This window comes from Aulonocara sp. 'chitande type north' Nkhata Bay, linkage group LG16, assembly GCF_057382095.1.
Source record: "Aulonocara sp. 'chitande type north' Nkhata Bay isolate Kocher_YH1m ecotype deep benthic linkage group LG16, A_spYH_male_GT1.1, whole genome shotgun sequence".
Classification (NCBI taxonomy): domain Eukaryota; kingdom Metazoa; phylum Chordata; class Actinopteri; order Cichliformes; family Cichlidae; genus Aulonocara; species Aulonocara sp. 'chitande type north' Nkhata Bay.
The window spans coordinates 2,913,268-2,985,356 of record NC_141359.1 but is presented as its reverse complement, the minus strand read 5'-3'; the positions used below and the strand labels follow the sequence as shown (position 1 = coordinate 2,985,356).

The 72,089-nt window shown below is 44.1% G+C and overlaps 1 protein-coding gene and 1 long non-coding RNA gene across 2 annotated transcripts; both read right to left on the bottom strand.

Annotated features, from left to right (window-relative positions):
• Window positions 1-13,113: 13,113 nt before the first annotated feature.
• LOC147310807 (uncharacterized) lies at window positions 13,114-13,579 on the bottom strand. The gene is made up of 3 exons (XR_015125293.1): window positions 13,501-13,579; window positions 13,304-13,415; window positions 13,114-13,223 (listed from the first exon to the last, which is right to left on the bottom strand). It is a non-coding gene; the product is annotated as an uncharacterized LOC147310807 (long non-coding RNA).
• An 18,642-nt stretch (window positions 13,580-32,221) lies between these two features.
• On the bottom strand, window positions 32,222-36,825 carry LOC147310806 (uncharacterized). The gene is made up of 5 exons (XM_086266521.1): window positions 36,672-36,825; window positions 36,271-36,394; window positions 35,722-35,930; window positions 33,858-34,003; window positions 32,222-32,558 (listed from the first exon to the last, which is right to left on the bottom strand). The coding sequence occupies exons 1-5, from the start codon at window positions 36,823-36,825 to the stop codon at window positions 32,457-32,459; spliced, it is 735 nt and encodes a 244-aa protein (XP_086122647.1). The 3' UTR covers window positions 32,222-32,456.
• Between the last annotated feature and the right edge of the window lie 35,264 nt (window positions 36,826-72,089).

The window sequence follows — 72,089 nt, the reverse complement described above, 5'->3', positions numbered from 1 at the left end:
GATATGGCTAAGGGCTCAATTACAATTGCAAATAGCAACGGCGACATAGGACAGCCCTGCCTGGTCCCCCTAAACAGAGGAAAGAAGTCAGAGCATGTGCCATTTGTTTTGACAGCGGCAAGCGGGGAGGTATAAAGAAGTTTCAACCAGGAGATGAATATTTTACCAAAGCCGAATTTATCTAAGACATAAAAGAGGTATCCCCACTCTACCCTGTCAAAAGCCTTCTCAGCATCTAGACTGATCCCAAACTCCGGGCTGTTGGAGTCTGAGGGATTGTAAAGAACATTAAACAAACGTCTAAGGTTAGAGAAGGCATATCTCCCTTTAATAAAGCCTGTTTGGTCCGGGTTGATTACAGATGGTAAGACTGCTTCTACACGCATCGCTAGAAGTTTAGCAAGGATTTTATAATCCACATTTAACAAAGAAATGGGACGGTATGAGCCACATTGTAGTGGATCCTTATCCTTTTTTAAGATCAGGGATATAGATGCCTGCAGTAGAGAGGGTGGGAGGGATCCAACTTCCAGTGAGTGCTTATACATATTTATCATGAGCGGAGCCAGTTTAGGCATAAATTTACGATAGAACTCAACCGGAAACCCGTCCTGTCTGGGGCACTTAGAACACTGCAGTTTGCTGATAGCTTGCATGATCTCTTCTACAGTTACTGGTCCCTCCAGCTGGAGGCTGTGTGTCTGATCGATTGATGGGAGCTTAAGATGATTGAAAAATGAGTCCAAAGCCTCCGTACTAAATGCACACTCAGACGCATAGAGAGATGAATAAAAGTCTCGAAATTGGTCATTAATTATTCTAGGATCCGTAGAGACACCACTTAATGTCTGAATCCGAGGAATGGAGTGTGCAGCTGCTGCACTACGGAGCTGATGAGAGAGCAGTTTACTGGCCTTATCCCCATATTCATACTGGGAGTACTGACATTTCAGCAACATCTCTTCAGCCCGAGCAGAGGACAGGTGATCAAACTCAGTCTGCAAAGACAGCCTGACCCACCCCTTGCGAAGTCTAAAATGATCTGAAATTTTTAGGTGTGTTTCTTGTAAGAACACAACCTGGGCTCCCAAAAATTGCAAATGATGAAGGACCTTGCTCCTTTTAATAGGTTGGTTCAAGCCTTTACAATTCCAGCTACAGAACTTAAATGAGTAACCTGCTTGTTGAGTATTAATATTTAATTGCGATACCATGTTAAAACATAGGTTGAGAAAAGCCAAAGCTGACCAATGAAAAAAACGCAAAAAACAAAATCAGTGTACAGAGCAGTACAACATAAAAAACAAAAAACACCCAAACTTCCCCCTAAATGCTGAAGCATCTTCCCTAACAAGATGCGCGCACCCCTCGCTAAACACACCCCTGAGCACTTCCTCCCAACAATTCGAAGTCCCAGTTGAGTTCAAGCTCCATGCATTACTGTCATGATCCTGGGTCCTTTTGACCCAGCGTTTTGTGTTTTCTCTTCGCGATTTTGGTTCTGTTCTTCCTCTGGTTAGTGTTTACTCTGTTCTGCCCGTGTGTTCCTGTATCTAGTCCGCGTTTCTTAGTTTGTGTCCTTTCATGTGTAAGTTCCTGTTTTATTGTGAAGGTCTGTGTCTTATGTGAGTGTTTTCAGTTTGCCTCCCTAGTCTCGTCATGTTAATTACTCCCAGCTGTGTCCCCACCTGTATGTAATCCCCCTGTGTTCTCTGAGTGTATTTAAGTTGTGTCTTCTGTCATAGTAGTTGCTGCTTCGTCTGTGTTGTTTCCCCTCGGTCTCCCTGCATGTATTTCCCCGGACCTCCCTGCACCGTCATTCCTGGTTTGTGTGTTAGTTTACCCAGTTTAGGTTTCAGTTTCATGTTCACACCCTGTTGCTGTTTGTACCCACTGCTGTAAATAAACACTCACCTGCACCAGAGCTGCCGCCTTTTGGATCCTCACTAGTGATGGGCAGATGAAGCCTCATGAAGCACTGAAGCTTTTCATCCAATTGGTTCACCCCAACGCGAAGCTTCATGAAGCTTCATTTGCTCTAGCAGGACACCTACTGGACGTAAAAATAATAGCTGGCATGAATTTGAAGAGTGTGGCATTTTGCACACAGCCTGTAAATGTCAACAACAAAAGGAGTGTGTAAAACATGTATATTGTAGTGATGGCAGTATACTGTGTATATTTATAGTGGCAGTATGGGAAATGATTATTTGGAAATGCTTGAAATGAAAACGATCATTTACTGTGAGGTGAGGTGTGGTTGGGGTGTGGACAGTAGTTGTGCTTTTGTAACGTTGAGGTATGGACAGCTACACACTGAGGCCTCAGTCCTGCCCATATTTTATTCAGTAAAAACTAAATTTTCACTGCTTTTATAACCTTTAGTGGGGAGAACATAGCTGGGATTTAATGATTTAACAAATCTTTTGAATCCTTTGTCCTCCACAATGCTAAATGGCTGTGAGTCCTCAATCACCATGGTAACCAGGTCTTCATCTATTTGAGATTGTTCTCCTGAGGAAAGACAATAAAGACAAAGCACAAATATAAATATCACACACGTAACTTATAACAGCTGTATAATATTGTTATATCATTTAGTAACATTACTGCATGAAAGGCAGCAGGCCCAGACAAGGTGTGTCCTAGGATGCTTAAGGCGTGTGCTGCTGAACTTGGGGAGCCGGTACAACGAGTCTTCAACCTCAGTCTGCGACTGGGGAGAGTGCCCGCCCTATGGAAGACATCCTGCATCGTCCCGGTCCCTAAAAAGAACCGGCCCAATGAGCTGAATGACTTCCGACCGGTGGCACTGACGTCACATCTTATGAAGACTCTAGAGCGGCTCTTCCTCAACCTCCTCCGACCACAGGTACAACATGCCCAGGACCCACTACAGTTTGCATACAAGGCGGGTGTCGGAGTGGAGGATGCCATCCTGTACCTCCTACACAGAGCTCACTCACACCTGGATGGGGGAAAAGGCACGGTCAGGATCCTGTTTCTTGACTTTTCCAGTGCCTTTAATACCATCCGGCCCTGTATGCTTCAGGAAAAACTGAACAGGATGGAGGTGGACCCCTGCCTGGTGGCTTGGATCTCCGACTACCTCACCGACAGACCACAGTACGTCAGGCTGAAGGACATCACGTCTGACACAGTGGTCAGCAGCACAGGAGCACCACAGGGAACTGTGCTGTCCCCTCTTCTCTTCACCCTGTACACCTCTGACTTCTGCTACAACTCTGAATTATGCCACATTCAGAAGTTTGCAGATGACAAGGCCATCATGGGGTGTATCTGGGATGATCAGGAAGAGGAGTACAGAAGTCTGGTGAGGAACTTTGTCGCATGGAGTCACACAAACCACCTGCAACTCAACACCTCAAAGACTAAGGAACTGGTTGTGGACTTCGGGAGGTCCAGAGAAGGTCCACTGCCGGTTCAGATAGAGGGGGAGGAGGTGGAGGTGGTCAACAAGTACAAGTACCTCGGGCTGTGGGTGGACAATAAACTGGACTGGTCATGCAACACAGAGCACCTGAATAAAAAAGCCCAAAGCCGACTGTACTTCCTCAGGAGGCTGAGGTCTTTTAACATCTGCAGGAAGCTCCTGAGGATGTTTTACCAGTCGGTGGTTGCTGGAGTACTTTTCTATGCTGTGGTGTGCTGGGGGAGCAGCACAGCAAAGAAGGACTCATCCAGGCTGGAGAAACTGATCAGGAGGGCTGGCTCTGTGGTCGGCATGAAGCTGGACACTCTGGTGACAGTGGCAGAGAAAAGGACACTAAAGAAACTGATGGACATTATGGACAATGCTGGGCATCCTCTGCACACGGCCATAAACAATCAGAAGAGTCTGTTCAGTGACAGGTTGCTTCTCCCCAAGACAAGAACTAACAGACTTAAAAACTCCTTTGTCCCACACGCCATCAGACTGTTTAACTCCTCTCTGGAGGGGAGAGGGAGGGGAAACAGGAGGACAAAGGAGGGGGGAACAACTAAGCTGTAGTGCCTCTTCACCTCACTGTACAATACCTTTTGTGCAATACTTTTTGTAAATAGTCAACGGTGCAATAGACTCAATACTTGAAATGTGCAATTCACTTGTATTTTTATTCCTATTTATTCTATTTATCCCCTTCGTATATTTTATTTATATTTGTCTCTGTATTTATATATGTGTGTGTGTGTGTGTGTGTGTGTGTGTGTGTGTGTGTGTGTGTGTGTGTATATATATATATAACAATTCTGTAACTGTAACTTCGGTCGTTGCTGTGCTTTTTGGAAGTCGAATTTCCCAGAGGAACCCACCCGAGGGATTAATAAAGTTCTATCTTATCTTATCTTATCTTATTATCATGGCATTTGATGGCTCACCTGGTCTTGCTCCACAATCGGTGTTCCTCTTATTCTCATGCAAAGCTCTGTAGTGCCTAAGCATGGATGAGGTGTTGTTGTTATATCCCAGCTCCCTGGCACATAGCAAACACTTCACCTTGTACAAAAGTAAAGCCGCTTAACATAAATTGTATTGCACCATCAGTATCATGAAAATACATCTTCTGTAGAAATTTACATACCTTGTTGGGAGGAATAAAATCAAAATGTTCCCACACAGGGGAGGACATCCTCCTCTTCTTAGCTGGCTCCATTCTCTCCTGACTTTCTCTCCTCACTCTCATAAACCTCCAAACGGTCTCCAAACTCTCACTAACCGCAACTCTCCATCAAACACCCACATTTTGAATGAAGTCTGAGGGGTTTATATCGCTGTCATATCTCGCGGCAAAGTTCGAACCACTTCATGAACCAGTCACGTGGTACAGCCGGGCAGCGAGGCTTCGGACGTCATCATTTTCAGCTCCTCCCATAAATGAAGCAAGCCTCGATACGCGCATCGCGGAAACGCCCCCTCCATTACTCGACACACGCTCCGAAGCCTCGATACAGAACGTCCCATCACTAATCCTCACTACAAATCCACACGGCTTGCCCCGCAAACCGTGACAGAACGAACCAGCCACCATGGACCCAGCGGCAGTCAATCCGTCCGAGGAGCTCCAGGATGACATCGGCTACAATGTGGAGATCCTCCTCGGGCTGTGGCTGGAGAATCCTCCGCACGAGCTTCGCCGCGCCGTGGAAGGTCGGCTACAACGGCTCTTTTCCGGCCTGCCATGGCTACTAAATTCACTTCCTCCGACCATACAGGCTTTTCTCCGGCACACACCCCACCTTCTCTCAGCCACTCCTGCCTCGCTGCCCGACTCGCCGGATGCGATCTTGCCCGGCCCGTTGGAGCCGTCTGCGGGGAGGAGACGCCGATCGCGCCGCAAGCGCGCCACCCCACAGCTGGACGTTCGGACTTCTAATTCGCCGGCTGTGGTGAGTGAGGACTGTTTTCCATTTGCGGACTGTATGACTGTTCATTCAGGGGCGGTGTTCTGTGCGGCAGATGACTTTGTGAACAGCATATCACCTCCCCCGCAGCCACTCTCAGCCCAGTTAGCTCCCGCGCAGCCACTCTCAGCCCAGTTAGCTCCCCCGTCTCCAGTGCCACCCTCAGCTCAGTCTCCAGTGCCACTCTCAGCTCGGTCTCCAGTGCCACTCTCAGCTCGGTCTCCAGTGCCACTCTCAGCTCGGTCTCCAGTGCCGCCTGTAGCGCAGGCCCCAGTAGCTCCAGTGCCGCCTGTAGCGCAGGCCCCAGTAGCTCTGGCTCCAGCATTACCGGTTCCACCCGTTCACTCCGTGCAGGGAGAAAGCCTAAGTCCTACTCAAGGTGCTTTTCATGATTCAGCCGCCATTGGCACTGTTTGCCGCTCCAGGGCTTCCCCAGAGGCTAGGTCCCAGTCCTCAGCTGATTCTGGACCCCTGGAGTTTAAGCAACCACCCGAGGGACTGCTCCGGCCTTTGTCTCTTGTCTCCGCTGGAGGGTCCGACGGACCGCTCCGGCCTTTGTTTCCTGTTTCCGCTGGAGGGTCCGAGGGACCGCTCCGGCCTTTGTCTCCTGTTTCAGCTGGGGGGCCCGAGGAGCCCGTCCAGCAGCCTTCCTCGTCAGCTGGTGGTTCCGGAGAACCACACCAGCCTCATGCCTCGTCGGCTGGAGGGTCCGAGGGGCCCGTTCAGCCTCCTGTCTCCGCTGGAGGGTCCGAGGGGCCCGTTCAGCAACCTTCCTCGTCAGCTGGGGGTTCAGGAGAACCGCACCAGCACCATGCCACATCAGCTGGAGGGCCCGAGGAGCCCATCCAGCCACCATCTGCTACGCCAGCTCCAGCCTGTGCTTCGTCAGCTGCAGCTCCAGCCCGTGCTTCGTCTGCTGCAGCCTCAGAGCCTTCGTCTGCTGCAGCCTCAGAGCCTTCGTCAGCTGCAGCCTCAGAGCCTTCGTCTGCTGCAGCCTCAGAGCCTTCATCAGCTGCAGCCTCAGAGCCTTCGTCAGCTGCAGCCTCAGAGCCTTCGTCAGCTGCAGCCTCAGAGCCTTCGTCAGCTGCAGCCTCATCGCCAGCTGCAGCCTCATGGCCAGCTGCAGCCTCATGGCCAGCTGCAGCCTCGTCTGGTCCGGCTTCATCCGAGTCTTCGTCTTCGTCCTCGTCTGGTCCGGCCTCTGCCTGTGCTTCTGTTACGCCTGGTCCAGCCTCTGCCTGTGCTTCTGTTACGCCTGGTCCTGCCTCTGCTTCAGCGTCGCCTGGTCCTGTGCCCTCCAAGCCTCGGCCGGTGCGCCTGACACTTGGGCACCGCCACTGCCTCCCGCACGGCCGGCCCCCGGACCGCCATCGCCTGAGTGGCCGCCGCTGCCTTCCGCGCGGCCGGCCCCCGGACCGCCATCGCCTGAGTGGCCGCCGCTGCCTTCCGCACGGCCGGCCCCCGGACCGCCATCGCCTGAGTGGCCGCCGTTGCCGTCCGCACGGCCGGCCTCCCGAACTGTATCCACGTCGCCGCCGTTGCCGTCCGCACGGTCGGCCCCCCGAACTGTTTTGGACTCCTGTGCTGTTGGCCCCCTGGCCGGCCCCCCGAACTGTTTTGGACTCCTGTGCTGTCGGCCCCCTGGCCGGCCCCCCGAACTGTTTTGGACTCCTGTGCTGTCGGCCCCCTGAACTCTTCTGTTTTGGACTCTGTTTTTTTCCTGTGTTTTGGTGTGCTTCGTTTCTTTTGGTTTTGGGCTCGTTTTTTGTTTTTGTCTTTTGGCCTTCTGGTGCTCCGGTTTTGTTTTGCTTCGAGCCCTCCTTCCTGGGCCCCCGCCGCCCGCCCTGGTCGGGTTGTTTTCTGTTTTTTCTGGCTGTTTTGTTTCTTGTTGGGCTGTCTGGAGCCAGCCTTTGAGGGGGGGGTACTGTCATGATCCTGGGTCCTTTTGACCCAGCGTTTTGTGTTTTCTCTTCGCGATTTTGGTTCTGTTCTTCCTCTGGTTAGTGTTTACTCTGTTCTGCCCGTGTGTTCCTGTATCTAGTCCGCGTTTCTTAGTTTGTGTCCTTTCATGTGTAAGTTCCTGTTTTATTGTGAAGGTCTGTGTCTTATGTGAGTGTTTTCAGTTTGCCTCCCTAGTCTCGTCATGTTAATTACTCCCAGCTGTGTCCCCACCTGTATGTAATCCCCCTGTGTTCTCTGAGTGTATTTAAGTTGTGTCTTCTGTCATAGTAGTTGCTGGTTCGTCTGTGTTGTTTCCCCGCGGTCTCCCTGCATGTATTTCCCCGGACCTCCTTGCACCGTCATTCCTGGTTTGTGTGTTAGTTTACCCAGTTTAGGTTTCGGTTTCATGTTCACACCCTGTTGCTGTTTGTACCCACTGCTGTAAATAAACACTCACCTGCACCAGAGCTGCCGCCTTTTGGATCCTCACTACAAATCCACACGGCTTGCCCCGCAAACCGTGACAATTACAAGGCAAAGACAAATCAAGGATTATATGAGAATATATTAGAACGAGACACATCCTATAAATCAAAAACAAACAAACAAACAAAAAAAAAAAATTATTTCAAAGAAATTAAGCAAAATGGACATATCAGCCCATGGACTAAGACACTTATGTACCCTGAGAGGCTGGGCCCCCCAGGATCTTATTGGCAAAGTCCGTGGCAGACGCAGGATCAGTAAACTTACGTATAGCTCCATCTGGAAGTGTCACCCTCAGTTCCGCAGGATAGAACAGGCCGAACTTAATCCCAGGACAGGAATGCAGAAGGCGCTTGACACCAGTGAACTGTGAACGTTTTTTAGCCACTGCAGGTGTGAAGTCTGGAAAAATGGAAATCCTTCTGCCCTGGTAAAGTAGAGGAGAATTTGCCCCTGCAAGACGTAGCAGCTGTTCCTTGACATGGAAGTAATGGACTCTAATGAGAAGTGGGCAAGGAGGCGCTCCCTCTCTAGGCTTTGACCCAAGGGACCTGTGAACCCGATCTAACAAAGGTGCTTCATTCAGTTTCAGAAGATCTTGCAGGAGATGGGAAATAAACTCCCTAGGGTTGGAAGACTCCAAACCCTCGGGGATGCCAACAAGGCGAATATTGTTACGCCTTGATCTTCCTTCTAGGTCCTCACATTTAGCTTGGAGATGTCTGACCTCCTCCGTTAGGACCTTTACAGCAGATTGAAGAGAAGTCAGGTCGTCACTGCAGGTTGTAGCTGAAAGCTCCAAATCTTTAATGGTAGTCCCTTGAGCATTAACGGTGGCCTGTAGGGTGGTTATAGCAGCTTTAAACTCAGCCTTCACAGATGATATTTCTGACCGCAGTGTATGGGTAACCGTATCAATCTTGCATTCAAGCTTGTCGCAGATGTCCCGTTTCAGAGCCTCCAATGCTCTCGTAAATGTGACTTCACCGAGCGGTGCGCCCGCACCCTGCTCGTAGCTGCTCTCTGTGATAGCCGCGTCACGTTGGGATTCGCGGCCCAGCTCCGGGCTCTGAGAACCACCCGCGCCGGCTTGACCCCGTTTTCGACGGTGCTCCCTCTTATCTGCCATTGTACCAAAAGAAAAATAAAAAGCAAATGGTGAGGCTTTTAGTGAGAGAACTTGATTGCCCGGACGCAACTGCTACGGTCACCACAGCCAACCAGGAAAGAAGCTCCTACGGCCTTTCCCAGAAGTTGTCAAAAATAGGTTTCCCGACCTCAGAGAGTGAAAAAATAAAAAAATAAATAAACGAGCGGATGCTCGGCGGCAAGAACGGTTATTTAGAGCCTACAGGGCTGATATAGTAAGTGCGGATGCGTCTTAAACCAATATTTTTGTCATTGCTTTGCGGAGCTCCGGGAGACATGTCTTCACACCATAGTCCCCCTCGGCGCCATCATTTATTGTGTTCTGTATACGTCACTACAATGTGATTTGGAAAATGTCTAAATATACCGACAACAGGCACTTCCGCGGCAATCTCTTCAATCGGAGGACCCTTCACGTCAATTCCCGACGCGAGGGGGGTACCTGCGCGTCCATAAGTGCAGCAGAGGGAGCCTGACCATGCGTCACACGTTTGACGAGTTGGGAGTGAGAACGTGTTGCAAAAACAGATCAATTCTTTAAGGTGTGGGAACCATACTTGAACTATGTGGAACCTGATGTTTCTAATATTATGTTACAAGGATTCAAAGTGTGTGTTCAAACTGCAACGTAATACTGGGACCACAGGTATTGTATTCTCTCTTTATTTATTTATTTATTTATTTTTTAGATGGAACTGAGCTGGGGCCCGTTCTTCGTACCTCGCTTACTACATCCAAGATCAAATGACACATCCAGGACCAAATCATCGCGCTAACCGTGAGATCGCTAATCCGGTTCTCCGAACACACCTGCTGTTGACGATTAGTACAGCTGGATGAAGTAATGTGAGATCACTGGGTGTCGTAAAAGGGGCTACGCATCGATAGTAGAAACATTGATCGGCAACCCTCTGATTGGTCGGCGAAAATGTCGAAGGAGCGCGCTCGGTATTTTTCGGCAGCAGAGCAAGAACCCTTGAGTGAGGGATTTCAGGAGTTTCAGAGTTTAATCAGAACGCAAGGGAACACTGCAAAGGCTGCAAAAGCAAGGAGAGAGGGCTGGCAGAAAGTTGCTGACAAATTAAACTCGTAAGTAATTTAATAATAACAATAATAATGGAGTGGATTGATATAGCGCTTTTCAAGGCACCCAAAGCGCATGACAATGCCACTATTCATTCACTCTCACATTCACACACTGGTGGAGGCAGCTACAGGTGTAGCCACAGCTGCCCTGGGGCAGACTGACAGAAGCCAGGCTGCCATATTGCGCCATCGGCCCCTCTGGCCAACACCAGTAGGCGGTAGGGTAGATTTATCATATCACACTATATTATCCGATATTATATTACATTATATTATATTATGTTATATTACATTATATCCTCTTTCACATTAGAGCCACAACAGGACCCACTAGAACATGGGAACAAGTAAAAGTGAAATATAAGAATATTCTACAGAATAGTAATATTTATCACTTATATTGCTTTTCGTCTCTTGGAAAGAGACCCTGGAATAATCTGTTTGTTTGTTCATAACAGCAACCAAGAAAAGGGCAGAGCAAAAAAAAGACAGGTGGTGGTCCTGCACCCCCTCGTCAACAAGTTGGTTAAGTAAATAATACCCTCACGGGAATATCGATATCTCTCAACGAGCACACTGTCGCGCTGAGCTGAAGGATCCTGTCTGTCCCGCAATATACGCTGAATTCTGAAAACTCCATTCTGTAGAATATTCTTATATTTCACTTTTACTTGTTCCCATGTTCTAGTGGGTCCTGTTGTGGCTCTAATGTGAAAGGGGATATAATATAACATATTATAATATAATATAATGTAATATAATATTGGATAATATGGTGTGATATGATAAATCTACCCTACCGCCTACTGGTGTTGGCCAGAGGGGCCGATGGCGCAATATGGCAGCCTGGCTTCTGTCAGTCTGCCCCAGGGCAGCTGTGGCTACAACCGTAGCTGCCTCCACCAGTGTGTGAATGTGAGAGTGAATGAATAGTGGCATTGTAAAGCGCTTTGGGTGCCTTGAAAAGCGCTATATCAATCCACTCCATTATTATTGTTATTATTGAATTACTTACGAGTTTGATTTGTCAGCAACTTTCTGCCAGCCCTCTCTCCTTGCTTTTGCAGCCTTTGCAGTGTTCCCTTGCATTTTAATTAAACTCTGAAACTCCTGAAATCCCTCACTCAAGAGTTCTTGCTCTGCTGCCGAAAAATACCGAGCGCGCTCCTTCGACATTTTCGCCGACCAATCAAAGGGTTGCCGATCAATGTTTCTACTATCGATGCGTAGCCCCTGTTGGGCCACCCAGTGATCTCACATTACTTCATCCAGCTATACTAATCGTCAACAACAGGGCCCTGTTTCAGGAAGCCGGTTTAGAAAACTCAGAGTGAAAAACGATACGCAGGGTTGAGTAACCCCGAACTGTCCAACTCAGAATATTCGGTTTCAGAAAGGCTGATAACAATTAGTTCAATCAACGCGGAGTTGCTTTAACCCCAAGTTAAGCACGCGCACGAGGATACATAAAGCCCTGATAAGCGGAGCACAGATTAAGCGAGTCACCATGGAGACGGAGGGAAAGAAGGCGCGGTCAATGTATTTTACAGCGCTTGAGGCCGAAATTCTGATGGCAGCATATGCCGATAACATGCAAATTCCGCGGAAAAAAGTAACACAGCCTCAGCTGCGAAAGAAAGGGAGCATGCATGGCAAAACATAGCCGACAGAGTCAATGCGTGAGTGTTAATTTAAACATTGATCTAGGGATTTCCACCCATTTAACACGTTATTTTATTATATTTTATTTGTTATTTTATACATTTTATTTTGTGACGTGATGTGAGCGCAGGTGCAACCCAACAGGCCCCAAACGTTCCTGGCAGCAAGTAAAAATGAAATATAAAAATATAGTCCAAACAGGTAAGGTGTAATTGTATTATGAGCCATAGTGCTTGGTCTGTTTGTCCGATGTAAATCAATTGCAGTTAGAGGCTACATTAATTTTCTTTTTGTAAGCACTTATTGAAATTATCTGAGCACATTACAAGTACATATTTGCTTACTCTGTATGCTCAAATGTGGCCCGTTATAGCCAACAGAAAAAAAGCGGAGGCCCGAAAAACAGGTGGGGGTCCTCCACCACCACCACTCACAGAGGCTGAGCAGTTGGCCCTCAGCCAAAACAGTGGGCGCCCTGTGGCCGAAGGCATCTCTGCGGGGACATCCTCTGAGTCAATAACCCCGCAAGACACAAGTGCCTACATAGGGGGTAAATTCAAAATAATACATGATGTGCATACATCCTTTCTTCACAGTCACCTTTGCAGTGCGACTCATTCATTTGATAAACTCTTTACCATAATGGATTATTTTGTAGTGAAGTTATTTTCCTACTGATTTTGCCTTCCCTCAGTCTTGGTTGTCTTTGAGAGCATAATGACAATGAAGTGTAAGCTGAGTGCTATATGTTTGTTAATTGCCATTTGGTCCCTTGTAAGTTATAAGTGACCTGTATAAACCTCATATTCTATCAGTTGATGGTGGTGGTGTACTGCATCTGGTGCAGCCTCCTGTTGAGCCAGACCAACATGCAGTTGTGAGTAATACTCCACAGATTATATGAGTTCACAGTAGAACAGCAATGTTGTCTATTTCTTTACTACAGGAAAACAATGAAGAAACATTGACAGCTGTTACAGAGGAGGAAGCAACAGAGACACTTTATGAGGTTTACATCGTTTAATACTTTGTGTACAGGAAACACAGGTGACCAATAAAGCCAGTTGAACAAAAAACCTGTTTATTCTTCTTTCAACATGTTGAGGTGATGGGTCAAAGGAAATGATTGTGACATATGGTGTCTCTGACTGCTCTTCCATCTTGTATGTCCGTGGGAGGGTCAGGATGTTCATGGTTTGGATCACTGCTGATGTTTGGTTCAGAAGGACAGTGTTCTCCTCTAATTGTGGCAATGTTGTGAAGAATCACACATGCCACAATAATGTCATATGCCCTTTCTGGGGTGACCCTGAGTCTTTGCAGGCACTGGAACCGGGCCTTAAGCATTCCGATAGTCATTTCAATTCTGGCTCTTGTCCTGCAATGAGCCAGGTTATATCGCTGCTGTGGGCCCGGTTCAGGGTCAGGGTAAGGGGTGAGCAAATAGGGTAAACATGGATACCCCCTATCACCAAGCAAGTAGCCAGTGAACTCTCCTAAGACAGAAGGATACACTTCAGTTCAAATGTCCCTGAAGCAATTGGTCTTTATATATTTTAAAGTATTCTCAACTCACCATGTCCAAATTTTGTGCTCAGTGTACATTCACGGAATATTTGTGAGTCATGGACAGAGCCTGGCTGCTTGGCTTCCACATTTGTCATAATGTTGGCAGCATCACATATGATCTTCACAGTGCAGAGAACACAAATTAGCATCCATTACTATAATGAAATAATTTGTTAGTTTGAAATGCTACAGGGAACTATGTACCTGTACATTAATGCTGTGGAAAGACTTCCTGTTCACATAGTCTCCTTCATTTACTGAAGGAGCAATGATTGGAATGTGAGTGCCATCTGTACACGCCTGGGAACCCTGAAAATAAATGTAGAATTTAAGTAGTAGTCCAAGTATCACCACATCATACATTACGTTTTGGTCACCTTGATACCTGCAATTTTGTGGCATCCCTCTTTGATAAATCTTGTGGGTCTATGACCGGGGAACACCACACACGAGTACAGGAGACGTTTCAGTGCAACTGTAACATTCCTGACTGCCCGACAGACGGTAGCCTTGGAAACGTGCTCAGCGTCACCAATATTATACAGAAAGCTCCCGTTTGCAAAAAACCGAAGTGCAATACAAATAATATGTACAGAACTGAGAGAATGTCCGCGATGTGTCACATGCGTAATATATGGCCTGAAGATGTTATTCAAATAAATTATAGATTGTGCTGAAAAACGGTAACGTTCGCACAGAAACTCATCAGGAAATGATAAAATGTCCAAACGCGCTCTGATCACTCTCTCCCGGCGGAGAGATCTGCAGAGAATTTGGGCTTCAACATCTACTGGCTCTTCAAGGAAGGAGCACGCCATGTCTGACACTTCCTACAGTCAGGTTTCCGACACAGAGGCGGAGAACGTCAGGGTTAGTTGAAGTAAACCTGCTAGGGAGCAGGTTAGCTTCATGGCGTGTGTCGTCATAGTGACTCACTCAGGCTTCAGCTGAACTCGCTTTGTGAAACCGAAAACCCAGAGTTTTCGTTAACTCAGGGTATACTTACTCAGTTTTTCCACTAAACCGGCTTCCTGAAACAGGGCCCAGGTGTGTTCGGGGAACCGGAATAGCGAGCTCAGAGTTAGCGCGATGATTTGGTCTTGGATGTTTCATTTGATCTTGGATGTAGTAAGCGACGTACGAAGCACAGGGCCCTGGTGTTCTGTGCTTAGTTATCAGTCTGTTTGTTTTTGTTTTGTTTATTTGTTTTTGTTTATTTGTTTATTTGTTTATTTATTTATTTATTTTTGGTTCTGAATTGTACACTTTATTATGTTATGTAATTATGTACTATTTTTGAAAAAAGAAAAACTAATAAAAAAAAATTTAAAAAAATAAATAAATAAATAAAATCTCTGATATCACAAGTTTCTCCAATACTTTCATCACAACTGGTGTATTAGCATCCAAACACTTTTCTGAAATGTAATTCAGCATGTTACTTAATTACTCCCAGGAGACAGTACTTTGTTACACTAATTTGAACCAATACATTATTTTCACGTCTCCCTGAAATGACCTGAAAATAATCGCCTCATACCATACCAGTTAACAATGTAAACCTCTACATTACACTCCTTCACACCAACACAAATCCCTGTCATAATGAGGACACAATTAAGATCTTGCTCTTAGGATTTAGCACAAAGCAGACAGCCCAAAGCAAAAATCCAGTGGGGTTTTTTTTTTGTTTGTTTGTTTTGCTTTGGGCTGTGTTTTGAGTACACAATGCATTTATAATGCATTAACTGAATGAGTGTATAGGTGGTTGTCAGTGCACTGTCAGCTCAGCAGCAGATCCTTCTATCTCAGGAAAACCAGAGCCATCACAGGTGACCCCTTGCACCCCTCCGACCACCTGTTTGACCCACTGCCCTCTGGTTGGCACCTCAGGTCAATCTGGTCCCACACCTTCAGACTCACTAAAAGCTTCTTTTCCTGGGCCATTTGTACTGTTAACAAACACTGCACAGTTGGTGTGGAGCACCCATAATTTTGTTGTACATGTACAAAGGGGTTATTCTGCTCTATTCTAAAAAGGCTCTATGCAAATAATTATAATAATAATAATAATAATAATAATAATACATTTTATTTAAAAGCGCCTTTCAGAACACTCAAGGACACTGAAAAGTAGTAAAAGTAGGCATAAAAGCAGGGAATATGCACAATAATGAGAAACATAATAGAAGGAACAGATTAAAAGCAGTAAAGTGGAAAGGTTATGTGGAATAAGCTATTTTGAATGGGTGAGTTTTGAGTCGAGAAAATGAGGTGATAGTTCTCAAATCAGGAAGTAGGGAATTCCAAAGTCGAGGAGCAGAGCAACTGAAGTCCCTGCCCCCCATAGTGACAAGACAAGGGGAATAAACGGTGAGAGAAAGAGTAGAAGAAGATCTAAGACACCGAGATGGGATTGTGATCTGAACCAAAACATAGAGATATGGAGGGGGGAGGACATGAATAGCCTTGAATGTATACAGAAGTATTTTAAAACTGATGCGATGTTTGACCAGAAGCCAGTGTAGCTGCTTCGGGACCGGGGAGATGTGGTGAATAGAAGGAATCCAAGTGATAATACGGGCAGCAGAGTTCTGGACACGTTGAAGTTTATTGATGGATTTTTGAGTGAGGCCGAAAAAAGTGAATTACAGTAATCGATCCGTAACAAGGCTTTGAATAAGAATGGCATGTGGGGTGAGAAAGGGACAGAGACGGTTAATGTTACCCAACTGAAAATAAGCAGAGCGAGTGACATTATTGATGGGAGAGTTAAAGGATAGAGTACTGTCAAGGATGACACCCAAACTTTTCACAGAAGAAGAAATGGAGACCGGCATTTTATTGATAGTAATAGAGAAACTATTAGTTAGTGATTATTTATGATGAGAAAATAGAGAAAACAATCATATGATCCATATGAGAAAAGACTTTGGAAACAGCAGGAAGGAAAAACTCCCTTTTAACAGGAAGAAACCTCTGTTAGAACCAGGCTAAGGGAGCAGTGTGCCATGACTGGTTGGCAGGGGAAGAAGACAGACAAATATACACTGTGGAAGAGAGCTGGAGCTTCTGATACCAAGTGTAAAGCTAATTGCTAGAAAATGTCATTTCTTTTTTTGTAATCGAAGTCTTTATTTGTTTTTAACATTTCACAACACGAAAAAACAAACAAAACAACCAACGAAACAACAACAGGAAGGAAAAAAAAAACAATAAAGAAAAGAAAAGACAGCTTTCAATCCCATAGTTAATCCACCTTTATACTTCGGGTCCATTTTCAATACCTGTTAACTAACAGTACACCCGTAAAAAAATAAAAACAAAAAAAAAAGGACAGTTAACTCAAATCTTTAAGTCATTCCCTTACTGAGTGCCTACACAAACAAACAGTGCAGCAAGCGTACAACATAACTAAAGATAATTGCCCTGACCAAATAAGTTCCAACCATCTCAGCCAAAAACACGTCCCCACGATTTGTCAAAACCCTCCCTATCATCATTAATCCTAGCCAAGAGTTTTTCATACGACACCATTTTCAGCATAGTTTCTTTCCACCTATTATATTCTGGAGGAGATGGTTCCTTCCATACACTCAGAATAACTCGAGCCGCTGTGATCACCCCCACCTTTATAACCACAAAGTCATATTTTGAAACCCCAGGTAACACCGACCGATCCCCTAATAAGCACAGTCTTGGTGACAGGGGTATCATCAAACCAATCCACCTTCCTATTTTGTCCAACACTTTTTGCCAAAAGGGATAAACTTTCCCACATTCCCAAATAGCATGTATAAATGTCCCTGGATCTGAACTACATTTCCAGCATACATTACTGGGACTAATTCCCATTCTATAAAGTTTGGATGGAGTGAAGTACCACCTGTGTATTAATTTATACTGAGTAAATTTACCCCTGGCCTCCCTTATATACTTATCAGAGAATGACAAAATTCTGCGCCAGTCTTCTTTAGAAATTGCACAACCCAGATCCCTCTGCCATATAATCCTCAAGTTTTCACATATCTCTTTTTTTGGATTGTTAAATAGTTTGTAGAAAACAGCCGCCCTATGTGCTGTACTGGACAATTCTAAAAACTCCACCACCATATTCGAGCTTTGAGCAAATTTTCCTTTGGTAACACAATCCCTTATTTGTAAATATTTCCAAAAATTATTTTCTCTTATCAAACCGTATTTTCGGGTTATTTCAGCAAATGACATAAACACTCCCCCTGAGTAAAGATCACTTATCCTGCGTATGCCTTTGACAAGCCATTCCTTCCAGAACACAGTTTTCCGCCCAATCCGTACAGCAATATTGTTCCATAGCGAGGCATAAGGTTGTCTTAGATGAGATGCTCCACACAACTTGTGCACCTCTACCCAGACAGCTTTGGAATACCTGAGCACTGGGTTATCATGAGAGTTTTGTCCATTAGTTGCCGCGCCCTGTGAGAAAACATCCAAAGGTGTGAAAGGGCTCGCTAGTTCCTGTTCGATCTTCATCCAGCTCAGCTCAGAGCCCAATCCCGTCCAGTATTTGGCCAGTCTTGACAATCCAAAAGCTAAATTATACAACTTCACATTTGGGAGGGCCATTCCCCCAATGTCTTTAGAGGCCCACATTTTCTTTATATTCACTCTCGGCTTTTTGTTATTCCACAAAAAATCTTTGATTAACTTCTCAAATTGACTAAATATGTGCAAAGGAATTTGTACAGGTAACATCATGGAAACATAATTGAACTGTGGGACCACCATCATTTTAATCACATTAATTTTACCCCATAGTGTAAGATTCAATTTACCCCATTTATCCAGATTTGTTTTTATCTTTAGGAGGAGAGGTTCCACATTTGAAAGCATAATATCCTCCAAGTCGGGTTTTAATAATATTCCTAAATACTTCATACCTGAAGGTGAGTACTTAAAATTGAATGGAGTAACGCATCCAGAATGACATGATGCTGACAATGGCATGCCCTCCGACTTGTCCCAGTTTATCTTATAACCTGACAACCCTGAAAATGACTCAACACACGTGAGTAGTGCTGGTAGAGACTGCATGGGATCCGTCAATACTGCTAAGATGTCATCAGCATATAGAAACAACTTGTGTTCCATACCCCCTGCATGAACACCTCTGACACCCCTGTTTGCTCGGATAGCCAAGGCCAGCGGTTCCAGAAATATTGTAAAAAGCAACGGGGACAAAAGGCACCCCTGTCGGGTCCCGCGAGTAAGATGAAAAAACCCTGACACCAACCCATTTGTCAAAACCGCTGCCCTTGGACTTGCATATACAGTTTTGACCCAATTACAAAACCCAGGCCCAAACCCGAACCTTGCGAGGGTCGTCATAAGGAAGCCCCATTCCACCCGATCAAAGGCCTTCTCAGCATCCAGCGAGAAGGCCGCAACTGGGGTTAGGTTAGATTCGCTTTTGTGCATGAGATGAAGAAGTCTTCTAATGTTATCACCGGAGGACCTATTTTTAATAAAGCCAACCTGGTCACCATTGATGATATCTGGTAATATATGATCCAGGCGGGAGGCCAAAACCTTCGTCAAAATTTTGCAATCAACGCCCAAAAGGCTTACAGGCCGGTAATTTGCTGGGTCCGACAGATCCCTATCCTTTTTAGGAATAAGGGAGATCAGTGCTTCATTAAACGTACTTGGCAAGGAACCTATCTCCAATGCCTCAAGGTAAACTTTATGCAGGACTGGGGCTAAAATATCGATATATTTCTTATAATACTCAATCGGGAAGCCATCCAAGCCTGGCGATTTCCCATTCTTCATTAATAAGATCGCAGCCCTGACCTCTTCTTCCGTTATAGGCTCATCCAGTCTCGTTTTCTGTTCCCCAGAGAGAGTAGGTAATTGTAGACCTGAAAAAAATGTCTCCACCTCCTCTTCATCAAGCGCACCAGCAGACGTATACAAATCTTGATAAAATGATTGGAAAATTGAATTTATTTCCTTCGATGAGGTTATCACTTGGCCGTCCTTCTTAATCATAGATATATTATTCAAATTATCTTGCTGCTTCAGTTGTCTTGCCAATAGTCTTCCACTCTTTTTGCCACCTTCATAAAATTTTGTTTTGAGCCTAAATAAGGCATATTCTGCCTTTTTGTTATAAATGTCATTCAACTGGTATTTTAATTTACATATAGTCTGATATTTATAATTTGAATATTGACTCGCTAAGTCCTTCTCCAACTCCCGTATTTCTTTATCCAAGGTTTCTACCCGTTCTAGATCACTTTTCTTAACTTTTGATGCGTATGCAATCAGCTTTCCTCTTACATATGCTTTAGATGCTTCCCAAACTGTGGCTACTTTGTCTGTGGAACCCATATTGATTTCGAAAAAAATTTTGAGATCCTTTGTTAACTCCTCACTAAAACTTTTGTTCTGCAACAACATCGTGTTAAGCCTCCAGCGACCCCTCTTCGTTCTATCTGTGTTCAAGTCAATTTGCAACTCTACTGTGGCATGATCACTAATGGCAATGGCACCAATCTCACAGTCTACGACTGAATCGACCAGAGACTTTGATATTAAGGCGAAATCTATCCTCGAATATGTTTTATGACAGTTGGAGTAAAATGTGTATTCCCTTGAACTGGGATTAACTAACCTCCAAATGTCCGTTAAGCAAAGATCCTCTGCCAGTAAATGAACAGCCTCTCTGTCCCTGGGTGTAGACGTACCCCTGGGGTTACTCTTATCAATTATCCCATCCATCACCTGGTTGAAATCCCCAGCCAATATCACCTGCCCCACATGATCCCCTATTATCTTGTTAATTTTGTGAAAAAAATCTGGCTCCTCCTTATTAGGTGCATAAATATTGCACAAAACTGTTCGAACCCCATTAATTAAGGCCTCCAAGCATATAATGCGTCCTTCGTCATCATTATACTTCTTCAGCAACACGAAGCTTAATTTCTTATTAACAAGGATCAACACACCATTCCGTTTACTCGAATATGAACTATGAAAAACGGAGCCCACCCAGTCTCGTTTAAACTTTTTTGCCTCTTCTTCCCCCGCAATGTGGGATTCCTGAATAAACGCTATATCTGCATTTTTAGATTTTAAGTATGTTAGAACCTTCCTCCTCTTGATTGGGTCCCCACATCCGTTTATGTTCCACGATATTATTTTAGTATACCTGTTCATCACTTTCTAACAGAAATGGGGTAAAGCACACCTTGTGCGCTTTACAACACAACACAAATACATGCATAGGCACTCAATATTACAAAACCCATCTGGTCTTATCAAACTAGCCGTCATTAAAAAAACAAAAAAAAACCAAACAAACCTGAACAAAACCAACCCCCTTCTTTGCATAGCAACTCAGAACAACGTTGCTAAGCGCCCCCTCCCTCCCCTCCTACCCAAGCCTAACTAACTTTAGCTTGAGACCCCAAACTGCTCGTGGTCCGTGAGACACGCTAATCATCCGACAGCAGCACCACCACCGCAGCCCCATTGAGCCCATTGTTTGTTTGTTACCTTATTTTAAAATTCACATACACTACTCCGATCTGTTACATCATGTCCCGCATTCCTCTAAGTCGACTCCTGCAGAAATTTCTCGGCCTCTTTTCTGTCTTTGAATGCTTTCTTTTGTCCGTTCCACGTGAAAACGAGCGTTGCAGGATACATCAGCCTATGCTTTACTTGTAGCTCTCGGAGACGCCTCTTCACCGGGTTGAATGCCTTCCTCTTCTCCGCCAGCTCCCTTGTAACATCTTCAAAAAAGGAAAGCTTGGCGCCTTGCCAATCGACTCCACGCCTCTCTCTGGCCACCCGAAGCACTTTCTCCCTAGCAGATGAACGTAGAAAGCGGACATGTATCACCCTGGGAGGCTCGTTAGGTTCCGGCATTGGTACAGGGGAACGATGCGCACGTTCAATTTCAAATTCACTTCCAGAAAGCTCAAGTGCTTCGGCCAGTATCTCCGTCACATATTTGTCCACGTTCCCAGGTGTCTCCACACCTTCTTTGAGTCCAATGATCCGTACATTATTCCTCCTGCTACGGTTTTCAAGGTCCTCCACTCGCGACCACAACGCCTCCATCCTCTTCTGGAATTTGTCCACTTTTGCCTCGGTAAGCACGCTGGCATCTTCCATGTCTGATATACGTTGTTCCGCCTCCCCTAACCTCACTTTTATATCTTCCACCGAATCTTTCAGTTCTTTAGTGGCCTCTTTAATAGTGGTGACATCTTTTGCTACGACCTGAAGAGTAGCGTTCATTTTCTTAATTTCTTCAAAAATGTCTTTTTTGCTCTCGCTCCCTATACCTTCCTCAACTACTGGAGAGGCGGCCTCAGATGCAGATGCACTTTCGGGTGGTTCCGGAGCGAGGCTAATGCTAGCTTGCTTCTTCCTCGTGGTAACTCCCTTAAAAAAGTTTGCTTTGTTGTTACCGGCCATTTTCCAAAGACGGTAATTCTTGAAAAGCTTCGAAGTCCACAAAGGGTGTCCAATTTACGACTACAGCTGGAGTGTATGTTTCCAGAATCAGAACATTAATCAACAGACTTTAGGAGCGCCTCTAGTGTGCGGCCATCTTCTTCGGCGGTCCCACGTGACTCGAAAATGTCATTTCTAATTGCGGAGAACTCTGATTTGTGTACGTATGAGTCAGAATCAAAGCAGGCCTTTGGAATTGTAACACGCAAATATACATTTTATGGGTAAACATTTTGGTGTCATTGAAGATGTGTAAAGCCTCACTGGAATAATTTGCGCTGTATTAACAGAGTGCTAGCACTTTCTTTGCAAAGCTTTACCACCCTTCCTGTCGTGTTCATCAAATCTGTCATGGTCTGGCTGGCAGGCCGTGGGGATGTGAGGCAAAGAAGGACACAGGCGCGGAGCTCTGTGTGTAGACAGTGCCTTTATTTACAGTGTGGTAAATACTGATGCACAATTAATCCCCGTGCTCCATAAGACTCCCATGTGTGTCTTCCAGTGGCATCCGTGTTCGTGCTCCCCGCTGTCGTGACTCTGCACACCCTGTGCGTGCTGTCCTTCCTCTCCACGCTCCTATTGTGGGGAAACAATGGAAGCAGCTGTTAGACACTGACCCCTGCGGCCACACACGATCTGCACCTTCTAGACTAAACCCCACACACTGACTTGGGAGTCTAACACAATGATCCCACGTCGGTGGGAGCTCCAAGATTCTCCTAAGTAGCTCCCCCGACGAGCCCTGATCAGCAGCAGGCTTCAGCTGTGGCCAGTCCCCTAGCAGGGTCCTGGGTGTGAGCGACCCAGGACCCTGACAAAATCTTTTTAATTTACAAATTAAAAAAACTCGTATGACATCCTCTACACTATGCACTTGAACATATAAAAGTGATGACCACATCTTTCGTTGAATTTTGAGAGTTTTAATCAACTTTGTTACATTTGTGGTGTTCCCAGTCAAAAGTGACCACAATAGAAAATGGATGGGAATCCACCGCCTACCCCTTTGGCCTCTGACCCCCTGAATGACTCACTGAATGACCCATTGACCAACCCACTGAACTGAATTTGGTGGTGAAAAATGTTTCTTATGTAAATTTAAGAGCTGTTAAAACTGACTGGTTAATTTTGACCGGGAACACTAAAGTGAACACAAGGGAGGGACAGACTTAAGTTTTACTTATTTTAAATAAGACATACATTTTATTTGTGATCCTTAAATAAAACATTAGGTGTAAATTAAAGTAGGTGTAAATGATAATGTTGCCTGTTTATTACCGTTCATTAGTGATGGCTCGCTTGAAGCTGAAGCTCCGGTGCGTGTGTCAAAAAAATCAACACACTGCTTCAGAAGCACTGTGTCGAAGCTTGATTCGTTTGGCCAGAGTCACGTGATCAGTGACGTTCGAAGCTTCATTTAGAACCTAACTGCTTCGGTGTCTGATTCAATGGTTTATAAGGAAGCGAATCATTCGCGGGATTTTGGAGTTTTGATGGTGACAGATAGTGAACCACTGATCATTCCACTGAGAGATTTGGAGCCAGCGAGGAATAGAGGAGGTTCTGTTGTGTGGGAGGATTTTGAGTTGATTTTGGTCGATCGGGTGGGTTTTACAGCTTTGTGTTCTGGCCGTTTGCTTTTGTTTTGTGCGCGTTTATTTTATCTGAAAACGGGAAAAAGGTAAAATGTCAAACATCTGCTTCCATAATATAAATATCATTAAATAACTTTAGAAAAACTTCCACTTGACTCTTTACATGTAATGTTGTAAAAATATATATTTTATTGTTTAATTAATCTGAAAATGTTAGTCTGCCAAATGTGCAGCAATTTAATCTATTTATTCTCTTCAGCTGATAGTTTGTGTGGCCCAGGTAGACTGTATACCTGCATCTCTACCAGTTTCTCTGCACTCCAGCCTCCTCTGGGCCATGTGAAGGGATGTTCCTTAAGGCAGGAGAAATGATCTCCACGAAAAGGAACAGGTTCGGCCATCACACACTAGAACAAATTCTCTTCTTAAATACAAATGAAAAAGGGTTACTTTAAATGCATCATGTTTTTCATTTGCAAGTTCATAAGCATTTTCCCTTTCCAGTTCACAATCAGTTCTACCCCCAGGTCAAAAATATGTCTAGGAAAATTTCCCTAATATAATAATATTTATAAATACACCCGTCTAGCGATTAATTGCATAAGTGCATGGAGGCAGGACCTCACAGCAGAAGCATACTCCATAATGTGTTGTACATTATTATATGTATATTATATGTAATGTGGTATTTTTCAATTATTGTATTTACCAACATCAAGATGTCACAAGCAAAGAAAGACCACACAATGGTGCATGTTTAAACAAGGAGAGTTTACTGGTCAAAACTATTTATTAAACAAATAAAACACATTTTTTCAACCACCAAAAAATACATGTTCAAAGCAACACAACAGCGGCCCAATATCAGACAGAACTCCACTCTGTAGAGCAGTGGCGTGTCTAGAAAATTTTTGTTGGGGGGGCCAGGTAGGGGCACAGATTTGGAGAAGGGTGGCAGATGTAATTGGCAGATAATGTTTAAAATAAAATTCTACCAACCGTTAACCATAATTCAATAACCCTGTAAACCTAATAACCAAATGCGCTTTTAACTCTTATTAGAATGAGATTTTAACCACTACGGTGCAAAGTTTTTAGATACTGCGTTGATAAAGTACAAGAGATACAATCAGTGCTTTGTCAGTGTTTACTCAGCATTCAAGGACAGCAGTATTTGCATAGTATTTTTACTGACATATAGTGCACATATGTTTTGGGCAAAAACATTTTTGAATATTAAAATACGAACATTTGTAACAAACAAATGACAAATTAGCCAGTTCCAATGCAAAACTTTATCTGCCTGTTAAAAAAAGAAGATAATCTTCTCACAAACTGGTGTTTGATTTTGAAACAGGAAAAAAGTGGGGAAACAACTGAAAAGACTAACATTTGAATGAAACCTGAAAGCAAGTAAATACTTTCTATGCTGCCTTATGGTAAACTTTGGTAATATTGATAAAGAACAACACTGGCTGATGATGAAATACAGTCAGCTGGCATGGTGACACTGCCAGTATTAACCTGCAAGACTGGACTGGGACAGAAAATCGGGCATTTTGACTAGAGACCGGCCCACCAGGTAGTAAAGCCATAAAGACTTTGAATGAAAACAAATGCTGTTCTGTTGTGACAGTCCCATATGGAAAAGAAATAGTAAAAACTTACATGATTTACTCATGAAAGTGGCCACTTTCTCATTACTTTCATATATTGTTTTAGTAAGTATCCAAAACATACAAGATTCATTATATAATCTTTCAAGGGATCTTATATCTGTTTTTACTCTTGTATGCTTTTCATACAAGTTTCACACAAGACAGATACAAACTTTATAAGATTTATATATATCTTTTCCATATGTACACTGTCTTGTTGGTATATGTATGATTTCTATACATTTTACGTCAGATAAAAACTTTGGTTGTAAGATTTAGATAATTATTTAATAAAAGCTAGATATTTTAAATGAGAATAAGAAAGAAAAGTATTTCTTTGTGCCCCGCCTTTCCCTGTTAATGCCCTACCTGGCCCCCTGGCAAAACTTTCCTAGGCCCGCCCCTGCACAGTTACCAGCTTTCAGCTACTTAGAAAAGGATCCTGGTGTTATTTGTCTCTCAGAAACAGTTCATAACTTCCCTTCAACTCATTCATGTCACCTAAAAGGTAAACCTGTTTCTCCATCACTGTTCAGCTCTGATGATTCAGTAAGGACATCTCCTGGTTTCATCTTCATGTTTCCCTCTCACCACATATCCAAACCGACATCATGACCAGCAGCTTTACAGCTGTGGCTCCAGCAAACATCAGCTGATACTAGAAATTAATATTAAATAAATTCTAACAACAGCTGATCAAGCTTAAACGTGCTGCTGTTGTTTAGCGCGACATCTGCTGGTTTCCTCTTTCGGCGCAAAGTGGACGATAAATAAACAAGAGAGAAAAGCCGATCAGCTGATCATTGATCAGTTTCATGATTGAAGTAGCAACAGGAGAGGAAGGGGGAGAGAATGAGAGAAGAAGAAGCAGCTGTGCAGCGTAAAGACAGAATAACTCCAGGTTTGTGTCTTTTTCCATTCTAGCTAAAGTCCGGGACAAACTGCGTCTCTTCTCAGCTCAATACGAAACGTGTAATATTTTCTCTGAATGAGGGACCATTCCATTTTTTAAGGAGCCGTTGGCAACTCTACTAACTAACCTTATGAATAAAATAAAGTTCACTATCAGTAACATCATAGAACCCACCCACCTAAAAACTCCATCAAGCTGGCTAGAACGCAGTACGAGTTATTGCAACTGACAGTAAAAAGTCAGCACAACGAAAATAAACTCCACCTAAACTTGGTTTATATCTGACCCAGATAGACTGCAGGTCATAACTTCTTACCTGAAGTTCAGTTCACCTGACACTCGGACTGGTGGCCGCCTCGGGTCTCTCCTCCTGCCTCCCCTTCCCTCATCCACCTGCTGGCCTCTGTTGAAGCCCCGCCATAGCCACCACCAAACAACGGAGTTATTTTTACACATCGACCTGCATCTGGCCAATCCACCACCTCTCATTGTTCATGCCATTACAAAAAAAAAATAAAAATAAGTCACCGGGCATATGCCCGGTATGCCCGATGGTCAGTCCAGCTATGTTAACCTGCAACCAAATCTGCAGCTCCATACAGCAATGTTACGACTTAGATTATATCTTATAACTCATAACTCTTATGTTAGCTCCCCCCAGCAGCCTACTGTCTGAAATATTCAACGGCTGCAATAATTCTTTAAGTGTTATTTTTTCCTTGGTATTCTAATTTCACCGAAGTTTACTAAACTCAACAAACTTAATATTACTTACCGGGACATTTATTCTGTCCTCATTTTCTTTCACCGAAAAATTGTTTCCTGCAGTGACGTCTTTCGCGCTTGGCTCTCCTACCTTTGCTAACGTGATGCACATAGCGCAGAAGCCGATGCTGCATTCACTTACACTCGGATATCTGAGCTTCACCGTGAAAACATAATCGGACATTTGATATTTGATTGAATTTTATTGTTTTGCCTTTGGGGTGGCACCTGGGGTGGCCAGTCTGGTTGGGGGGGTGGCCTGTGCCCCCCCAGGCCACCCCGCTGGACACGCCACTGCTGTAGAGTGGGCAATCGTAATGAAGCAGTTGGTTTTATTTTGTGCATTCAAGCTGCTCTTCATATTTTTGGCCACCAGATGTCACCAGAGAGGACTGTGTTGAAAAGCTTCGAGTAATGAACCGTTTTTCAACACAAGCTTCAGAAAGCTTCATTTGGCCATCACTACCGTTCATTGGGGACGGTCTCAGAGGAGTGCCGCCTCCACCTTAATTACAGATCATTTCCAAAAAATGGGATAAAAAAATAACCGGTATGAATCTAGAGCGCTCTGCTATTACTAATTTTTGTCATGGTCCTGGGTCGATGACCCAGCACTTTCAGTTTATTATTATCTTTTTTCTAGTTTATTCTGATTTTGTATTTGTTCTTAGGGTTTGAGTTGTGTGTTTCTATCATCCCTACCTGTGCCTCCCCTCTGTGTTCTGTTCGTGTCCCCAGTTGGTAGTGTAAAACAGTCTGTGTGTTTCCTGTTTTACTTTGTAGGTTTGTCTCGTTATGTCCATTAGTTCCAGCTGTGTCCCCACCTGTCTGCCATTTCCTAATTACCTGGTGTGTGGATTTACACTGGGTGTCTGCCTGTGCTCCTCATCATGTCGTCTGTGTTCATCCTCTGTGTTACCCTGCGTACTCTACATCACTTCGTGAATCCCCTGCTGTCCTCCCTTCATGTTCAGGTTTGCTGCTCTATGGTTTAGTTTCTCCCAGTTTAGTTCATCCTTAGTTCTGTTTTGCCATCCCCACTTTATGTTCGGTATTCTTAATAAATCACCCTCACATCCTGATAAGTGCTGCATTTGAGTCCTCCTTCCACACGTCACACGGCTGCTGCCCCCAGTCGTGACAATTTTGTTCACAAGTGATAAGACAGTCTTTCACCACACTGACCTGCACAGCAGGAGCTGACTGACAATGGAAACGTTAACTTTCCACAACTATTTAGCAAAAGCAAAATAGAATAATGGACCCACAAGTCAGTTCAATACATGACTTCACCCTGTTCAAAGTGTATGACACCAAAAGAATTAAAGGTTGAAACATGAGCATGCTGCCTCAGTAACACAAACGATATACCAGACCGACACTAGGTGTGAATATCTTGTGACAACTAATTTGTACATAAGGTGTAGTTTTGTCATGCACTATGTGAATAGGTAAAAAAGTCCACTTTGAAAACACTTCAGCCGAGGTTAAACCAATTAAGAAATTCAATCTGACAGGCAGGCGGACACATGCTGCCTAATATTGCTTCCAGGTGACAGCATAGAGATACTCAGTAATAAGAAAACAATGACATCCAACAGCCCCACTTACACCCTCAACACATCCTGTTTTTGTACTCATTTCTGTGATGTGTTCATGGTGAGGATCTTGAAGTTGGGTTTGTGGTTCATAAGTATCTCTCTAGTGCTACCGAGGAGGAGTGAGCATAAACAGATTATCTCTTCTTATGTAGCAGGTAATTTTAGGTGCATAAATTCAATCAGCTAAACAAATATTGCCAAACATAAAGTCTATTTTCTTCTAAGCAGTTTGTAACACATTATGCTTTGGTAGCTAAATGTACAGTTGCTGTATTTCCATGGAAAAGACAGAGAAAAAACACTTTCCAGAGATTTACAAGAATGAAAGAATGACGAAACACAAGAGAAAAACGAAAATGTATAAACTAGAAATTTTACTTGCTTATATTATGGATTGTGGCTCAAGAGTTGGCAGTCCATCTTGTAATCGGAAGTTTGGACAATCTCGGTCGTTGTGTCCTTGGGCAAGACACTTCACCCGTTGCCTCCTGGTGGTGGTCAGAGGGCCCAGTGGCGCCAGTGTCCGGCAGCCTCGCCTCTGTCAGTGCGCCCCAGGGTGGCTGTGGCTACATGTAGCTGCCATCACCAGTGTGTGAATGTGTGTGAATGGGTGGATGACTGAATGTAGTGTAAAGTGCTTTGGGGTCCATAGGGACTAGTGAAGCACTATACAAATACAGACCATTTACCATTTTATTAATTTTTTAGTTTTTTTACTGGATATTGAATCTATACACGATCCATTACACGGTGAATATTTATGAAAAGTCTCGCCAAACTGAAGTAATAATTTTGTGTCATTGAAAAAGTTGCATGAAAAATAGTATCGTTTTGTGTTGGCCAGTGGTTCTCAAACTTTTCACAATGAGTACCACCTCATAAAATAAATGGCTCTTGAAGTACCACCCTTATGACCTCCATTAAAGTACAGTAGTATAGGCCTCTTTAAAACCACATACAGTTTACAAGAGACAATTTTCTTTCTTATATGAATGTTATTTATTTAACTGTCATAAACAGGATGTGACAACTGATAATAACAACAGCTGTGCTGCATTAAAACAGTCACAGCAGGTGGGATATCCGGTCTTCAAGTGATGAAGTATGAACAGGCTTTAATAAGGCTCTTGTGTTTTTAACATGTTTTAATGTTTTGTATCTTGTTCTATTTAATCTGAACAAGCCCCTAAAAACAGTCAGTGATCACTGTCGGCCTCTCTCGGTTTTTATCACCACTGTTCATTTTACAGCTCAGTTTTTAAACCCTTCCGATGTAACTACAGCCCAGCCCATGCAGCAGTATATGAATGACTAACCTCGTATTGTGGATGGATTATCTCAGTTGTTCTCCTGACTGAAGTTTGGTCCGTTTACAGCATCCTGCCATGCGATTGCATTTGTCCTTAACCATCGGGAACCTTCACGTTAGCTTTTATCGAGTGGAAAAAAGTTAGCGTTCATCCTCCAGCTTCACTGTGTTCATGCTAACGTAGCTGTGTCGCGTAGCACATCATTATCATCACATCATCATTACCATACAAACGTCACTGCTGTTTAGTTTTCTGTTGTAGTTCAGTGGGTCATTCATGGGGTTGTTCAGTCAGTGTGTGTGTGTGTGGGGGGGGGGGGGGGGATTCCCATTCATTTCCTATGGTGGTCAATTTTGACTAAGAAAACCACATATGTAACAAGAGGTGCTCATCACTTTTATATGTTAGAGTGCATAGTGTGGAGGATATCATAATTCAGTTTTGGCACAAACACGACAGGAAGGGTAGTAATGCTTTGCAAAGAAAGTGCTAGCATTCTGTTAATACAGCACAAATTATTTCATCTTTAATGACTAGAGGGAGCCACAATTTGAGAACCACTGGTGTAGGATAAAATAGTTAGTTTGCCAAAGTCTGCCAATAGTCCAACATATTGTGAGAAAGGATCAGGCAGTGGCGACCTTGAATCAGTATGAATGAACTTGAGACTGCAATAGTGTCCCTCTTGTGTCATTCTTTCTCTCAGTATGGATTTGCAGATAGGGGATCAAATGACTACTTTTGAAAAATTATGCTTTGTACCCGAAATTCTGGGAATCCACCTCACTCTATAGAGGGAAGGACCACTCATTTCTCTCCTGATACCAGTGGCCTATTTTAGGATGACATTTTATGTATCCTATTTTTACTGAAGGTGAAAATAATGTGTATGAGTAAGGCCTTTACAGCCCTCAGATGAAACTGAGCTGAACATCTATGGGAGACATTTGAGCTTTCAGTGAAAAATGGAAAGAAGGTCAGCTGAAATGGGTGCATGTCCCATTCAACTTTAGCTGGAAAAATATCTAAGAAAATAGATGGAGTGATGGTTAGGAAGGATCACTCTGCAGAGGTTTTTGGATTTAATTTTTATTGGTTAAAAGAAACCATACAAATCTATTTTGAAATAAAAGACACATAAAGACAACAGGCCATTCAAAAGTCAAGGTATGATATTTGCTACATGTGATGACAAATACAATGATTTTTTGTTCCCCTCCAGCAAAACAACAGCTTATCGTGCAGATTAACTAAGAGGTTACAATTACATTTATCCTTAATAAAGGATATTGAACCGATTCTGTGGCTGCTGATGGGCACACCGTTTTCTCCAGCTTGAAATGTGTAAACTACGATAAGTAGGTATCCCCCACCCTCAACAATGTGTATCATAAAATGATACAAGCGATGAGACAGAAACCAAACTGGCCACTAATGGGGAGCTTGAGGTATATTTATAAAAATATAATATTATTAGCAATAAGGCATGTAGTACCGCAATAATTAGAAATTGTACCATTGTTGTGTGCGTGTGCAGAAACACTGAAGCACGTGGAAACTACACAAAACATAGTATAAAATATTGTAATTTGAATACAAGATTAAGGCAAAGTTTCCTTGAAGATTTAAAAAAGTAAGTAAGTAAGATGTATTTATAGCACTTTTTACTGATAAAAATCACAAAGTGCTTCACAATAAAACCAGAAATATAAATAAAACAAAACAATGAGAAAATTAATTAAAAACTTGTTTGTATAGAAATGTCTTCAGCTGCTTTTTGAAAGAGTCAGTGGGGTCTGCACGGCGTAAAGACAATGGAAGAGAATACCACAGCTTTGGTGCGTGAAAAGCTGGATCCCCACGAGTTTGGTACGTAGGACCAACCGTGACCTCTGACCTGAAGACCTAAGAGCAGGGAAGAATCATGAGGTTTCAACATGTCAGAGACAAAATCCAACCACGATGCTACATGTACAATCCACACTTACTATTTTGAGGAATTACATCAAGTCAATAGCTGACATTCTTTTAATAAAGTAAGACTTTAAAAAGATTAAACTAATGGATAATATTATAGGTCAATAAAACCATGTGCCTTTAAGAGGTCAGTTCACCCCTCCTCTTTACTTCAGTACTACACAGGTTTTCTACTATTGCACAATACAACTTAATGAACTGTCAAATACTGAAGAACAAAATGTTGAGAGCACAATATGAGCTGTTCACGTCTTCTTTTTGAAGATACTGAAGACAGATGAGTGAGCTACAGTACTGTGCAAAAGTCTTGAGCGACCCTCATTTCTTTATATTTTGCTTCTAAGGAGCTAAACTTTCTTGTAACATTTTAAACTGGTCATGATCAGCAGTTCTCTAAGGTTTCTAAAGCTCTTTCAAAGTTATACTTTAATCAATGCCTACTTTACAGTCTATTCAGTCAGTGTCAACAGGTCGTATGGATTGAGAAAAAAAGCATATCTGGGTAGAAAACTGTTAGTCATGGTCTGGGCCTCAACACCAGCTTAATGGAATAAAGGCAGCCAGCCCACCCACCCCCCACCCCCCCGCCCTGAAAACTACTAACAGACATTATAAGCAATCTTGCCTATGAGAGTTCAGGCTATGTAGAAGAATAAGTTTGGTCATATGAAATATTTAAAGTTCCTTAGAATTGTGCAGACTCTGTTTATGCATTTGTGTACACAGTTGTATTTACTGCAGATACTGTATTTCCATGTATTTTTACATGTTTTAAGACATTGTTGAACCTATTACCCATTTTCCTAATAAGATATAAAGAAATGAGGGGCAGCTCAAGCCTTTTGCATAGTATTGTAAATGTGGTGAGGATGCAGCTGAACTGGAACGTTCCTCATTTCAACATAGGTGGAGTTTTCGCAATCTTTGCTGCTGTTCTGAAACAAAAAAAAACACAAAAGTGACACATCACCTACAGCAGGATTTCTTTTCAAGTAATTAGTTTAGTAACATTAAGTGCAGAGGAGATGCAGACATTTCGGTTTTCAATTTGCCTCATTCTTTTGATAGCTTTATTCTGTTAAATGTATTTAATAATAATACTGCTGTTAAAACTGGGTGTTCAGGCACGGCACAAAGGCAGGACAGTTTTTATGGATGTCTTTCAGTATCTTATTAACTGTCTGCTAACTCACTTTGAAAAAACTGTCTACAAATTGTGAAACAATTCCAGAACAATGGTCTTCAATGTAAAATAGAATAACTTTCTACAGTACATAACAGTAAAAGTTTCCAAGAATCAGGAGAAATCTTTATGCTCGAGGGACAAAGGATCAAAGTCACAATCCTCCGGTCGGCATCGTCGAGTGGAAAACTCTTCTGTGGTCAGATGAAGCAAAATTTGCAAACATGGACAGTGATTCTTTGGGATCAGAGAAAACAGGGAGAAAAAGGCTGGTGTGTGCCAAATTTTTCAAGAAGTAGAGTGAAAATCAGCGGCACATTGGCATCAAGATATAGAGAGGAGGTCAGGAAAGAGGTGGAATAGTGAGTGTATACAGCCAACTGTAAAACACAGCGTGATGGTTTGGGGCCACATTTCAACAGTGGTGTCGGGACGCTTGTCAAAATTGATGGAATTTATGTAACAAAGAAAAGCAGTAAGTACAGCTTTTACTTTGATGTTTCATTTCAAAGAACTCTTGAGGTTGACACGGAACATCCACTGTGTGTTGTTATGAGCTGAACAATTATTTTATGGCTTTGTATCGTCGTCTGTTGTGAATGTAAAAAAAGCAGAATTTCAAAGCAGCTTATAAACAGCTTATACTGAGTTGGAAACAAAAATCTTTTTAAATTGTAATTGGAAAAACAAACAAATATGATTTCAGACTAAGAAAGTCTCAAAATAACAACGATCAAAAGAAGCTCCCGAAGCCCTCAACAACAGTGAAAGCTGTGGTCATATCATAGACCTTATATAAAAGTTTAAACCTGAATTCTTTCTCATTTAGAAAATGAACTACGGCTGTGTAAAAATCTCTACCAAAACATCTCCCTTCATCTATTACCTGGCTGACCATCATAAAAGCTGCTTTCAGCTGCTTTGTGGACCTTTTAACGTTGCGTCCGGGCAAGATGATAACAAACATCTGATAAAAAACACACTAAGACATATAAAGACATATATCGTAAATTACAGCCTCAGAAAAATAGTAATTCTGACAGATAGTCACCATAAGCCTCATGTAGAAGGAGGTGATGATACAGCTGTACACAAACATCAGGGCCAGCAGACCAATCAAAATCCACATGAGCTGATGGGACTGAGGGGGAGGAGGTGAAGGGGGAGGAGTACACTGTGGTGTGGTTCCCAGTTGACCTAATAAAAACAGTGGTTACTTCCTGTTTGTACTTCAGTGGTTTGACTGACGTCACTAAACACAACGACATGAACAGCAGCCAGTTTCACGTTCAGAAACATGCATTATTAGGTTTTGTTGTAAAGACTGTTTTACACATTTAGCAGCACAGAGTATCCAGCCAGCTTCGTCAGTAGCGTGGGTGTAGTTTGATCAGATCTCCAATCTCTTGGACATTTAACCCACTGAGGTCTAATTTGTCCTCAGCGATGACACTCATCACAGCCTTAACCATGTGCTAAACTGAAATGGTTTTTAATGCATATCAAACAGAGTTACATTTTGCCCTGATTGCCAGGACATGGTTGAACAAAAAAACGTTTAACAAGTTGTTGTTTTTTTTAAGTGTTACAGTGATTGCGAGGCACACACCCCTAACCCACACAGGCACTGCAGACCATCTACTAATGAGAATGTTGATGGTTCAACCCTGGCTACTGCAGTCTGTATGCCAAATATCCTCAGGTAAGACATTTACCCCAAGATGCATCAAAATGTGCAAATGTTAGAAAAAAATGCTTGTGTGAAATAGTGAATGAGGCATGCTGTATAATCACTCTGAGTGTTCAGAGCAGAAAAAGAACCCGTCGATTTACCATTTTCATCATTCTGATTGAAGATTCTGGGTGTCTGTGTTGATACAGTGCTAACAGTCTTAACAGAGTTTACCTGCATATCCTTCTAAGACACAGCAATGCATTTTTGTCCTGTGTGGGGGACGTAAATGTGAGACGTCTACATCAAGCACCACCTATGCAATCTATGAGTCCTACTGCACAGTAAAGAGGATATCCTGGGCTTTTTATCGCAAAATTTGTGTGGTTTGGGCTAAAAGACCACATGGACTTTGCAACTTGGACACAAGGGAGGTTGAGTCATTATGATTCTGTTGCTAAAAAAGTCTCAAGTCTTAACTTTGATTTAGTAGGATCGTGGGTTTGTATTTGCAACTTTAACAACACATAGTTCCTAATTTTACCACCTCCAAATCAAAACTTTTAGTCTGTACCTTTGAATTGCACAGCAGGACTTACTGTGCTTATACTTTTTGCCGCGTTTCCTGTCTTATTTTAATAGTCTATGTGCATTATGTTTATGTGTCCCTGCTGCGTTCACAGCTGTCTCCCCTCATCACCCTTGTGCATATGTTGTCTAGGACCTGCTCAAGTCACTCTTCCCGTGTGGTTCCCAGCAGCCTGCCAAAAGGTTATTTGTTAAAATGATTTCGTGTTCGGACATGTTTCCTTCATCTTACTGTTTTAATATTTGTGAAAATTTGTGAAAGAATGTGTTTTATGTTTTTTTTAATGATGGCCAATACGCACAGAGAGACCACAACCAGTGAGCAATTAGGCTGAAACCGAACTTTTCCCTCCCCCATAACAAAAACTAGCCAGCAGATGAGTATGCAATGAAGTGCAAAACACAGCTCTGATAAACAGAACAAGCTGTCTGCAGAGCTAAACTGTGACTTGTTCCAAACTGAAAACTGCTCTTTGGAGGGAGACTGTAATCTCAACTATTCTAACAGCATCTGACAGAATCACAGTATTTGATGCTCTAAAATGTGGACGTTCTGTTGCATCATTTGTCATTTCAGTCTTTCACTTCTGCAGACAAAAAATAATAAATAAATAAAATGCAATTTCTGGTTTTATCACTTTTTGTATATACATACCTTGTAGTTGCAGTTTAATTAATTTGTTTGCTGCACTTGTCACGGTTTTGTCCGTCCCATCCTTATTTGTTGCTGACCACTCACATTCATACTTTGAGGTCCATCCCTCTGGCCCAGCATTGAGTAAGATGAAAATGTACTTGAATGGAGCGTCTTTAAGTACGATAATGTTATGACAGGCTTCAGATTCAGTCTGGCAGAGCATCTTTCTGAAAGGAAACAAAGAAATATTAGATATGCAGCTAGCATGACCCAGTCTAATTATTTTAATTGAAATAATGTTAAAATTGCAGCAGGCAGAATTCTTGAAAATGGGAAAAGAAAACCTACAGATTTTTGAACATAGAACTGCTACAGACTTCATACAGACACCTTTTTGTCATACAAACATTTGATCAAAAACATAAAGAGAACTTCAGTCAGCAAACATGAGTTCATACAAGTAGTACGAGAATTTCTCAACATCCTGCAGTGAAAGAGAAAAGCTTGGTTTTGTCATCTCAAAAACAACACAAATTCACTAAAACCAAGAGACATGCTTCGACATACTTCTCTGGTAAAACCTTGTTGAGTCGAACATCTACAATTGTCCCAGTGTTTGCTGTAAAGTTACAGCTGATGAAAACTGTATCTGGGTTATTAGTCTTATTCTGTGGCTGGATCACCTCAAAACCTGGTAAAAAGAAATTCAGAAACAAGGTTAAAACTTTCTGTTTTTTCTTTCTGTCATTAGAGTCCATGTGGAGAGACATCTAAGGGTAAATGTTTTATTTACTGTACCTTTCAATAACATAACACACTGACCATGAGAAATGCAAGTCCATATTTGTGTTCTACTGTGGCCATTTTTTAACTCACTGGACCAGCAGTTCTCATTAATCACTAAAGTTGAAAAATTAATTACTAAAATTAAACTGCTACAGTTTAGAAGGTGAAACTGAAAGTCTTACCATTGCTTGGGTAGAATAAGGAGCTCAAATAATAATAAATAAAGAAGCTTTTGAAGCTGGAAAGTATCATCGTCTTCTCCCCGTTGTAAAAAAACACTAAGCTGATTCTCACCAGATTCTCCTTTTGTACAGAGACTGCATTAGAAACTGTCATTTGAACCTTTTGGTTTCTGTGGGCTGTGCTCTTTCCTGTAGTCGTCAGATAACAGACATTCATTTTTTCCTTTTTGTTCACTGCCAGAAGAGTTCACATCACACTGTTTCCGGGACTACAGGAAATATTTTGCATTTCTTGCTGTCTGTTTACGTTATTTGGAGTTACAACTTTACTGGTGCTTTATGTGCAGCTTTGGAAAAAGACTGAAAAGACTTTAACTCATCACTCTAAAATCCTAAGCCATTTAGATCTTAGCAAGCACTTTATTATAAATACTATATAAACACTAAGCCAAGCACCTTTTATCAGCCTCAGTTCTTACTGTCATGAGTTTCCAAACATATTTCAATGATTGCTTGCACCGGGCCAACATACACTTAGCTAACACTATGACTACTGAAAGGTGAAAGGAATGACACTGATCATCAAGAAAAACTGGAAAATGCAGTTCTTGTGGGGTGTTTCTGGTCTGAAGTGGTTACTATCAATCAAAAGTGATTCAATGAAGGAGCAGTGGTGCACCAGTGACAGGGAACTATGGGAAGAAGGCAAACCAGCTGAGGTAGTGTGCAGTTTTGGGCAATGTTCTGCTACCTTGGGTCCTGTGCGTGCTACTTTGAAACATCCCACTTACCTTAGCACTGTTGCAGTACACCCCTTAAAAGAAAACACACCCATGAATACCCTTTATTGGAAATGGCATTCCCTGATGGCTGTGGCCTCCTTCATCAGGATAATGCACCCTGCCATGAACCAAACATGTTCAAAAAGAGTTTGAAGAATTGTCCAGTTGACCATCTGTGGGATGTTCAGGACAAACAAATCTATTTCACACCACATCATACTAACATCTTATTGCCAGATGACACAGCACACCTTCAGGGAGCTAGTGGAGACTTGTCTTGATGGGTCAGGGGTGTAATGCCATCAAAAGGCCAGTCATCTAAACATGATCAGCCAGACTTGTGATGACAAAGACCATAATGGAAGGCCTTTGTCATCACATGCTTGAAATCATCATGTGTTTTTTGCTGAACTGTTGGGTAGAAAACTACATGAACACCATACGGAATATGACAAGTGTGGTTGAGTGTCTGTTAACAGAGGTGATCCAGTAATGCTGCACTCAGGAATTAGACTAACTGTTCACTTTAGCTAAAGTTATTAGGTTAGCTAAAGAGTTGGGAAGACATAAAAACCCCTAAAATACAATGGTTTGGGCATTCATTTTCACATTTGCCTACTGTGGGGGTCTCTGCAAGCATACGGAGCTGTGAGAGGGTACACGATGACAACTGTGGAATTCTGCTGGAAACAGTCGATCATATTCATTTGTCAAAGCTGAACCCAGGGCAAACTACGCGAAATTAGTGTTTTTAGGTAACAGCTACAATAAGCATAACAGATAATAACAAGATGAATGACTTCTGAATGCTTAATCTGTACCCCGCCTCAGCTCAAGATGCCGTAGGTCCACTCAGTGACACTCCGCAGGTACAACATGTCATGGTCCTGGGCCATGTTGGCCCAGTATTCTTAGTTTTTGTGTGTTTTTGTATTTTGTCCCCTATTTATGCCTTGGTTCCTAGGTTATTTAGTTAAGATGTTCCTTATTTGGTTACCTCCTGTGTGCCCCTGTGTATCTGTGAGCCCTCGTCTCTCCTTGTGTTTTATTCCATGTTTTCCCCAGCCTGTTATGCCCGTGTCCTCCCCGTGCTCTCTCCTCCTGTCTGAACCTCCGTGTACTTCCTGTTTTACTTTGACAGTCTCTCGTCAGTATGCGTCATGTTGTGTTCACTCCTGCCCTGTCTCGTTATGATTATCTGTGTCAGCTGTGTTCCCCGTGTGCTCCCACTTCCCTCGTTAACCCTCTGTGTATTTATGTGCATGTCTCCCTCAGGTCAGTGTCGCGTCGTCAATGTCTCCTCCCCGAACCTGTGTGTCTTTCTGTGTTCCCTCGGTCTTCTGTTAGCATTCCCAGTTTAGTTCTGTTTCTTTGTGAAACCTGCAAAAAAGCAGTGATTTTGAGTTCAGTTCCTGCCTCCATGAGTTTTGCGTTTGGGTCCTCTTCTGCCTCCACACAGCCAGTTCATGACACAACATAGTTCTGTTAATCAGCACTCGATTACTTTCACGAATGACCCGGATGTATGACCCCAAAAACTGAATTGTACCACTGAAATTGAATGGTGCGAAGTGAAACTGAAAGCATTCAATAGCTAAAATTAAAGAAGGACAGTTTCAAATTAATTAATTTTCAAAATATAAAATTCAGTTTCAATTTAGAGATGATCATTTCCAAATCAATACATTGGATTTCAAATTATGCTAATTCTAATTGAGTTTTAGAAGCTTTCATTCAAGTTGAGCAATTCAAATTCAAATGTAAGTTATTCAAATTCAGTTTCTGATGGCACAAAGTTCTGCCCATAGTTAGCCTTCTTAGACTGTGAGATTTCCATCAGTAATTGGGGACATTTAAAAGCTGACGTGTACGGTAAACCTACACATACGGATCAGTATCTAAGGTTTGACTCTCATCATCCACTGGAGCACAAACTGGGCGTCATCAGGACGCTGCAACACAGAGCGAACATCATCCCCACAGACACAGCAGCCAGAGAAGTAGAAGAACATCAAGAAGGCTCTGAGTAAATGTGGTTATCCCAGCTGGACTTTTGTCAAAGCTGGGAAGGCTCCTAAAGAAAGCTCCAGCCGATCCAGGAGAGAAGGACAACCGCTGCCTAAGCAAAAACCTGCAGTGATCCCATATGTGTCAGGAGTATCGGAGCAGCTGAGACACATTTTTTCTAAACACCGGGTCTCTGTGGCTTTTAAACCCCAAAACACGCTGCGCCAAAAACTGGTCCACCACAAAGGATCGTGTCCCCCGACACAAACAGAGTAACATAGTGTACGCTGTTAAGTGCAGGAGGATTGCCAGGATTTATACATCGGGGAAACCAAACAACCTCTGGTGAAGCGGATGGCACAGCACAGAAGAGCCACCTCGTCAGGCCAGGACTCTGCAGTCTATTTACACCTACAGGCCAGTGATTGCGTAAACCTGCAGTCAGCTGAGACTGAAGAAGTTACTTGGATGATGACGAAACATTTCTCCCACTGAAATCATCCAGATGAATAGAATCAACTTTTGGGCAGTGACACTGATGTTATCAAATGTTACCTAGGAAGGAATTATACCTGCCATGTGCAGCTATAACAAATCTCAACGACTGATCCACTACAATTTGCATACAGGCCTTGTAGGGGCGTTGATGATGCTGTGATCACTTTAATAAATTTCTTGAACACTGAAAAAATGGCTGTTTTCAGTGTTCATTAACCCTCTGAGCTCTAAGTCATCATCCATGATAGTCCCATGTTTAATTTTATGAAAATATATTTTTAAAAATAGGTTTTTCCAAAGTGTCTTTTTTGCTTTTCTTCTTAACATAGAGTCTGGGCCATCTTAATGACGACTTAGACCTCACAGAGTAAGTTAATATGACCTGATTGAAGTATTGAGACATGAAGGCCAAGGAAAGTCACACGTGGTTGTCATGTCAAACACTGTTGAAATTCCTCGTGGGTAAAGAACTGTCAGGGTCCGTCTGTCTTCCCTTCTCCAAGGCTGTGTCCACATTCAGGGGCTGCATCCTTCGAAGGACCCAGCCTACCCAGTCTACGTATGTCAGGTCCTTCAAAGTCCAGGAAGACCGGAAGTGCAAGGCTTGTTAAACTGGATGGGCTAGCCTACATTGCACATTCCCTGTTGCCTAGCAACCATGATGGCAGCAGCTACAGCTGTAGTGCATGTTCAACAGAAATACAGAAAATCTTAATTTTATGTCATTTCTTTGACTTTCTCTGGGAAAATTGTTTTGTTTCATCTACATGTGATGTATCTAAGAGAACATCAAGAGAATATCTGAGAGAACACTGAGTGCCTTTAACAAAAAATGAGCCTACCTTTAGCTAGTAAGCTAGTAGTTCATGAGACTAGTTTCATTTCATTGTAACAGTACAAATATAATACATTTGTCACGGGTGCTGAGACGAGCCGTGTGGTATTGAAGGGAAAAAGGACCCAAAACACAGGCAGTAGATGATAACGCTTGGTGATGATTTATTTACACAGTGGTGAGAAGGCAAAACCGACAAGAGGGAAGACAAAACTAAAGACCTGAACTGGGAAAGCTAAATGACAAACCTGAGAAGATACAAAAAGGGATGAGAGGCAGAGAGACGAGCAGGACACCGAGTAACACAGACTGACACGGAGGAACACAGACGAACCGGCAACAGGCAGGAGAACACACAGGGCTTAAATACACACACCAGTAATCAGGGGATGAGAGACAGGAGGGCAACACAGCTGGGAGGAATCTGGGCTGACGGGACAGGGGAAACGTAAACTGATCACACTCACATATGACACGGACCTTCACAATAAAACAGGAAACTCAGACACATGGAACCAGACAAGACATTGAACTAAACAGACAGATTCACAAACAGATGGGGTGACACCATAGACAGACAGATACAGACGCAGACTCAGAGGCAGACCGAATATAACACAGAACCTAAACAATCATCATCTAGAAAATGATAACGAACTAAAAGCGCTGGGTCACCGACCCAGGACCATGACAGTACCCCCCCTCAAGGGCTGGCTCCAGACAGCCCAGCAGAAACAAAAAAACCGACCAAAACAAAACAGAAAAGGACCCGACCAGGGCGGGCGGAGGGGGCCCAGGACGGAGGGACAGAGTCCAAAAAGGCCCATATGGTCAAGTTCAGGAGGCCGACCATGCGAATGGCAGCGGAGCAGGTCCGGATGCCGGCCACGCAGCAGGCAGTGGCGTGGAAACAGTTCTGGGGGCCGACCGTGCGGACGGCAACAGCGGCGTGGAAACAGTTCTGGGGGCCGAAGCGTGCGGACGGCAACAGCGGCGTGGAAACAGTTCTGTGGGCCGACCGTGCGGACGGCAACAGCGGAGTGGAAACAGTTCTGGGGGCCGACCGTGCGGACGGCAACATCGGCGTGGAAACAGTTCTGGGGGCCGACCGTGCGGACGGCAACAGCGGCGTGGAAACAAGTCCGGAGGCCGGCCACGCGGAAGGCAGTGGCGGCGTTCAGGAGGGCGTCCACGGTGGCGGAGATGCCCAACAAGTGGCCTGGCAGACGACCGACGATGTGGAGGTGGTAGTAGGGGACCTGAAGGCTGCGTGGCCCCTGCAGCCCCAGGCGAAGCGGAGGCTGGACCAGACGAGGCGGAAGCTGATGAGGACGCTGGACCAGACGAGGCGGAAGCAGAAGCAGAGGCTGGACCAGGCGAAGCAGCTGATGAGGATGCTGACACGGAGGCTGACCGACCCAGGACCATGACAACATTTTACATTATATATAGTTTACTATTTAAACCATCCATCCATCCATCCATCTTCATCCGCTTGATCCGATGCCGGGTCGCGGGGGCAGCAGCCTAAGCAAAGAGGCCCAGACCTCCCTCTCCCGAGCCACCTCCTCCAGCTTATCCGGGGGAATACCAAGGCGTTCCCAGGCCAGCCGAGCGATATAATCTCTCCAGCGTGTCCTGGGTCTGCCCCGGGGCCTCCTCCCGGTGGGACATGCCTGGAACACCTCACCCAGGAAGCGCCCAGGAGGCATCCTTGTCAGATGCCCGAACCACCTCAGCTGGCGCGGCGTGTGTTTAATGGTGAACAACAACTGGTGCAACAGTGCGAACGTTGTTCCTCTCACACGCTCCTGCACACCAAATCTGGAACTACTGTCCATCATGTGTCGTCCTTTTTATCTACCTCGGGAATTTACATCGGTCATTGTAAGTGCCGTTTATATTCCACCACAAGCGGACACGGTCACCGCCTTATGCGAGCTGCATGAGGCACTCACACAGCACCAGACACAACACCGGGACGCTGCGCTTATTGTGACGGGGGACTTTAATAGCGCCAACCTCAAACGCGCAGCGCCGAACTTTTATCAACACATCACCTGCCCCACCAGGGGTGAAAGGACACTGGACCACTGCTACACTACGGTCAAGGACGGCTACAAGGCACAATCCCGCCCCCCGTTTGGCAAATCTGATCACGCCGCCATCTTCCTCATGCCAAAATACAAACAAAGGCTGAAACAGGAAGTTCCGGTTCAGAGGAAGGTCGCGCGCTGGACAGATCAATCGGTGGCCGCGTTACAGGACGCACTCGATGACGCAGACTGGGGCATGTTCAGAAACAGCTCCGACGATGACGTCAACGTGTTTACGGAAGCGGTTGTGGGATTCATCGGGAAACTAGCGGATGATACCGTGGAGACAAAGACTATCACAACGTTTCCCAACCAGAAGCCGTGGGTGGATAAAACCATCCGCGACGCTCTGAGATCCCGCACCGCTGCCTACAACACAGGACTCATGACGGGGGACATGGACCCGTACAAAGCCGCGTCATATAACGTGCGGAGGGCGGTGAAAGAGGCGAAGCAGCGCTACGGGAGGAAACTAGAGTCACAACTCCAACAGAGTGACTCTAGGAGCCTGTGGCGGGGACTAAGGACAATAACGGACTATAAAGCACCAACAACCGGTATGACGAACGCGGCCGTGACTCTGGCAGACGAGCTGAACACTTTCTATGCTCGCTTCGAGGCTGCAGCTAAGGTCTCCAACAATGCTAGTGTTAGCGGCGCTAACGGCTGTAGACAGGAAGATACTGCCAGCACCGGAAACGTGCTCGTCATCTCCGAGCATGAAGTAAGGAGAGCCTTCAAGAGAGTGAACACCAGGAAAGCAGCAGGACCAGACGGCATCCCAGGTCGTATCCTAAGAGACTGCGCATACCAGCTAGCTCCTGTGTTCACTGAGATATTCAACATCTCTTTATCTCAGTCGGTGATCCCCACATGCTTCAAAGAGTCCATCATTGTTCCTGTCCCGAAGAAACCCCACCCTGCTTCTCTCAATGACTATCGCCCTGTAGCCCTCACCTCAGTAGTGATGAAGTGCTTTGAACGCCTGGTCAGAGACTTCATCATTTCTTCACTACCAGACACACTGGACCCACTACAGTTCGCTTACCATCCAAATCGTTCCACAGACGATGCCATCTCTCATCTCCTCCACACATCACTCACTCACTTGGACACTAGAAGGGGGAATTATGTTAAAATGCTCTTCATAGACTACAGCTCTGCATTTAACACCATAATTCCCTCCACACTCACCACCAAGCTGGAGCATCTGGGACTCAGCTCATCTATGTGTCAGTGGATCTCCAACTTCCTAACTGGCAGACCACAGGCAGTAAGGATGGGCGGACATGTCTCAGCCTCCACCACTCTCAGCACTGGAGCCCCCCAGGGGTGTGTTCTGAGCCCCCTGCTGTACTCTTTGTACACATATGACTGTGTGGCCACTACCAGCTCCACCACCATCATCAAGTTTGCTGACGACACCGTCGTGGTGGGCGTGATCTCTGATAACAACGAGACGAGCCTACCTGAAGGAGATTAGGAATCTGGAGAACTGGTGCCAGAGGAACAACCTCCTTCTAAACGTCAGTAAGACAAAGGAGCTGATAGTGGACTTCAGCACTAAGCAGGAGAGGAACTACCAGACCCCCGTCATCAACGAGTGCCCAGTGGAGAGAGTGGACAGCTTCAAATACCTCGGAGTTCACATCACGCAGGACCTGTCATGGTCCTGTCACATCAACACCGTGGTGAAAAAGGCCCGACAGCGTCTCTACCACCTCAGACGCTTGAGAGACTTCCAACTGCCCTCCAAGGTGCTCAGGAACTTTTACTCGTGCACCATAGAGAGCATCCTGACGGGAAACATCTTAACCTGGTTCGGGAACAGCACCATGCAGGACAGACGAGCTCTACAGAGGGTTGTGCGGTCAGCTGAGCGCACCATCCGCTCCGAGCTCCCTGACCTGCACTCAATCTACAGCAGGCGGTGCTGGACCAAGGCCAGGAAGATCGTGAAGGACCTCAGCCATCCCAACAACAGACTGTTCTCTCTGTTGAGGTCAGGAAAGCGATTCCGCTCCCTGAAGACCAACACAGAGAGACTGAGGAGGAGCTTCTTCCCGCAGGCGATACGGTCTCTCAATCACACCACCACACAGTACTGACCCACACATATGGTTCTTACACACACACTGGACTTTCTGGACTTTGGTTTTGCACAACACTGGTCACTATATTCTTCATTTCCGGTTAATACTTGTACAGCTGCTGTTTATTTAGATTTAGATTTCTTCATACATTCTTATATAGTTCTATATTGTGTATTGTGTATTTTGTTGTACAGTTATTTTATTTTCAACTTTAATTTATATATTTATCTTTATCTTATTCTTCCCAGTTAAATTTACCCTTCATTCTAATTTGTGTTGTACAGTTATTTCATTTTTAACCTTAATTTATATTTTATTCCTTCCTAGTTAAATTTACCCTTTTTAATTTTTCATATTTATTTCCTATCTTATTCATAGCCTTTTCCTTTTTTGTTCTCTTTAGGTCACGAGCAGTTGTCCAAGCATTTCACTACATATCGTACTGTGTATGACTGTGTACGTGACAAATAAAATTTGAATTTGAATTTGAATTTGGCTCCTTTCGATGTGGAGCAGCAGCTGCTCCTGGATGGCTGAATTTCTCACCCTAAGGTAGAGGCCAGCCACCCTTCGGAGGAAGCTCATTTCTGCCGCTTGTATCCGCGATCTCGTTCTTTCGGTCACTACCCACAGCTCGTGGCCATAGGTGAGGGTAGGGATGTAGATCGACCGGTAAATTGAGAGCTTCTCTTTTACACTCAGCTCCCTCTTCACCACGACGGACCGGTGCAGCGTCTGCATCACTGCAGCTGCAGCTAGGGTTGCCAACCGTCCCTTAAAATACGGAATCGTCCCGTATTTCGAAACAAAAGCACACGTCCCGTATTGAGCTAATAAGGGACGCACTTTGTCCCGTAATACAGTGAGAATCAAAAGTGGCCTATAACTTTTAATGGAATTAACGCTTTGTTTGAAAACATAATTCCCAGCCCCTCTCCTGCTTTGTGACCAATGAGCTGACAGCACACTTATGACAATTCGAGTATGACAATTCAGATTACCGCTCATCTCATTGGTCGAGGAAAGGTCGCTTGCGGAGAAAATACCGGAAGACAACAGATGACCACAACAAGAAGCATGGCCAACAGGGAAACAAACGCCGACACTGCGGTGCAAGTCTCGGACGACAGTACACCTAAAGCTGGGCAAACACTGTGCGATTTTTTCAGTCACGTTATTCAGCTCCTGCTCAAACTGCACGATTGACTCGCAGGGTTAGAAGTTGGTAGGTCACGATGCAGGTCTCACACTATACCGCCCGATGCTCTGATGCGACCTGAGTGCTCACACTGTGCCTCCATAAAATGAAGGTTATAACAGACAATCTGTCGCTCGCTCTCTCAGTCTTTCACTCACACAGACACACCACCACCATCAACTTTGCTAAATTGCTAATGAAAAACATGATCAGGCAGCTGTGATTGAGCAGCAGTGTAAATCCAACTATTTTCACGGTTGTTGTGGTCGTGATAATTTTGTGATGCCACATCGAAAAGGCTCGGATGAGCTTTCCAAAGTTCTACAAGTTGTGCCTCCATCGCTTGTGTCCAGATCACACGCTGCACAGCCACGCTGCGCCGTCTTTTTCACCGACGTTTACGTGTTTGCGCATGAGCAGTGTGAGCGGCTGTGGTGACACCCTCATGAGCGATTGATGATCGGGAGCTGGTCGTGAGGTGTTAATCACTTCTCGTTAACCCACGTATACTACACGACGCACGATGAAGGCCAAAATCGGTCCGATCACTCAAAAATCGGCTCAAAATGGGCCAAAAATCGCACAGTGTGAGCCCAGCATAAGCCCAGCATTAGAGCAGCAATATTTGTTCCCCTCAGAGAAAGGGAAGAATGGGAAAAGGAAAACACCTGGCTGGAAAAAGTTAATATGGGCATGTGCAGTGAATATCAGCGCTATGTGGCCAGAAGTGTGATAATATAACTTATTTTGTGTAATAAACAACTGCAAGGATAGATGATTACAACAAATAGATGACTAATACATAAAAGTAATACATAGATGAATAATGATGATGAGTTATGATGCGTAATCATGGGAACAAGCGGGTTTACAAACAGGAGCAGCTGATTAGCATTAGAAAAGCTGAAATAATACCTCAACTGAAGCCAATTGTACTAAATGCACTAAATGTGCACAGTTACAAGAATATTTTTCGTTCTATTGTTTTCTATTAATTTATATAATTTTAAGTTAAGCAGGACAGAGTTCTTTTAAAAAAAGATTTACTTATATTCTCAAAAGTTAAGCATGACAGGCTTCTGTTTAAGAAAGAGACCTGTTTTACTGTGTTAATGTTGTCATTTTGAGCTAAAAATAAATGGCTAAATGATCATTTGTTTCCCATGTGTTCATATCACAAAGAATAGAATATGCATGTACTTAAATCAACTTCAAGTCAAATGGTTAAAAAAAATAATTTCACACACAAAAAAAGAGCTAGAAAATTCACCACACTGGGAAGGGTGAAGACAACTGGGTTGCCCGGCCCTGGCCACGAGGTGTCCCTTATTTATTTTTCAGGGAGTTGGCAACCCTAGCTGCAGCCCCAATCCGTCTGTCGATCTCTGGCTCCCTTCTCCCATCACTCGCGAACAAGACCCCGAGATACTTGAACTCCTCCACTTGGGGCAGGAACTCATCCCCGACCCGGAGTGGGCACTCCACCCTTTTCCGGCTGAGAACCATGGCCTCAGATTTGGAGGTGCTGACATTTAAACCTTTTTTGAAAAGTTTTTTTTGGGGAAAAAAAAGCTCAGCGGTGGAATTTAACTCTGTCTCAAATATTACAATTCAGTTCAGATTCAAGGTATTTACTTTTATTTCATATAATTTCTAACTTGTGACTGTCTGACATACAGATATTAACCCTTTGAAGCCGGTCGGAGTGGGCACGCTCCGTTTTCCCTAACTATGTTTAAATCCCGGTAGCACTGCAACCACGTAAGCTAGCGCAATAATTTTTTTTGCATATGAAACCGGAGGAGTTGTACTTACATCTTATGCCATCAGCTTGTCCTCGGTCACAGTTTCCTTCCACATATAGCTTTGCAAAAACTGCATAAAAAGAGCTTGCAGCAACAAAAGCATAATATTCCAGAAACACGCTTTGCCGATCCGATCAGCTGTTTGTAACACTTCCTACGTTGGAATAGACGTCAGCGCAAACTATCGCATGTCCGCCATGACCTTCCCGAAACCGGAAGTGACGTCATTGTCGCGGAAATGTAGTTCTTTACCATCAGTGCCTTGTAAGCCTATACTGGTGTTTTTAAAAGTTATGTTTGACTTTATGACTTTCTGTGTCGTTTCTGGGATGCTCAGGACTCATATTGCACTGCTGAAAATAGTTTATTTTGATGCTGCTTTTTTGCAAATTTGCATTATAATATTTATTTTCGTTTTTCCTGCAGTATATAGAAATTGGTGTATTTCAAAAATAAAACTATGAAGACACTCAAAATAAATTTCCTGTGGTGGGAACCTATTTTGTGCAACTTTTTTGTATTTACAGTTTTGCGGGATAAGCCTCTTAAATTTCTCTAACTAGAAATATATGTTAAAAAAACAAAAACGATTTTCAATTTTTTTGTAGTTTATTGCACTTTGTTGCAATTTATGTAATTACTATGCACCTAATGCAGACATGTTATTAAAATTTGGGCTATAATGGTTGTATTGACAATGCTCCCAAAAATGGCTCCACAGCATGTAAAAATATAATATAAGCTCTGGCGGACTTGGTTCTATGGTTAATATACAATGCTCACTGTCTGAAAGCTTTAGCTGTATTTAAGGGCAATATCTCAAAATAAACTAAAAAAGATTTGATCTTTGTATGTTTCAGATAAAATGGAAGACAAACTGATGCAGTAAATATTCTTATAATGATGAGAAAACTGTGCAGTATAATTTAAGTATGAATTTACTTAAGCTGTTGAAGATATGAGACATGTTTGGATAAGAGGCTCTAACCCAATCCTGAAAAAAACAGGTCTAGATCCAAACAACTTTAATAATTTCCGTCCTGTCTCCAATCTACCATTCCTCTCAAAAATTCTTGAAAAAATAGTTGCTTCACAAGTCCATCTACACCTAACTGATAATAACCTTTATGAACAGTTCCAGTCTGGCTTCCGTCCTCTGCATAGCACCGAAACTGCTCTTATAAAAATAACAAACGACCTTCTTATGGCAGCTGATTCTGGTCTCCTCTCCATCCTTATTCTTCTTGATCTGAGTGCAGCCTTTGACACCATCTCTCATCCCATTCTCCTTAGCAGATTAGCTTCTATTGGTCTCTCTCATACTCCATTAGCCTGGTTTAAATCATACCTCTCTGACCGCACTCAGTTCATTCAATTAAAATCCTTGACTTCTCAGCCTTCTCCTCCATCTACTGGGGTGCCCCAGGGATCTGTCCTTGGGCCCCTTCTTTTCATCATTTACCTTCTTCCACTCGGACACATTTTTCGTAAATATAATATTCAGTTCCACTGCTATGCCGATGACACCCAGCTTTACCTCTCTACCAAACCCGATTCTACTCTTCCTCCACCCTCCCTTACCCTCTGCTTAGCTGAACTCAATTCCTGGTTCTCCTCCAACTTTCTTAAACTCAACAGCAATAAATCAGAACTTCTCCTGGTCGGCACTAAACGACTGCTATCCAGAATTAACAATTTCTCTCTCACTATCAATAATTCGCTGGTCTCTATCTCTCCCTCCGTGAAAAGCTTGGGTGTCATTCTCGATAGCACATTATCCTTTAATTCACATGTCAATAATGTCACACGTGCAGCATATTTCCAACTCCGTAATATCAATCGCCTCCGCTCTTTCCTCACTCCTCATGACACTGCCATTCTCGTCCATAATCTTGTTATCTCTCGAATTGATTACTGTAACTCACTATTATTTGGCCTTACACAAAAATCTATTAACAAGCTCCAACATGTCCAGAATTCTGCTGCCCGTATTATTACTAGGACTTCCTCTACCCACCACATCTCCCCAATCCTGAAGCAGCTTCACTGGCTCCTGGTTAAATTTCGCATCCATTTTAAAATAATCCTTTATACATTTAAGGCTATTCATTCTCTCTCTCCACCATACCTCTCCAATTTAGTACAGATGAACTTCCCATCCCGGTGCCTCATATCTTCATCTTCTCTTTCTCTCTCTCTTCCTTCCGCTCGTCTGATTACAATGGAGGGCGGGGCTTTTAGTTGCTCTGCCCTTCGACTCTGGTATTCCTTACCCCCTGACCTCAGAAATATTAGTTCATTCCCTCTTTTTAAGTCCACCCTCAAAACTCATCTGTTTAAAATTGCTTATGTTTAAACCTCTGTATGCTCCTAACTTTTGTCTGTTATTCTTATATGTATATTTCCAGTTTTTGTGTTTTTATTTGCTGTACAGTGTCCTTGGGTGCTTTGAAAGGAGCTATTTTTAAATAAAATGTATTATTATTAGAATACAGAAGCAACTAAGTTGTTTATAATCAGCACCCCCCCCCCCCCCCACCCCCCCTCTATATGACGTCTGGGGTAATAACCATATCAAGTTCCCTAATTTCCCCTTAACTGTCCCCAACACCTTTTCCCAGTTCTTGTTTACTGTATCATCTTCCCCAAGTACACACCCAAATACTTCAAACCACCTGGAAGTTACAAGAGTCCAGCCAATCCAGCCAATCTCCTACTGCAAGAGCCTCACTCTTAGTCTGGACTTCTAACAAAAACAACATCAGCATATGCAGATAGGTTAAAAGACGCGTTAAAACCTACAAGTCATCCCAGCAATAGAACACCTAACCCTATTTAACACTGGTTCAATAGACAGAGCATATAACATACCAGACAGCCTGATACCTCTGGTTACTTTAAAAGGTTTACACAAACAATCGTTGTTTTCAGTACACTTTCAATGTCCTTGTACAACACCATAATCTTAAGTCAGTGCCGAGACCAAACCTTTCCAACACACTGCAGAGGTAACGGTGCTCAACTCTGTCAAAAGTCTTTTCTTGGTCCAGAGAAATTAGACCAATATCACATCCCAATGAACTGGAGACCTCCAAAATATCTCTGACTAGTGACACATTATCGACGATAGACCTGCTTGGCCTAGACCTTTGATGGACAATCTGATCCATCACCTTCTTCAGTCTGTTTGCCAGCACTTTCAACAGTATTTTATAATCAGCGCATAACAAAGAGACAGGCCTCCAGTTCTTAATATCCTGAAGCTCACCTTTTTTAGGTAACAGTGTTAAAACCATTCTCCTGCAGCTCTGAGGTAAAGATCCTGTAGCAAAGCTCTCTTCAAAAACCTCCATGACATCAATACCAAGGTCAGAAAGCTTTATCAAATTCGACTGGAAGTTCGTCTATGCCAGGGGCCTTCCCTCCTTGCATGCTTTGTAAGGCAGTATTAATTTCAGTCACTGTTAGAGGCTCCCCCAGCTCCTTGGTGAAATCCTCAGAAATTCTGGGGAGACCGCTGCAGAAGGCATTAAAAGTCTCTTCGTCTCTAAGTACTCAGAATGATAAAGCTCTGAGTAAAAATCTGCTGCTCTCCGCCTGATGTCACCATCCGCTGTCAAAAGATCCCCAGCAGATGATTTCAAACCATGTATGAACTTGCTCTGTCCTTTCTTTTTTTTCCAGCAAAAAGAAAAACTTCGTAGGAGCATCCATCAAAGAAAGGTTTTGAAATCTGTGCCCCCTGTGCTCTAGAGCCCAGCAAGTCAGCCAACAAAGCTTTTTTAGAATTGAGGTTCTCAAAACAACCTCGGTTTCCTGTGGAATTTGCAGCTCCACTATTTCAGTCTCCAGATCTCTCATAGATTTGGCCAAGTCCGAAGAGACATTGAAAGTGCACTGATGACAAAAGTCTTTGGTTTCAGCTTTTCCCTGGTCCCACCACTGCCGCAAACACATAAAATCATCTTCCTAGATTTAAACACTCTCCAGAAAAACTAAACGCTGTCTTGAAATTTGCATCTAGTAACAAAGCAGTGTTAAAATGACAGTAAGCAGACTTGTGTTTAAGATTTGCAACAAAAGCATTACAAGAAACCAGAGCATGATCAGAGAAAGAAACAAGATGTATGTTACACTCTTTAAAAATTCCAAAATGATGTCTAAAACAGTATGTCCTGTCTAATCTAGCTGCAGTCAAACATTTTCCTCTACACCTAACCCATGTAAATTGTGTGTTTTATTTTGCATTTCCCCCAAACATCAACTACAGACTGTGCTTCTGTCAAACGCTTTAGAAATGTCTGGGTTCTAAATGAATTCATCATTTTCTGTACAGTTAAAGTCTCCCGCCACAAAAAGAAACTCTTCTGGATCACACTTGCGTAAGACATCCTCAAGCTTTTGTAAAAACAGAACTCTCTGGCCTCGTATTTGGAGCATACACATTCACAAACATAATCGTGGAACATACTTTGCCTTCACCACCATCAGCCTGCCCTTTACCACCTCCTGAAAATCATCGGACTCTGGTAGAAAGTCTTTTGAAAAAAGCAGCCACTCCACCACTGGCTCTATTTAAATGACTCAAAATCACTTCTCCGTCCCAATCCCTCTTCCAGTCTGTCTCATTTAAACAGTCGCTGTGCATTTCTTGGACCATTAATACATTCACAAATGTGTTTTGAATCCAAGATGGCGCCGCGTATGGATGCCCTGGTGCTTCAGTGCGTTACTTTTGTCTTGTTTTTGTGCATTTCTTCTGTGTCTGGGCACTCCTCTGGATATTCTTACACCAGAGAAGAGCTCCTTAACTGCAGGACTACAACGCCTGTGGATTTATTTCCAATATTTGTCGCATCTGCGGCAGATTTACTGCTGACTCTGATCAGGAAAGTGAGACGTCGAAAGAGAGGTAAGCGAGCCGGCGTACTCGTGCGTTTGAGGAGACGCGGACTGCGAACTGCTCTTCCTGGGATCTTCCTTTCTAATGTACGCTCACTCTGGAATAAGATAGACGAACTGGCCCTGATGAGAAGCATGAACAGAGACTTTGCCTCCTCCTGTGTCTTATGTTTTACGGAGTCGTGGCTCAGTGAGGACATCCCGGACTGTGCGCTCAAGCTGGAGGGCTTTCATCTGCTGCGCGCGGACTGGCAGGCCGCTCTCTCCGGTAAAACCAAAGGTGGAGGTGTCTGCTTCTACATCAATAGTGGCTGGTGCACAGATGTAACAGTGATTGCTCAGCACTGCTCTCCCTCTCTGGAATATCTTTTTATTCACTGCAAACCGTTTTATTCTCCGCGGGAGTTTGCTTCATTCATCCTGGCCGCTGTTTACATCCCGCCAGACGCGGATGCGCAAGCAGCTCAGTGCGCACTCGCAGAGCAGATTCTCCACATGGAGCGGACATACCCGGACTCTCTCATCATTGCTCTTGGGGACTTTAACAAAGCCAATCTGAGCCATGAGCTTCTGAAATACAAGCAGTATGTTAAATGCCCGACCAGAGAGGAGAGGACATTGGACCACTGCTACAGCACGATCAGCGGGGCCTATCGCGCGGTGCCGCGCGCTTCACTCGGACTTTCTGACCACGTCATGATCCACCTAATCCCCGCGTACAGACAGAGGCTGAAGCTCTCCAAACCTGTCGTGAGGACCAAAAAACTGTGGAGCAACGAGGCTGTGGAGGAGCTTCGCACGTGTTTGGAGACTACAGACTGGGACACAATGAAGGCTGCTTCTAACAGCTTGGACGAGTTTACGGACACTGTCACCTCCTATATCCACTTCTGTGAGGACAGCATTGTGCCATCACGCACCAGGGTGAGTTATAACAATGACAAACCCTGGTTTACTCCTAAACTCAAAAAGCTGTGGCTGGAAAAGAGTAAGGCGTTCAGAAGCGGTGACAGGGACTGCTACAGAGAGGCCAAGTACAGGTTCACTAAAGAAGTGGACATTGCCAAACATCAGCACTCTGAGAAGATGCAGCAGCAGATCTCAGAGAATGACTCGGCCTCTGTGTGGAAAGGTTTTAGGAATATTACAAACTACAAGCCTAAAACCCCCCACTCCACTGATGACTTGCTCTTAGCCAACACCCTCAACGACTTCTACTGCCGTTTTGACGAGCCATCAGGCAGCCTTCACACCTCCAACGACCCCAACAATAGAGGCACTTTGGACACTCATTCCCCCACCTCTCCCCCCTCCATAGAGCCATCACCACCTTCAAACTGTTCACCTGCAACACCCGCCCCCTCACCCCACACAAAAGAGGATTTCACACCACCTCCTCCGACCACAACTCTTCATATTCATGAAGCAGATGTGAGGAAGCAGTTTAAGTACCTGAATGCTCGGAAAGCTCCCGGCCCAGACGGCGTGTCTCCTGCCACCCTCAGACACTGTGCAAACGAGCTGGCCCCAGTGTTTTCTGGCATCTTCAACTCCTCACTGCAGGCATGTCATGTGCCTGCCTGCTTCAAGTCCTCTACCATAATCCCTGTCCCCAAGAAACCTAGGATCACTGGACTAAATGACTACAGACCCGTGGCTCTGACATCTGTGGTCATGAAGTCATTTGAGCACCTAGTTCTCTCCCATCTCAAGACCCTCACGGCCCCCCTCCTGGACCCCCTGCAGTTTGCATATAGAGCCAACAGGTCTGTAGACGACGCCATCAACATGGCCCTACACTTCATCCTGCAGCATCTGGACTCCCCAGGAACCTACGCCAGGATCCTGTTTGTGGACTTCAGCTCTGCCTTCAACACCATCCTTCCAGACCATCTCCGAGGCAAGCTTTCCCAGATGAATGTGCCTGATCCCATCTGCCGGTGGATCACTGACTTCCTGACGGACAGGAAGCAGCACGTGAGGCTGGGAAAGAATGTCTCGGACTCCCGGACCATCAGCACCGGCTCCCCTCAGGGCTGTGTTCTTTCTCCTCTGCTCTTCTCCCTGTACACCAACTGCTGCACCTCCACCCACCAGTCTGTCAAGCTAATCAAGTTCGCAGATGACACCACCGTCATTGGGCTCATCTCGGACGGGGACGAGTCTGCCTACAGGAGGGAGGTTGAACGTCTGGTGTCTTGGTGCAGCCACAACAACCTGGTGCTGAATGCCCAGAAGACAGTGGAGATTATTGTGGACTTCAGGAAGCACACAGCCCCACTCCCCCCCATCATCCTGACTGACACCCCCATCACCTCTGTGGACTCATTCCGCTTCCTGGGTACCACCATCACCCAGGACCTGAAGTGGGAGCCCACCATCACCTCCGTCATCAAGAAAGCCCAGCAGAGGATGTACTTCCTGAGGCAGCTGAAGAAATTCAACCTGCCAACACGGACGATGATGCAATTCTACACTGCAATCATCGAGTCCATCCTCACCTCCTCCATCACCGTGTGGTACGCTGGAGCCACTATCAGGGACAAACAGAGACTGCAGCGTGTTGTGCGCTCTGCTGAGAAGGTGATTGGCTGCAGACTCCCATCTCTGCAGGACCTGTACACCTCCAGGACACTGCGGCGTGCAGCTCGGATCTCAGCTGACCCTTCTCACCCTGGACACAGTCTGTTTGACCTGCTCCCCTCAGGCAGGAGGCTCCGGTCCATTCGCACCAGAACCTCTCGCCACAAGAACAGTTTCTTCCCCTCTGCTGTTGGACACATGAACAATAACCACATGACTGTCCCCGCCACTAACACATGACCCTACGCTGTGTCACTGCATCATTTCATGTTTGGCACTGATCACCACCTGCACTCATGTATATATCTTTCTACGTAGCACTCAAAATTCTTATTCTCATGTATATATCTCATGTATATCTCATGCACATATCTTTCTTTCTACATAGCACTTTAATTCTTATTGTCTGCACTGAAGCACCGCAGCAATTTCCTAATGTTGTAAACCTCAACATCTGGCAATAAACCCATTCTGATTCTGATTCTGATTCTGATTCATGTGCTTTAATTTCATTAACTCATACACACTGACTCTGTTCCTCATATCTCTGGCTCCATTCAGGTTTAAAGTAGAAACTCTGAAGTTACTCATCACCAAAGATACAAGGATACACAAAACACAAAACCTTAGATGCCATATGGGTGATCGTGGCTCAAGAGTTGGGAGTTCGCCTTGTAATCGGAAGGTTGCCGGTTCGAGCCCCGGCTTGGACAGTCTCGGTCGTTGTGTCCTTGGGCAAGACACTTCACCCGTTGCCTACTGGTGGTGGTCAGAGGGCCCGGTGGCGCCAGTGTCCGGCAGCCTCGCCTCTGTCAGTGCGCCCCAGGGTGGCTGTGGCTACAATGTAGCTGCCATCACCTGTGTGTGAATGGGTGGATGACTGGATATGTAAAGCGCTTTGGGGTCCTTAGGGACTAGTAAAACGCTACAGGCCATTTACCATCGTACTCCTCATCATTATTAAACTCCAGCTTAAGTTTTGCAACTATCTTTCTCAGTCTGTAGACTTCTTTGTCCGTATAATCCTTTCCTTTATTGCTCAACTGTGATCTCACATGCAACAGAAGCCACTTCTTGTCTGGAAAAAATCCTCTATTTTCACATTTTTCGTATTTTTGTGACCCTGAGAAAGTGTTTAACTTTTCGCACCCTGTAACCTTTCTTCTGCTGTTTAACGGAGGCTCTATAGGTTGAACTGGTCAGACTATCTTCAGTCCAGCCTTCCTCTTCACCTTCATCCTCTTCTTCCGTATCACTATCAGCTTCCTAACTCCATTTTATCTGTAACATCATTCTCAGTTTGAGAGCTAGCTACACTCCCTGATTTTGTCTTTAAAGAATCAGAATCAGAATCAGAATCAGAATACTTTATTGATCCCTGGGGGAAATTATTTTTTGTTACAGTGCTCCATTTTAAACCAACATTAAGACAAGACAGACAATACGCTAACTAAGAATAGTACAATATATACATATATATACATACATACATACATAAGTCACTTATAAATAAATATTTGGAAAAGAAACATGTGTAGCTGTAAGCAGCAAACAGTGTGTTAAGTGGATGCGTTGTACAGGGAGATGGCCACAGGCAGGAATGATTTCCTGTGTCGTTCAGTGGTGCTTTTCGGTAATCTCAGTCTCTCACTGAACGAGCTCCTGTGACTGACCAACATGTCATGGAGTGGGTGGGAGGTGTTATCCAACATTGTCTTTATCTTGGACAGCATCCGCCTCTCCGACACCACCTTGAGGGAGTCCAGCTCCATCCCCACAACATTGCTGGCCTTACGGATCAGTTTACTAAGTCTGTTGGCATCTGCGACCCTCAGCCTGCTCCCCCAGCATGCAACAGCATAGAGGATCGCACTGGCCACAACAGACTCATAGAAAATCCTCAGCATTTTCTGGCAGATGTTGAAGGACCTCAGTCGCCTCAAAAAATAGAGACGACTCTGGCCCTTCCTGTAAAGTGCTGTGGTGTTTTTAGCCCAGTCCAGTTTATTGTCAATGTGTACTCCAAGGTATTTATAGTCCTCCACAATGTCAACACTGACCCCCTGGATTGAAACAGGGGTCAAGTGTTTCCTGGTCTTCCTGAAGTCCACGATCAGTTCCTTGGTCTTTGCCACGTTGAGCTGCAGATGATTCTGCTCACACCACGTGACAAAGGAGTCGACCACAGCCCGGTACTCTGTCTCATCATCCCTGCTGATGCATCCAACCACCGCAGAGTCATCAGAAAACTTCTGAAGATGGCAGGTCTCTGTGCAGTGGCTGAAGTCTGTGGTGTAGAGGGTGAAGAGGAAGGGGGAGAGGACAGTCCCCTGTGGTGCCCCTGTGTTGCTAATCACCTTGTCAGACACACACTGTGGGAGACGTACATATTGTGGTCTTCCTGTCAGGTAATCAACAATCCAGGACACCAGAGAAGCATCCACCTGCATCGCTGCTAACTTATCACCCAGGAGGGTCGGCCTGATGGTGTTGAAAGCACTGGAAAAGTCAAAAAACATGACCCTCACAGTGCTCGCCGGCTGGTCCAGATGGGTGTAGACACGATTGAGCAGGTAGATGATGACGTCCTCTGTTCCGAGACGAGGCTGATAAGCGAACTGAAGGGGATCCAGATGTGGTCTTACTATGGGTCGCAGCTGGTCCAGGATGAGCCTTTCCAGGGTCTTCATGATGTGGGAGGTCAGTGCCACGGGCCTGTAATCCTGGGGGCCACTGGGACGAGGCGTCTTTGGTACAGGGACGAGGCATGATGTCTTCCACATCACCGGGACCCTCTGCAGACTCAGACTCAGCATAAACAGTTTATGAAAGACTCCACACAGCTGGGGGGCACAGGTCTTGAGGACAAGGGGACTCACTCCGTCTGGTCCAGCAGACTTGCCTGAGTGAAGTCTCCTCATTTGCATCTCAACCTGGTATTGAGTGAAGGTGATGGGTGGGGGAGGGGTGTCAGGAATCTCACAGGAGGCAACATGTGAAGAGAGAGGCTGGCACAGTGGTGTGGCTCTGGATTCCAGGCTGACTGCAGGTGAGGTTGTGGGGGTGGGAGCAGACACTGTGGTGTCGAATCTATTGAAAAACAGATTCAACTCGTCGGCTCTATTCTCACCTCCCTCAGCTCCCCTGCTGTTGGTTGGCCTGAATCCAGTGATGGTCTTCATGCCCCTCCACACCTCTCTCATGCTGTTCTGCTGGAGTTTCCACTCCAGCTTCCTCCTGTAATTGTCCTTAGCCTCTCTGATCTTGTCCTTTAGTAACACCTGGACCTTCCTCACCTCCTCTTTGTTGCCCCCTCTGAAAGCCCTCTTCTTGTTGTTGAGGAGGGCTTTGATGTCCTTAGTCACCCACGGCTTGTTATTTGGGTAACAATGAACAGTCTGAGCTGGAACAATGGAGTCGGTGCAGAAAGTTATGTAGCCTGTGATACACTCAGTAAGCCCATTGATGTCCTCGGCGTGAGGCTCACAGAGTGTTTCCCAGTCGGTCACCTCGAAACAGCCCTGTAGTTCAGCTATTGCCTCCTCTGACCACCTCCTAACAGTCCTGGTGGTCACAGGTTCCCTCCTCACAATTGGCACATAGCGGGGGGTGAGGTGAATCAGGTTATGATTTGACCTACCAAGTGGGGGGAGGGAGGAGGAGCTGTATGCATCCTTGACGTTAGCATACAGTAAGTCTAAAGTTTTCTCTCCCCTGGTGGGACAGTCCACATATTGTTTGAATGTTGGTAGTGTATTGTCCAGTGATACATGGTTGAAGTCACCCGAGATCACAATAAAGGCACTCGGGTGCTGAGTCTGTAGCCGAGCTATGGCAGAGTGGATAGTGTCACATGCAGCTGTGGGGTTAGCAGAGGGGGGAACATAGACAGCCACCAAGATGACGTGAGAGAATTCCCTGGGTAAATAATACGGCCTGAGTCCAACAGCACACAGTTCAGTGTCCGGGCAACAAATCCTTTCTTTGATTGTTATGTTGGCAGGGTTACACCACCGGTTGTTAACTAAAACAGCAAGCCCACCTCCTTTACGCTTACCGCTAGCGATGCTGTCCCTGTCTGCCCGAACAGTGTGGAAGCCTTCCACGGAAGCATTCTCATCGGGAATGACCTGGTGCAGCCATGATTCGGTGAAACACATCAGGCTACACTCTCGGTATTCCCTCTGACTCCGTACCAGTGCTGAGAGCTCGTCGATTTTAATTGCCAACGATCGCACATTTCCCATCACGATAGACGGCAGACACGGTTTAAACCTCCTCCTCGCTTCGAGCCTCCGCTGTCTCACCGTCACCTTTTTTCTTCTCTTCTGTCCTTGACCTCTGCATCCCCGATGTGTTTTCCTCCAAATTTCAGCTGGTACTTCTGCGGGCCTGGCCAGCGAGCCGGCCGGCATCAGGGCGATCAGCTGATCTCTGGAGTAAACAGTCCGTGCGTGTAGGAGATGTGCCGCGGTCCCGTTCCATGATAAAAGTAACAGTTCCACGGCCACCAGAAGAACAAAAACTCTCTCAATCCACATGATTGAGTAAGAGATAGAAAACGGAGGAAAATACAAGTCAGAAAAAAAAAGAATACGTAAGAAAAAAGAGCTAAACTAAGAGAAAAGCAGGAGCGACTGTAACAGGCTGCACGCTGGTTGGCGCATGCGCACTGATTATAAAGGACTCCTCTAACAGCATCTGACTACCTTCTGTGTCCTCAGGATCATTTACAGTTTTTCCCTGAGCTCTCGTTCACCACACCTGTGTTATTCTCCTGATTATCCTGTGTATCTATCACTGTTTGACTTTAAGTGTGGACAATTTGCTCTACATTCCCTTCTTCTGTAGTCTCCTTTTTCTGCACTTAAGTTGGTTTCTGACCAAGTTTCCCACCACTTTGCTTCCCTGTTTCGTTTAATTCATTGCTCGCCGAATCTCTGGATTCTGCTGTTCTCTGCTTCTTTTCTCCTCCTTCCACCCGAGTTTGTTCTAAATTATTTGAAGGGACATATTTTCCAGGACACGCTCGAACTAAATGGCCCACATTGCCACACCCAAAATGCACCAACACGCCCAAAGTCCTATATAAGTTATAGTCAAAATCATCCACTCACACATTAAACACTAAATTTAGGTCTTTATCCTTTTTATTTAGAATCATGGGAACCTGTCGCCTCTGTGAGACAACGTGCTTTAACAGCTGGGATTTGCTGCCGATGACAGTTTTCTAATCAGAGAATCATTTTTCTCTCACCAGTCATTCATCACTGATAAATGGAGGAATATTTGCAATCATGACTTTTTTCGTTTGTGTGCTTAGAGGACAAACCGAAAAAAAATCTCATTCACGACAATACCCCTCTCAATCACTTTGTCTTCTCCACACTGTCAACAAAAATCACCACTGCACTGTTCATCCGAGCAGCAGATTTAATGCTGCTATGACCCAGAATTTCACGCACCGATAGACTACACTCCTCTACAGAGCAAGGACAAGTAGGTATGATCTTAAAACCATGTTGTCTCGTAAGGTTAGCGAGGTCCGTTTTGGCGATACACACGCCAACCAGCAAAAAGCTGGTTTTACGCATTCAGCAAAAACACAGTGACAGGGGATTTCTTTAAATCACCCCGTAGTTCTTCAGCTTGAGACACCTGAGTTAGAAAACACAAACACTGCAGTTGTTTTTCACTCGTGAGGGCAGTCATGGACGCACGACCTGCGTCTCATCACTGTCTGCGTGACAGTGATGAGACTTCACCCACGACTGCAGACCTGCTGATGGTTCCAACACCATCATTAAGTTTGCAGATGACACCACGGTGATTGGCCTCATCAGTGACAACGATGAGGCCGCCTACAGGGAGGAGGTGGATCGTCTGGCTGAGTGGTGCGACACAAACAACCTGCTGCTTAACACCGAGAAGACCAAGGAGCTCATCGTGGACTACAGGAGGAATGCTGACCCACATCCACCCATCCACATTAAGGGGACGGCTGTGGAGTGTGTAAGCAGCTTCAAGTTCCTGGGAGTCCACATCTCCAAGGATCTCATCTGGACGACCAACTGCTCCAAGCTGGTCAAGAAGGCTCACCAGCGCCTCTTCTTCTTGAGGACTCTGAGGAAGAACCACCTGTCCTCAGACATCCTGGTGAACTTCTATCGCTGCACCATCGAGAGCATCCTGACCAACTGTATAACAGTCTGGTACGGGAACTGCTCTGCCTCGGACCGGAAGGCGTTGCAGAGGGTCGTGAAAACTGCCCAGCGCATCGCCGGAGCACCACTTCCTGCCATAAAAGACATCTACAGGAAGTGGTGTCTGGAAAGGTTCTGGGAAAATCATCAAAGACCCCAGTCACCCATCACATGGACTCTTCACCCTCCTGCCCTCTGGGAGGCGCCACAGGAGCCTCCGGACTAAGACCACCAGGTACCGGAACAGCTTCTTCCCCACAGCTGTCAGACTCCTGAACTCTGCCTCCTGACATCTGACCCACGTTAACACATGGACTGAACATACACACACCCACAATGGACAACTGTACCCTCAAACACACAATAATAACATGGACTGAACCATCACTCACAACCACCAGCACTTTATATAGCCTCTGTAGAAGCTATCTACACCCTCACTTATCTTAACTGCACTACTGTATAGCTCTGTGTAAATAATCATTCTGTACATACGATAATTTTTAATCCTACAACTGTTTACAACTTGCATAGTTCCCATTTCTGTATAGCTGTATATCTCAGATTTCTGTAAAGTTATTTATTTCATATTTATATCCTGTTCATAGCCTGTACATAGCCTGTACTCACTACAGCCTGCACATACTTATAGAATATTCATAACATACTTCATACCGTGTACATTATAACATAATAGACCCATTTCTGTAATATACTCACATATCTATATTATTGCTAATATATATTGTAATATCACTATATATCACTAAAGCACTTCTGGATGGATGCAAACTGCATTTCGTTGCCCTGTACCTGTGCATGTGCAATGACAATAAAGTTGAATTCTATCCTATTCTTTATTTATACTTTTCTGTGTGTGTGTGTGTGTGTGTGTGTGTGTGTGTGTGTGTGTGTGTGTGTGTGTGTGTGTGTGTGTGTTCAAATAGCTCAGAGTTGAGGTTCCCCTTTTTCTAAATCTGTATGTTCTTAAAGAAAGAGGAAGCGGTTAGTAGCTGAATAAGTTCATCATCACAAAAGTTATTAGGTGAAACGTCACGTAGACATGTAGATTGCTTAGTGATCAATAAAAAGCACATTTCATGAAGCTGATCACATTATATGAAAACAATTTTCCTTTGACACACAGACAGAAAAGTAAAGTTGGAAACAAGTCCTCAATCTCTCAGTCAGACTCACCACACGCTCCAACACTCCCAGCATGCAAGAAAGAAGGACCTTTAACAAACGCATTTATTCATATCACAATTCAATAATACAAACAAATGCTCACAAAGTCAAAGGAAACATCACATACCACCCAAAAACCACAAAAACGTAGATCCATGTGTAGTTAGCAAAACAAATACACTGAATAATAATATCACTCTAAAAATGCAAAAGTAGTGCAGCATCCTCCCTCAATGAACATAAAACATTTCGAATACACCATAAATCTGTAAACATCTGTAGATTACAAGTAACACAATAAAAAGCATCCACTTTCAATCTCAATGCAACTAAGCCTTCAAAACTAAGTGCTGCATCAGTCCAACCCTGTCCAAGCATTTTACTCTTCATTGTTTTCCAAATTGCTACCTTAGTCATACCAAGAAGGAAATTGATTAAGACATGAGTCTTCTTTTTCAAAGCTCTGTACCTAAGACTAAAAACTAAAACAGCCATAGAAAAGTGGTCACCCAGGGCTTCCAACCATTCCTGCAAAAACAGGCTTTTTAACCTTAGACAGGACAAAAACAAGCGTTCCAGCGACTCCTGTTCTTCACAAAATAGACATCCACCCCTAGTAGTTGGGTCAAAGTGAGCTCTGTGTCTGTTCATAGCTATAAATCCATGAATAATCCTCCACTGGAGGTCACCAACCTGTTTCTCAACAGGTGGCTTATACAGGAACCTCCATCTGCTCTTCGGGGCAAGGTCTGAACCAAGAACCTGTGTCCACCTCAACACGCAACACCGGTGTTCTCAAAGAGAGAAGCAGTCTATTCTCCTCATGCCATCCATCAAAAGCTGGTGCAGCTGAAAGTACTGGAAATACGTACTCATATCCATTATGCCACTGGTCAGCTAGATCGCAGTTTTCAGCAAATACTTTCAGTGACACGGGTAAGGACTCCCAGACCTCTCCCAGGATCCTCTTTAAGATTCTGGTGGACTTGATGTTAGTAAGGTCACATATCCTTTCTATCAATAGTTTTGCGAGGTGACCCAGTTTCACAATCCCAGCATGAATGAACTTGGTCCTTATTGTAGGTGATGACAGCAAACAATCCCGTACAACAAGTCATTGTGAAACAATGGTTCCTCAAAAATCCCCAGCCAGGTCTAGGGTCAGGATCACGGAAAATCTTCAGCGTTTCCCAAGCATCCAACACTGAATGATAAAAAGGTGTTAAACCCATCATATCAGGCTCTGCTGTTTTAAGCAAAAACAGATGCTTATCCAGTCCAGGATATCCAGCTTTACGGAGAAGCAGCCGAGCCAAGGGCAGCCAGCAGTAACTACTTCCATAAAGCAGCTTCTGAGCGGTTTGTAATCTGAAGGCAGTGGTCTTGGCCAAGATATCCACAAGTCCTTGACCTCCCTCTGACACAGGAAGAAAGAACACAGATGCCTTAAGCCAATCCTGCCCGGACCAGAAAAAATCCACAATGAACATCTTTAACCAGCCCAGGAGGTGGAACCAACCCCATAAGCTTGTGCCACAGGGACGAGATTATTGGCAATCAGAGCCCTACCCCTATATGACAGCTGGGGTAGCAACCATGTCCATTTAGACAACTTGGACTCAACTTTTTCCTGTACGCCCCTCAGTTCTTTTTCTGAAATTGTTCGTTACCTATAAAAAGTATCAGTGTCTTAATACCATTCCTTCCCCAGCACATATTTCCTGGCAGGGTTGGACTGTTCTCCACCCACCATTTACTGACCAATAAGGCCTCACTTTTGTCCCAGTTAACTTTGGCCGAAGAAGCCTTTTCATACATATTTAACCTCTCACTCAGTTCATTCACATCATGTTGATTACTAATAAAGATTTTAACATTATCAGCATAAGCAGAAACAACTACCGAAGAACTGTGACCCATTCCCGGTAGGGAAAGACCTTTTAATTTTCTCAATCCAAATAAAAGAGGCTAAACTATATAGCTGACCAGAAATGGGACAACCCTGCCTAATACCTCTATGAACTAATACAGGGTTACTAAACCTACCTGTCACCTTCACTACACAACTAGCATTGGCGTAAAATAATGACACCCAAGAAAGAGAAACATTTCCCACACCAAATGCTTGCAAGGCCGAAAAAAGAAAAGTATAATCTACACGATCAAAAGCCTTCTCCTGATCAACAGAGATAATCCCCACATTTAGGTCACATGTCTCACAGACAGCAAAAACATCTCTCATAAGAAATAAGTTGTCTAACACAGATCTGTCTGGAACACAGGAAGACTGATCCACTGGAATCAGGAGTTCAATAAAACATTTCAGCCTCTTGGATGACACCTTTGAAATAATTTTATAGTCTACATAAAAAAGTCACTGGTCTCCAGTTTTTTAACAAGGCAAGGTCCCCCTTTTTAGGCAGCAGAGAGAGTGCACCCTGCTGGCAAGAAACTGGAAGTGTACCCCTAACAAAAGAATCATTAAACACATCCAGAAGATCGTTCCCTAATACATTCCAGAAATGTTTAAAAAGTCCGCAGGTAAACCATCTATTCCTGGAGATCTCCCAGAAGCCATCTGTGTAACCGCTGTTGTAAGTTCCTCCAATGTCAAGTCCGTGTTTAAAGATTCCTGATCCTCTGAAGTGAGTTGAGGAAGCCCTTGAAGAAGTTCTGCTACCACTGCTTCATCACAGTTGCATTCTAAAAGAGATTAGTAAAACTCCATTACAAGTCTTCTCATCTCAGCTGGATCTGTTGTAACTTGGTCGTTTCGCAGATGAAGGCAGACCATCTGTCTCTTCCGTGCGACTGACTTCTCCAAATTAAAAAAGAATGTTGTTGGTGCGTCCATGTCCCTAAACTTTGTAAACCAAGCACGAATCAGAGCCTCGTTAACTCTCTCCTGAAGAAGAGTAACTCCATCCTTTTATGATACAGTAAATCCTGCTGATTATTCTGACTAACAGAAACACTCTCCAAGTCTGTTATTTCCTGTTCCAGTTGCCGAATCACCCTCCTAATGTTGTCAGTGGATTTATAAGTATATTGCTGGCAGAAATTCCTGATTTGGACTTCCACTACCTGCCACCACCCAATCAGGGATTGAAAATCATGTTTCTTTGATCTCCAGAAAATTTTCACAAAAGTAAAATCAAGTAACAGTTCAGTGTTAAAATGCCAAAAAGATTTCTGTGTCCCTGTAACAGTAGGAACCAATTCCATTAAAATCGTGTCGTGATCTGTAAACCCAACAGAAACAATGTGGCAATTCATTACACGAGTGCTATAAGATCCAGACAGATAAAACCTGTCTAACCTGGCTGCACGGCATCTACCTTCAGCTATTCTGACCCAGGTATGCTGTCTACTCCTTGAATTATTTCTTCTTCACACATCAATCAGGTCCATCTTTGTCAAAACATGAGACAAGAAGTTGGAAGACTCAAAATGTGTTTCCTGACCTGTTCTGTCCAGCATACAATCAACACAGCAATTCCAGTCTACACCCGAAATAATACATTCACTGGAATCTATAAGACTTAAGTTGTCTTCCAACATTTTAAATTGATGTTTCTGTTCTGGACCATAATTTGATTCATACACTTTAATAAAATGAATGACAACACCTTGAATTTCTGCCTTGACTTGTAAAATTCTGCCATTAATATATTCTGCACTTGCCAAAATTTGGATGTCCAGAGTTGGTGAAATAAAATACCGACCCCTGCACAGCAGTTAGTTCCATGACTAAATATGCATTGCTCCTTCCAGCTTACCCCCTTTCTATTTCAATAACATTGTCACTATGGGTTTCTTGTAAAATAAAAAAATACATCTAGCTTCTTCTCTTTGATAATTTCTGTAATCAAAGCTCTCTTCTGAGCATCCCTCCCCCATTTATATTCAAAGAGGACACCTTTAGATGTTCCATATTGAGAGAAGGAAGAAAAGCAGTGAAGAAGAAAAAGTATATAAGAAACACAGAGTGATATCTGACCATCTTGCGATTAATAATAAGATTTTACTTTTTCCTCAAATGAGTTTTAACTGCTCTTTTCCCCCCGTCTTAAATTAGTAACATGTTTCCTTAAACAATATCGTTTCTTCTCATTCAGGAGATCCACACCAACAACTTTCTGTATTGTCTTCACAGACTGAATAAACTTATCAACGTCAGGAAAACAGTCCGTCACCAAAACTGATCTTCCATAACTATCGTCCAAGAATGAGTTAATTTCTTCTAAAGAGTACAAATTTTCAGTTTGGGAAACACTTTCCGCAACTGAGAAACGCTCTATGTTTGCCATACTGTCACCATGGCAACCAGTCTGCGTCGTAGATTCTCCCTCTACCTTTCTCCCCAATCCAACCTGTTCAATCCTAACCCAAATTCAAAGTCGCAAAGCAATAATTAGCAGAGAAAACAGTCCTACTATGTAATAATAGAAACATGACAAAAAAGTTTGAAATAAACAACAGCTCTCAATCCTACTCATGACATGCTCCACCACCAAACTCCCAGCATGCAATGCAGAAAGAAAGAAAGAAAGAAAGAAAGAAAGAAAGAAAGAAAGAAAGAAAGAAAGAAAGAAAGAAAGAAAGCACTGGTGCAGCGTTCGATACTGTCGACCATAATATCCTATTAGAGCGATTAGAACATGCTGTAGGTATTACAGGTACTGCACTGCAGTGGTTTGTATCATATCTATCTAATAGACTTGTCATGGTCCTGGGTCGGTGACCCAGCGCTTTTAGTTTGTTATCATTTTCTAGATGATGATTGTTTAAGTTCTGTGTTATATTCGGTCTGCCTCTGAGTCTGCGTCTGTATCTGTCTGTCTATGGTGTCACCCCATCTGTTTGTGAATCTGTCTGTTTAGTTCAATGTCTTGTCTGGTTCCATGTGTCTGAGTTTCCTGTTTTATTGTGAAGGTCCGTGTCGTATGTGAGTGTGATCAGTTTACGTTTCCCCTGTCCCGTCAGCCCAGATTCCTCCCAGCTGTGTTGCCCTCCTGTCTCTCATCCCCTGATTACTGGTGTGTGTATTTAAGCCCTGTGTGTTCTCCTGCCTGTTGCCGGTTCGTCTGTATTACTCAGTGTCAGTCTGTGTATCCACCGTGTCTTCTCCCTGCTGTTCATCGTCATCCTCCTCTGCTCGTTTTCATTCAGGTTTGTGCTCTGTAGTTTAGTTGTTTCCCAGTTTAGTTTAGTTCGAGCCCCGTTTGCTGTTTGTCCACATTCTTTTTGTGTTCAATAAATCACCTTCACTTCTCCACGACTGCCTGCGATTGGATCCTCATTTATTCCACACGGCTCGCCTCGGGAGCCGTGACAAGACTCCAGTTTGTACATGTAAATGGAGAGTCCTCTTCACACACTGAGGTTAATTATGGAGTTCCACAGGATTCAGTGCTAGGACCAATTCTGTTTACATTATACATGCTTCCCTTAGGCAGCATCATTAGAAGACATAGCATACATTTACACTGCTATGCAGATGACACCCAGCTCTATCTGTCCATGAAGCCAGATAACACGCACCAATGAGTTAAACTGCAGGAATGTCTTAAAGACATAAAGACCTGGATGGCCGCTAACTTTCTGCTTCTTAATTCAGATCAAACTGAGGTTATTGTACTCGGCCATGAAAAGCTTAGAAATATGGTATCTAACCAGATTCTTACTCTGGATGGCATTACCTTGGCCTCCAGTAATGCTGTGAGGAACCTTGGAGTAATTTTTGACCAGGACATGTCCTTCAATGCACATATTAAACAAATATGTAAGACTGCTTTCTTCCATTTGTGCAACATCTCTAAAATTAGAAATATCCTGTCTCAGAGTGACGCTGAAAAACTAGTTCATGCATTTATTACTTCCAGGCTGGACGACTGTAATTCATTATTATCAGGAAGTCCTAAAAACTCCCTGAAAAGCCTTCAGCTAATCCAAAATGCTGCAGCAAGAGTCCTGACAGGGACTAGAAAGAGAGAGCAGATTTCTCCTGTTTTGGCTTCCCTTCATTGGCTTCCTGTTAAATCCAGAATTCAAAATCCTGCTCCTCACATACAAGGTCTTAAATAATCAGGCCCCATCTTATCTTAATGACCTTGTAGTACCATATCACCCTATTAGAGCACTTCGCTCTCACACTGCAGGCCTACTTGTTGTTCCTAGAGTATTTAAAAGTAGAATGGGAGGCAGAACCTTCAGTTTTCAGGCCCCTCTTCTGTGGAACCAGCTTCCAGTTTGGATTCGGGAGACAGACACTATCTCTACTTTTAAGATTAGGCTTCAAACTTTCCTTTTTGCTAAAGCATATAGTTAGGGCTGGACCAGGTGACCCTGAATCCTCCCTTAGTTATGCTGCAATAGACGTAGGCTGCCGGGGATTCCCATGATGCATTGAGTTTTTCCTTTCCAGTCACCTTTCTCACTCACTATGTGTTAATAGACCTCTCTGCATTGAACCATATCTGTTATTAATCCTGGACCTGCTTCCAGGCCAAAAGTAGTCTGCGTTTAATATGGCTTTTGTGTTGTTAACATGTTTAAAGTTTTGTATCTTCTTCTATTTAATTTCCAAAAGCCCCTAAAACAGTCAGTGTTCACTGTTGGCCTCTCTCAGCTTTTATTACCGCTAATCATTTATTTAAGCTCTGTTTTTAAGCCCTTCCGATGTAACTACAGCCCAGCCCATGCAGCAGTATATGAATGACTAACCTCGTATTGTGGATGGATTATCTCAGTTGTTCTCCTGGCTGAAGTTTGGTCCTTTTACAGCATCCTGCCATGCGATTACATTTGTTCCTGACCACCGAGAACACTCACGTTAACTTTTATCGAGTGGAAGAAAAGTTAGCTTGTTTATATTATGCTAACATAGCTGTGTCGCTAGCGGTCACGTAGCACATCATTATATACCAGCTAGCCCACTTCAGTAACCCTACAAACGTCACTGCTGTTTAGTTTTCTGTCTTCATTTATGTTGGAAGTCGTAGCAGAGCTGTACGTTTGAATTATTTCAGAAATCTCTCAGTCAGAACATGCTATATTGTATTTAGATGGAAGCTAGCGAGCTAACTTCCTGCTAACTTCTGTAACGTGAGGGTTCACTAGATGGTTCGGAATCTCTCTGAATAATTAGAAACAGCAAGACGGAGACGGATAACTTTTTAGCAGCCTCTTTACTTTAGCACCCCGCAACAACCCACACTTCCTGTGTGCCGCCCTCATGAATACTTCACTGACCTCTCAGAAGCCAGGGAATCTTAAACTCAGATCAAAACAGGGAAAACAACCAGGTAGATATAACACATACTTATTACTGGTTTGAACATGCATGTCTAAACATTCGAACATGTAAATATCAAAACACGTAACCATCAAATAGCTACATAACTAGCTTTATAACCTTTGTAAACACCTCTTTGTATATCAAATTAGATTTAAGTTTACTTCTACACTTTACATTTTCCTCCCCCCCTCACATAAGAAACGTCCCCGTTTCCCTACAGAAAAGGAGGGGGAAAAAAAAACAACATGCTGTGAGCAAAGGGGACAACAATAAAACAACAGCAAAACCAAAAACAATTTCAGTTCAAAACATAGTCCTTGAGGTATCTGGGAGGCACAACTTGACGTCTCCCACATCGCCATGAAACACCAGATACTCGATGAGGAGTTGAAGGGACAGTGTCTGATTGGTGTATCACCACATGGCCAGAGGGGGAAGTCGTTACAGTCTCAGACCGAGGAGAAGGGGACAAAGGAGAGTGGGAATGGGGTCGTGACTGGTTTAGAGGTGGTGGCTGACAAACCTGAGGGTCTGATGAGGTTGCAGGGCTGCGGCCCTGAACATTCCAGCTCCCTTCAGCTGCAGATTTTGGAGCTGTGAAGGGCAAAGCACCTGATAATGCAGTCAACTGTGGAATCTGGGGCTGTACAGGTATGCCACCTGCAGGTGAGTTGGTTCCACCTTTTGGGACAGGTGCTTTGTAAGGCCTGAGACGATTGTAGTGAACAATTTGAGTCTTGTCTGATTGGTCCAGGAGGTAGCGAATCCTGTACGTGACACCAGGGTTTTCTCCAGCTGTTCCAAGGCACTCCAATATCTCAGAGGGGCCCTTCCAATGTGGAGCAAGTTTCTGCTTTGCTGTAGTGGGGTCATTTAACCACACCAAGTCACCCGGAACATAAGGAGTGTGTTTGATGCCCCTATTGTACAGTTGTTTCTGCTGGTTGTGGGCACAATCTCTGTTCCATGCAGCAGTGCTGAAGGCAGACTGAAGTCTCTGAGTCAACTGGGTGACGTAGTCAGCAGGAGAAGCAGAAGTAGATGATGCTGGCATGTTGGTAGGCAACAGCATATTAGCAGGCATCCGTGCCTCATGTCCATGTGTGAGAAAAAATGGTGTAAACCCCGTGGTAGAGTGAGGACTGGTGTTGTAAGCCAAAGCAACTTGATTGAGGCAGTCATCCCATTCGCCAGGCTGCTGAAGGAGTAACTTAGCTAACTGGTCAATAAGTGTTCGGTTGAACCTTTCGACCATCCCATCGCATTGAGGGTGATATGGGCTGGTCCGTGTCTTCTGGATGCCTAGCAGCTGACACAGATGTTTCACCAGGTCAGATTCAAACTGACGTCCTTGGTCTGTGTGTAGCATTTCAGGGATGCCGTGCTGACAGATGAAGTTGTCAAACAGGCATTTTGCAACTGTTGTGGCACGTTGGTCTGCGATAGCATAGAGACTGACATATTTCGAGAAATAGTCTTGAACAACGAGCACGTACCTGTTGCCACGACTCGTAATGGGGAGTTCAAGTATGTCAGCTGCCACCTTTTGAAATGGCTCCGCAGCAACAATTGTTTTCATTGGAGCTCTGTGATGAGGTGTGGGATTCCGTCTGGCATCACATGGAGTGCATTGTGTGCACCATATTCTGATGTCACGTGACATGAATGGCCAGTAATATAGCTGCTGAGCACGTTTCAGGACCTTATCTGCTGATAGGTGACCGGACACTGGGTTGCCATGCAGCAGCTGTAGGACAGTGTCTTTTAAAGATTCAGGAACAACCAACTGATGCAACACTGACTTTTGGGATGGGTTGAAAGCTTTACGACAGAGTAAGCCATTGTGAAAGGTAAGTCTAGAGTACTCATGCCATAGCACTTTTTCCTGAGGTGGGCATTTTTTCATACGCCAGTAGGGTGGTTTCTGA

Coding starts and splice junctions, on each gene's coding strand:
- LOC147310806 (XM_086266521.1), bottom strand. CDS start 36,825: ATGACAGTTTCTAATGCAGTCTCTGTACAAAAGGAGAATCTGGTGAGA. Junction 34,004..35,721: donor AATTAAACTGCAACTACAAG/GTATGTATATAC, acceptor TGTTTTTATTAG/GTCAACTGGGAACCACACCA. Junction 32,559..33,857: donor CCTTCTACATGAGGCTTATG/GTGACTATCTGT, acceptor TTTTTGTTTCAG/AACAGCAGCAAAGATTGCGA.